This window comes from Dendronephthya gigantea, unplaced genomic scaffold (assembly GCF_004324835.1).
Source record: "Dendronephthya gigantea isolate DGI-Jeju-01 unplaced genomic scaffold, DenGig_1.0 000175F, whole genome shotgun sequence".
Lineage (NCBI taxonomy): Eukaryota > Metazoa > Cnidaria > Anthozoa > Malacalcyonacea > Nephtheidae > Dendronephthya > Dendronephthya gigantea.
The window spans coordinates 30993-103081 of record NW_021163185.1 but is presented as its reverse complement, the minus strand read 5'-3'; the positions used below and the strand labels follow the sequence as shown (position 1 = coordinate 103081).

General features: G+C 34.9%; 6 protein-coding genes and 1 long non-coding RNA gene across 7 annotated transcripts; 6 read left to right on the top strand and 1 right to left on the bottom strand.

Annotated features, from left to right (window-relative positions):
- Positions 1–13466: 13466 nt before the first annotated feature.
- On the top strand, positions 13467–17902 carry LOC114538126 (cubilin-like; the record flags this gene model as incomplete). The annotated part of the gene is made up of 8 exons (XM_028559240.1): positions 13467–13481; positions 13861–14062; positions 14247–14369; positions 14544–14660; positions 15047–15082; positions 17117–17143; positions 17652–17687; positions 17877–17902. Coding segments are annotated over exons 1-8 (582 nt in total), but the record flags the coding sequence as incomplete, so codon positions are not given.
- A 1157-nt stretch (positions 17903–19059) lies between these two features.
- Positions 19060–33268, top strand: LOC114538125 (tolloid-like protein 1). The gene is made up of 25 exons (XM_028559239.1): positions 19060–19107; positions 19162–19197; positions 21531–21732; positions 21917–22039; positions 22213–22329; positions 22718–22753; positions 23484–23510; positions 24015–24050; positions 24238–24267; positions 24789–24815; positions 25323–25358; positions 25546–25575; positions 26161–26187; positions 26831–26866; positions 27050–27079; positions 27477–27503; positions 28134–28172; positions 28458–28600; positions 29195–29396; positions 29581–29703; positions 29876–29992; positions 30381–30416; positions 32450–32476; positions 32986–33021; positions 33210–33268. Exons 1-25 carry the CDS (start codon positions 19060–19062, stop codon positions 33266–33268), a joined length of 1650 nt encoding a protein of 549 aa, XP_028415040.1.
- A 1122-nt stretch (positions 33269–34390) lies between these two features.
- On the top strand, positions 34391–54677 carry LOC114538124 (protein kinase C-binding protein NELL2-like; the record flags this gene model as incomplete). Its single annotated transcript, XM_028559238.1, has 13 exons — positions 34391–34438; positions 34494–34529; positions 36127–36272; positions 36867–37069; positions 37252–37374; positions 37552–37668; positions 51823–51858; positions 52589–52615; positions 53121–53156; positions 53344–53373; positions 53892–53918; positions 54428–54463; positions 54652–54677. Coding segments are annotated over exons 1-13 (891 nt in total), but the record flags the coding sequence as incomplete, so codon positions are not given.
- Positions 39313–40894, bottom strand: LOC114538118. Its single transcript, XM_028559234.1, has 3 exons — positions 40346–40894; positions 39716–40033; positions 39313–39615 (listed from the first exon to the last, which is right to left on the bottom strand). Exons 2-3 carry the CDS (start codon positions 40027–40029, stop codon positions 39609–39611), a joined length of 321 nt encoding a protein of 106 aa, XP_028415035.1. The 5' UTR covers positions 40030–40033; positions 40346–40894; the 3' UTR covers positions 39313–39608.
- Positions 46158–51655, top strand: LOC114538116. The gene is made up of 5 exons (XM_028559233.1): positions 46158–47159; positions 47770–47843; positions 48792–48880; positions 49237–49346; positions 50172–51655. The coding sequence occupies exons 1-5, from the start codon at positions 46578–46580 to the stop codon at positions 50544–50546; spliced, it is 1230 nt and encodes a 409-aa protein (XP_028415034.1). The 5' UTR covers positions 46158–46577; the 3' UTR covers positions 50547–51655.
- A 530-nt stretch (positions 54678–55207) lies between the features above and the next one.
- On the top strand, positions 55208–65657 carry LOC114538123 (cubilin-like). Its single transcript, XM_028559237.1, has 22 exons — positions 55208–55228; positions 55738–55773; positions 56576–56602; positions 57248–57283; positions 57466–57495; positions 57894–57920; positions 58551–58589; positions 58876–59021; positions 59614–59815; positions 60002–60149; positions 60297–60412; positions 60801–60836; positions 61570–61596; positions 62103–62138; positions 62326–62355; positions 62941–62967; positions 63614–63649; positions 63829–63858; positions 64254–64280; positions 64911–64949; positions 65236–65322; positions 65539–65657. Exons 7-22 carry the CDS (start codon positions 58559–58561, stop codon positions 65655–65657), a joined length of 1137 nt encoding a protein of 378 aa, XP_028415038.1. The 5' UTR covers positions 55208–55228; positions 55738–55773; positions 56576–56602; positions 57248–57283; positions 57466–57495; positions 57894–57920; positions 58551–58558.
- A 379-nt stretch (positions 65658–66036) lies between these two features.
- Positions 66037–66708, top strand: LOC114538141. The gene is made up of 3 exons (XR_003688680.1): positions 66037–66173; positions 66355–66477; positions 66651–66708. It is a non-coding gene; the product is annotated as an uncharacterized LOC114538141 (long non-coding RNA).
- Positions 66709–72089: the final 5381 nt, after the last annotated feature.

Here is a 72089-nt window from a genome sequence, read left to right as displayed (position 1 = left end):
CAGAGGCCACGGAAGATCGTGATAGGAGGGCAGACATTTATATAGCCTAAAAACAATCAATTTCATAATAAACTAATATTGCCAAACGTGAATATATGAATAATTGCCCCCCCCCCCTAATGAGACTAGAGGAATCAGTGCGAAAGTCCGAAATAGTTGAAAAAATATCACGCTGAGAGATTGTCAAGATTGGTCAAGAAAATGTCAGAGCAACAAAAGCATCCTAGGAAAGCGAAATTAAAGAATTTGCTCCCAACTGGACGCAAAAAATTTCTAACACAAACCGCTATATTCTCAAACAATTTCGTTTTGTTTGTCCTTCTTTGCCATTTTTTATCTCGTTTCAAAATGTATTTGCAGCCAGTTAGACTGCGCAAGTCAAAAGACAATCCGTGGTTCGTGCATGGAGAGAGAAGGTCAGAAAAATGTTACCAATTTGTAAAAAATTCAGTTATTTTGTTTTTTTTTAGGCAACGCGACAAGACCTTCTAATACATCTAGTCCAGGTAAAATGATCAATCTTTTACTTGAAAATTGAACAGAGCTAGTAAAATTTTAGCTTTTATAAATTGTCTTCTTTGTATATTATGCTGTGCCGTCGTTTCACTTGTTTGGCAAATTAACAGCTGACAAAAATTATACGGTGATTATAATCTTTGAGAGTGCAAAAATATATTTTTTTATTAACAGATACGACGCCTTCTTATACATCAAGTCGAGGTAAAATTAATATCCAAGATATGAACTGATCGATAGAATTTAATCCCAGAAGGCGACAGCTATTTAGTCTGAATTGATTTCAAACGCTTGCTGTATATTCCGATTCCAAGAATATACGTGCGTCTAGAGTCGCCGTAATCTATATTACCATTACTGGCATTTCAAGGAGCTAATAGTCAATAATAGTCAATAATTATCTAGTAGATACAGGGGCCACGGAAGATTGGTAACTGGAGGCCAAATATTTATAATTATATTCATTTCAGCTGACCGTAAAGAAAATCAATTTCGTAGGAAACTAATATTGCTAACCTGAAAATATTAATAATTTTTCCCCACCCCGAACCTAACGATCTTTTGTGGCCCCTGCTATGTAAAGGGATATCCAGCCTTCGTACATTCATGCAATCCGCCGTAGGTCTTGGCTAATAAAGATTTAAACATGTTCGCATTAACCATTTTAATCAGTTCCTTTTTGTTATATGTTTGAATATATTGGTATGAACAGTTTTACTAAGTTTAATAAGCTCTTTCAGAAAAGGTGCTTTTTATCCACGGGGTAAGATATTAGTCTAAAGCGGAAATCGTCCATAGTTGACACATTTTTCTCAGCAGTTCTTCGCTTGAACTTGATATCTTTTTTATTTCCTCGAAGTTAATGCATGATTGTCACAAGACTCACAAAAAATCCATAGTTTCCATTGGCAGCTATAATTACATAGTGTGCAATCTCAAACAAAATAAGTTGACGAGGAAGATTAATTATACTAATTTATTTCTTCACAGCGACAAACATGCCACCAAATCTTACGACATCAGCGCCAGGTAACAGTGCTCATTAGTAATTATTAATGATGCATATTTGAAAACAGGGCTTTGGCATTGCGTTTCTATTTTTGCATTGAGGAATAAGAAACTAATATTGCCGAACGTGAAAATATGAATAATTGCTCCCACCCTCAATTAATGCTCTTTTGCCCCTATATAGGTCTAAGCTAATTCAACTTTGAACATGTTCCTATTTACTATTCTAATAATAAATAATCGGCGATAAATTCCACTTTGCTCTATCCTTCAATAAGTTTGTGTGAATAATCTTTCCAGATTTATGCGGCGAAAGTCAACTGTATCCTCCTGGAAAACTCACAAGCCCTCTTTATCCCCTTTCATACCCTCACAACATGGATTGCAGTTGGACCATTTCCAGCACCAATGGAAGAAAAATTTTACTACAGTTTACTTCATTCTTGGTAGGCTACTTTTATTTAATTTATTGCTCCTCCGGCCCTGTTTGGGCGAAAAAAACCTTAGCGACATAGCATGTTTTTGTACCGAATAACTGCATCGTCTTTTTATTCAGAAAGACTGCTTACGCGTTAGCTAGTGCATCGTTTCTCTTTTCCCGCTCAGCCGTAAACTGTACCCATATTCTTGTACGTTTGCAGCATGACATCATGCAAATATGTTTATATCAATATTCTTTTCTTAAAAAATTGATCTTCATTCATTAACGTTTTTAAGATATTTCTCCCATCTTGCTTTATCAGTGTATTTAACTTTCAAGTTTTGTCGAGCGAGATATGTTAATTCACTTGCAGTTCAATTGAAAATTAAACGGTTTAACTGATACAAACATCAGAGGCGTTGCCAGCTTGAAGTGTTTTATGGGGGAACATATTCACGTATTCGTTTTTTAAATGACTTATTCATTTCTTTTTAAATTGATAGTTCTTACAGTCAGTGAACATGAGTAGCTATATTAAAGAAAAAAACATGCCTCGTATATTGGTTTGGCAACAAGACGTAGTTGATCAACTGGGCTGATAATTTTAGTACTTTAATGTACAGGTTTTTTTATAAAAACTTATTCCTTTTCTCGAAAAGCCGGGAAAATATTTTTTATCATCTTAGTCCTAGGATATGCGGAATGATTCACGACGAGGTCAATGTCAGTATATCCGGGATAACTTGCGAAAACCGAATTTAATAATTCTTTTACTATATTCAGTGAATTTCGAAAAAAACAGGCATGTTTATTGTAAATTTTATTGTGTAAAAGAGATAACAAGTTCGTGAATTTACGATATCGCTGTATAAAGGCGGGCGTGACTAATACCCTCCGCAGACAACAACGAGAAAAATAGCGCGAGCACCGTCGGATATTTTAAATCATCCGTACATTTTAAGCTAATCAGCAGACGATTGCACTATCTATTGAATATTAGTAATCTTTCATTGACTGAACTTTAATTATTAATATGTTCGTTCTGATTTTATACAAAACATTATTTTCTATTTATGTCTTTAGAATTTGTTAGGATAATATAGTTTCAAGCTTAAAAAGTTTGAAATCAATTTTATTCGCATGTGCAAAATTGAGAAATAATTTATACAAATTGCATAACGTTTTAGCTGGAAAGCAGTTCCAGTTGTGAATATGACTATTTGGAAGTTTATGATGGAAATTCAACGTTAGCAAAAAGCCTGGGCAGATTCTGTGGACACCAATTACCCAGAAATCTGGTATCATCTGGACTCAAATTGTTCACGGTGTTTCATACGGATGCCTCTATGAAATATCCTGGATTTGTTTTGAACTATTCGACCCTTTATGGTAAGTTGTAACTAAAAATTACTTTATAGAAGAATCTTGCGCGAGGAAGCTCACTAAGCCTGAAATAGTTAAAAATGTCCTGCTGAGAGATTGTTAAGATCGGTCAAAAAAATGTCAGAGGAAAAAAAGCATCCTGGGAAAGCAAAGAGAATTTATTCCTATAACTATAGACGCAGAGGAATTTCTGACACAAACCGCTATATTCTCTAATCATTTCATTCTAGATATAGACGAATGTAAACTTGGATTTCACAACTGCAGTTCTGGAAAATCATGTATAAATACTAACGGATCATTCTATTGCGTTTGTATCATCGGTTATACTGGCGTGGGAGAAGCATGCACAGGTATATCGTTATCGCTTTATAGCTGTATTGGGTATATTAAATATATGGCACATGAGGATATTAATTTCCTTGCTGTGCACTGCACGGGGCTTCTTTCTTTACTGTATAGAGGTTATATAATGGAACACGCGGCTTTAGTTTACGGGTTAGGGCTGACTTTTAGCGAACAATGGTTATGCCAAACGGCAAACTCGTTAGAAAGTATGGGCGAGTCTATTTTATTAAAATTGAACCGATCTATTTTAAGATAAGCTCAGAACGGAAATTAACTTTTTAGCGGCAGAATGCGTGAAAACATACGTTAATTAACGATTAAAAACTTTCTGTAACTATAATAATTATAGGTCAATCTTTCCAAAATTAACCTACGTTTATAATCGTCATCTTTTCGACAATGGATATACCGATACCATATGAACCTGGGATAATTTTCACGGCACTCGCGGTTATCTTAGTACTTCGAATATGAAGTCAGACCAGATTGACATAATCTGTATAACTTATAGGGTCTCCCATATACTGTAAAATATTCTAATCATACAAAAAGAATGGAAAAGGTATGTGAAGTTAAACGTTGTGTTTAGAGTGTCTGATGTTCATAGAAATTGCACTGGTAGTGAATAATTACATAAAATATTTAATAATGAAGTGGCATGTAGAGTGACTTTACAAACCGCTCTTTACAAGTTGATGACATCAACTCGAAGGATGTAAGGAGTATTAAAACTAGACACCCAGTCCGATTAACTAAAAACGAGTTGTACCTATATATCCATGACTGTCGGCGATATTTTTTAAAAATGTCTTCGAAATTAATTATCTTTAAGATGTGGACGAATGTGTACTTGGAATTGACAACTGCGATAGTCATGCATCCTGTGTTAATACCAATGGTTCCTTCAACTGTCTCTGCAACTTTGGTTACGTTGGAGATGGAGTGACATGTACGGCATATATCCAAAAATTTTTTAATACATTCATTACCAACTTTAATTAAAAATAATTATGTTGGATGTAGTTGATAATTGTTTGATCGCATCTCGAAGTATGAAACACAATTATTTTTGCATTGCAACGAATCGCGCGTAAAATGAATCGATGAGATATAAAGATTAAAGATTCACCACGTTTTGCTACGATACTTAAACAAGGAAATACGCCACATCTCGCTACGATACGACTGCAGATTTGTAAAACAGTTTTTAGAAGAATATTCGTTGTCGAAAAGATTGTACAAACTAACATTATTAATCCCCGAGCCGGTGCGGAAGCACCGTGCGAGGGTACTAATTCCGCTCGGATATTTACACCCACGATGTGCAAATGCGAAATCAAATTAAGTTGTCCGCCATTATGCAATGGACCTCACGCCATCTACGGTCTTCTACGTTATGCGCATGCGCCAGAGTGAACTACTAAGCTCTTGATTGGTCGAGACAAAAATTTGTATTTTCAAACGTCAATAAATAACTGTCATTTAGCAAAATTTTAATGAAATTTATAAATTTTATGTTTTCATAAAATAAAGAATATATGTATTTTTAATTAAATTAGAGGGAAACTTGAATGTGGTCAGGACTTTTCACGGTTTAACAAATAACAAGACCAAATTTTTGACCGAATTCACCGTGTATAATACAGTCGGAAGATTTTACACTTGATAATATTTCATCCACAGCTTTAAAAAGTAATTCTTTTGTGGTAAACACAACTTTAATATTCTCAAATGTATTTCACTATAAATCTGAATGTGTTATGTGATAAACGACATTATAATTTCATTTATAAACTCCGTTATCATAATGACAAAAAGAAAAGAAAATCAAAACATTCCCGTGCAAAAACCAGTCGAGGCGTAACATAAAACTTCGGAAGTTGTATGAGACGTCTGATGTTATATTTCATGGTAATTAATAATTAAAATAATTTACCATAACACTGACTATAGATGAGTAACTTAACTTCCAGAAAAAGGTAAGAATCTTGTCGTATTTTTGCCATTTTTTCACAAAAATATGAGGGTAAACTTTGATTCTTTAAAAATATACGGCCGTTGCGAGTTGCTATGACTACAGTGCTTCCACGTGCAGAAAAATGTTTCCACACTTTTCTCAATTTCTTTTTCTCACATACGTAATTTTTCTAACGATCATGTTACCATCCCTATTAATTAATAACTAATTTTGTTAAACCGAGGCGAGGGGTTTCTGCATGCATGTATTTCTAGTTAGGTATATAGTTGATACAAAAATTAAGTTTGACAGCTCTTCGCTTCTTTAACATAAGCTTTTCGGCCCTTGTTTGCCGTTTTTTATCCCGTTTCAAAATTTATTTGCAGGCAGTTACGTTTATGGCACACATTTACATTTACATACATTTATTTTCTTTATAGGCAACGTTACAAGATCCTCTAATACATCTAATCCAGGTAAAATCATCAATCTCAGTTTTCTTGAAAATTAAGGTGAGCGAACTGCGAATTTTTGGCGTTTAAAAATGGTCTTCTTTGTATACTAAGCTGTTAAGTTGTTTCACTTGCTTGGCTAATTAACAGCTGACAGAATTGAAACAGTGATTATAATCTTTGAGCATGTAAAAAAAATTATTTTTTATTAACAGATACGACGCCTTCTTATACATCAAGTCCAGGTAAAATTAATATCTAAGATATGAACTGATCGATAAAATTTAATCTAAAAAAGGAAACACTTTTTTTTTTAACTGATTTCAAACGCTTGCAATATAATTATACCGGTTGCAGTATATACTGGCAGCGATGAGCAAAGGGATAATAAACTTAATGGTCTTCAACCCGACCAAGATGCTATAAGGCACTTGTGTATTTGAGTTACGTAATTTGACATTTCATGCAATGACCTGGTCGACGTCAGCAGCGGGTCGTATGAGGGACATAATTGAAATGAAATAATCCATAGGTTAATTGCGTTATTCGTTAACATGTAATCTATATCATTATTACTGGCCTTTCAAAAAGCTAAGCATAAGAAAAATATTTCGACATATATTCAGTGGCGTAACTTGAACGAAATTTGTGGGGTGAGCTACCGTCGGGTATAGAACTGAATATATAAATATTCACCTCCCCTACGCCGCCGCATAAATTACAAAAAAAAATACATGGATGAATTTCCTTCTCTCTAACAGGCACCATTCCACCCACTACTAATCCAGGTAATAACTATAATTGGTACTCAATGTTGATATTTAACTGCCCAGATGCGGTTATCCGACGAATAGCAGGTTTTTCAATCGATCAAATCGATTCAAATTAACCCTTAGCATGATTGTCAGAAACAAACCATGCATTCAATAAGGCTTTAGGTCCGTTTCGCATTGCAACGAATCGCACGAAGAATGAATCGATGAGATATAAAGATTAAAGATTCACCACGTTTTGCTACGATTCTTAAACAAGGAAATACGCCACATCTCGCTACGATACGACTGCAGATGTGTAAAACAGTTTTTAGAAGAATATTCGTTGTCGAAAAGATTGTACAAACTAACATTATTAATTAGGTATATAGTTGATACAAAAATTAAGTTTGACAGCTCTTCGCTTCTTTAACATAATCTTTTCGGCCCTTGTTTGCCGTTTTTTATCCCGTTTTAAAATTTATTTGCAGCCAGTTACATTCATGGCACATATTTACATTTACATACATTTATTTTGTTTATAGGCAACGCGACAAGATCTTCTAATACATCTAATCCAGGTAAAATCATCAATCTTTTTCTTGAAAATTAAGCTGAGCGAACTGCAAATTTTTGGCGTTTAAAAATGGTCTTCTTTGTATACCAAGCTGTTAAGTTGTTTCACTTGTTTGGCTAATTAACAGCTGACAGAAATTAAACAGTGATTATAATCTTTGAGAATGTAAAAAAATATATTTTTTATTAACAGATACGACGCCTTTTTATACATCAAGTCCAGGCAAAATTAATATCTAAGATATGAACTGATCGATAAAATTTAATCCAAAAAAGGCCACACGCCTCGAGTCGCCGTCAATTTATTTACCTGGCAGCGATAAGCAAGGGATAATAAACCTAATAGTCTTCAACCAGATCAATGATAAGTCAATTGTGTTTTTGAGTCGCGTAATTTGACATGTCAAAGACCTGGTCGACGTCAGCAGCTGGTCGTATGAGGGACATAATTGAAATGAAGTAATTTATTCATATTGGGACAATTTAGCTGTTATAGTGCGCTGTGTTAATTGAGACATTCGTTAACATGTAACGATATCTATATTACTATTACTGGCATTTCAAAGAGCTAAGAATATGAAAAATATTTCGACATTAATTCAGTGGCGTAACTAGATTGAAATTTGCGGGGTTAGTATTCATATATTTAATGCTGCCAGACGGATTACACTTGCAAGTGCAATAGCAAGTTTTTCGATCGATCTATAAATTATTTTGGTTGATTAATATCTAAACTTTTATTAAGTTTTTAAACATTTTTGTGCTGCTTGAAAAATTCAATATCTATCTAGAAGACAGAGGCCACGGAAGATCGTTATAGGAGGACAGATATTTATATAGCCTAAAAACAATCAATTTCATAATAAACTAATATTGCCAAACGTGAATATATAAATAATTTCCCCCCCTCCCCAAACTAACGACACCAGAAGAATCTTGTCCGAAATTCCGAAAAAGATAAAAAAAAAATGTCACGCTGAGACATTGTCAAGATCGGTCAAGAAATAGTCAGAACAACAGAAGCATCCTAGGAAAGGGAAAAGAATTTGCTCCTAACTGGACGAAGAACAATTTCTGACACAAACTGCTATATTCTCTAACAATTTCATTTTGTTTGTCCTTTGCCATTTCTTATCTCGTTTCAAAATTTATTTGCAGCCAGTTACACTTATGGCTTAAAGCAAAAGACAATCCGTGGTTCGTGCATTGAGAGAGAAGGTCGAAAAACAGTTACCAATTTGTAGACGTAAAAATTTCCGTTTTTTGTTTTTTTTGTAGGCAACGTGACAAGACCTTCAAATACATCTGATCCAGGTAAAGTTATCAATCTTTTTCTCGAAAGTTTAACTGAGCGGACTTTTAGCTTTTAAAAACGGCCGTCTTTGTATATTATGCTGTTAAGTCGTTTCACTGTCTAGTTTGGCAAATTAGCATATGACGAAAATTAAGCGGTGATCAAAATCTTTGAAAATGTGCAAAAACTTATTTTTTATTAACAGATACGACGCCCTCTTATACATCAAGTCGAGCAAAATTAATATCTAAGATATGAACTGATCGATAAAATTTAATCCAAAAAAGGCAACACTTATTTTGTTTGAACTGATTTCAAACGTTTGCAATATAATTATACTGTTTGCAGTATATACTGGCAGCGACGAGGAAAGGGATAATAAACTTAATGGTTTTCAACCCGACCAAGATGCTATAAGGCACTTGTGTATTTGAGTTACGTAATTTGACATTTCATGCAATGACCTGGTCGACGTCAGCAGCGGGTCGTATGAGGGACATAATTGAAATGAAGTAATCCATAGGTTAATTGAGTTATTCGTTAACATGTAATCTATATCATTATTACTGGCCTTTCAAGGAGCTAAGCATAAGAAAAATATTTCGACATAAATTCAGTGGCGTAACATGAACGAAATTTGTGGGGTGTGCTACCGTCGGGTATAGAACTGAATATATAAATATTCACCTCCCCTACGCCGCCGCATAAATTACATAAAAAAAAAGGATGAATTTCCTTTTCTCTTAACAGGCACCATTCCACCCACTACTAATCCAGGTAATAAATAATTGGTACTCAATGTTGATATTTCACTGCCCTGATGCGGTTATCCGACGAATAGCAGGTTTTTCAATCGATCAAATCGATTCAAATTAACCCTTAGCATGATTGTCAGAAACAAACCATGCATTCAATAAGGCTTTAGGTCCGTTTCGCATTGCAACGAATCGCGCGTAAAATGAATCGATGAGATATAAAGATTAAAGATTCACCACGTTTTGCTACGATACTTAAACAAGGAAATACGCCACATTTCGCTATTATACGACTGCAGATGTGTAAAACAGTTTTTAGAAGAATATTCGATGTCGAAAAGATTGTACAAACTAACATTGTTAATTAGGTATATAGTTGATACAAAAATTAAGTTTGACAGCTCTTCGCTCCTTTAACATAATCTTTTCGGCCCTTGCTTGCCGTTTTTTATCCCGTTTCAAAATTTATTTGCAGCTAGTTACATTTATGACACACATTTACATTTACATACATTTATTTTTTATAGGCAACGCGACAAGATCTTCTAATACATCTAATCCAGGTAAAATCATCAATCTTTTTCTTGAAAATTAAGGTGAGCGAACTGCGAATTTTTGGCGTTTAAAAATGGTCTTCTTTGTATACTAAGCTGTTAAGTTGTTTCACTTGTTTGGCTAATTAACAGCTGACAGAATTTAAACAGTGATTATAATCTTTGAGAATGTAAAAAAAATATATTTTTTATTAACAGATACGACGCCTTCTTATACATCAAGTCCAGGTAAAATTAATATCTAAGATATGAACTGATCGATAAAATTTAATCCAAAAAAGGCCACACGCCTCGAGTCACCGTCAATTTATTTACCTGGCAGCGATAAGCAAGGGTTAATAAACCCAATAGTCTTCAACCAGATCAAGATGCGCTATAAGGTCAATTGTGTATTGGGAGTCGCGTAATTTGATATGTCAATGACCTGGTCGACGTAAGCAGCGGGTCGTAAATGAGCGACATAGTTTAAATGAAGTAATTTATTTGTGCAGGGGACAACTTAGCTGTCATAGTGCGCTGGGTTAATTTAGACATTCGTTAACATGTAACGATATCTTTATTACTATTACTGCCATTTCAATTAAGGAGCTAAGAATAAGAAAAATATTTCGACATTAATTCAGTGGCGTAACTAGATTGAAATTTGGGGGGGTGAGTATTCATATATTTAATGCTGCCGGACGGATTACACTTGCAAGTGCAATAGCTTAAAATACAGCTCCGTCGGGTAGAACTGAGTATATGAATATTCACCACCACTGCAACGCTGCATAAGTTACATAAAATAAAATAAAGAGGAATTTCGTTTTCTCTTTACAGGCACCATTGCACCCACTACTAATCCAGGTAATAAATAATTGGTACTCAATGTTGATGTTGATGTTTCACTGCCCAGTCGCGGTTATTCGACAAATGGCGCTATCCACCGAATAGCAAGTTTTCCGATCGATCTATAAATTATTTTTTTGATTAATATCTAAAATTTTATTAATCTTTTAAACATTTTTGTGCTGCTTGAAAAAGTTAATAATTATCTAGAAGACAGAGGTCACGGAAGATCGTTAACATCAGGGCAAATTTTATATAGCGTAAAAACAATCAATTTCATAAGGAACTAATTTTGCCAAACATGAATATATGAATAATTGCCCCCCCCCCGACACTAACGACACAAGAGGAATCTTGTCCGAAGGTCCGAAATAGTTAAAAAGATATCACGCTGAGAGATTGTCAACATATCGGTCAAAAAATTGTCAGAGCAACAAAAAGCATCCTGGGAAAGCGATAAGTATTTGTTCCAAACTGGACGCAGAAAAATTTCTGATACAAACCGCTATATTCTCTCTTTTTTATCCCGCTTCAAAATTTATTTGCAGCCATTTAGATTTATGGCGCAAATCAAAGACAATCCGTGGTTCGTGCATGGAGAGAGAAGGTCAGAAAAATGTTACCAATTTGTAAAAAATTAAGTTTATTTGTTTTTTTTATAGCCAACGCAACAAGACCTTCTAATACATCTAGTCCAGGTAAAATCATCAATCTTTTCTTGAAAATTGAACAGAGCTAGTAAAATTTTAGCTTTTATAAATTGTCTTCTTTGTATATTATGCCGTGCCGTCGTTTCACTTGTTTGGCGAATTAACAGCTCACAAAAATTATACGGAGATTATAATCTTTGAGAGTGCAAAAATATATTTTTTATTCACAGATACGACGCCTTCTTATACATCAAGTCGAGGTAAAATTAATATCCAAGATATGAACTGATCGATAAAATTTATCCAAAAAGGCGACACCTATTTAGTCTGAACTGATTTCAAACGCTGGCAGTATATACCGATTCCAAGATTACACGTGCGTCTAGAGTTGCCGTAATCTATATTACCATTACTGGCATTTCAAGGAGCTAAGAATAAGTAAAATATTTCGACATAAATTCAGTGGCGTAACTAGAACGAATTTGGGGTGAGTGTTCATTATTTAATTCAGCCGGATGGATTACACTTGAAAGTCCAACAGCTTAAAATACAGCCCCGTCGGGTAGAACTGAATATTTGCATATTCACCTCCCCTACGCCGCTGCATAAATTACATAAAATAAAATATGGAAGAATTTCCTTTTCTCTTTACAGGCACCATTCCACCCACTACTAATCCAGGTATGAATAATTGGTAGTGAATTTTGATGTTTCACTGCCCAGCCGCGTTTATTCGACGGATATAGCGCTCTCCACCGAAAAGCGGGTTTTTCAAACGATCTAAATTATACTTGTTGGTTAATACCTAATGTTTTATTTCTTTTTTAAACATTTTTGCGCACAATCAATAATTGTCTAGTAGATGCAGGGGCAGCGGAAGATTGGAAACTGGAGGCCAAATATTATATTCATTTCAGCTGACGATAAAAAAAAAATTTCGTAGGAAACTAATATTGCTAACCCGAAAATATGAATAATTTCCCCCCCCCGCGAAGCTAACGATCTTTCGTGGCCCCTGCTATGTAAAGGAATATCCAACCTTCGTACATGCATGCAATCCGCCGTAGGTGTTGGCTAATAAAGATTTAATCGTCCATAGTTGACACATTTTTCTCAGCAGTTCTTCGCTTGAATTTGATATCTTTTTTATTTCGTTGAAGTTAAGACAAAAATTAACCTTAGCATGACTGTTACAAGACTCACAAGGAATCCATAATTTCCAATTGCAGTCATAATTAAATAGTATGCAAACTCAAACAAAATAAGTTGATGCGGAAGAATAATTATACTATTTTTCTTCACAGCGAAAAACATGCCACGAAATTTTACGACATCAGCGCCAGGTAACAGTTCCTATTAGTAATTATCATTAACGATGCATATTTGAAAACAGGGCTTTGGCATTGCGTTTTCATTATTTTTTGCATTGAGGAATAAGAAACTAATATTGCCGAACATGAAGATATGAATAATTGCTCCCTACCTCAATTAATGCTCTTTTGCCCCTATATAGGTCTAGGCTAATTCAAGTTTGAACATGTTCCTATTTACTATTCTAATAATAAATAATCGGCGATAAATTCCACTTTGCTCTATCCTTCAATAAGTTTGTGTGAATAATATTTCCAGAATTATGCGGCGAAAGTCAACTGTATCCTCCTGGAAACTCACAAGCCCTCTTTATCCCCTTTCATACCCTCACTACATGGATTGCAGTTGGACCATTTCCAGCACCAATGGAAGAAAAATTTTACTACAGTTTACTTCATTCTTGGTAGGCTACTTTTACCTAATTTATTGCTCCTAAGACTTATAAGTTCAAAGTGGAAAACAAAATTATCTTTTTATTGGACAACTGCATGAGGGGAAATATTATGATATAAATAGCTGAATTTTATATGGAAGTAAATTCTTCTCAACCAAACACTTAGCTCCATTTCACCAGAAGTGACGATTCCAATATAATTATTGGATGAGGGAGCGCAGGGTATCCGGAATGTTCAGGCAGAGGTCAATGTCAGTATATCCTAGATAACTTGCGAAAGCCGACTTGAATAATTGTCTTATTATTCATTGAATTTCGAAAAAACAAGCCTTTTCATGGCGAATTTCCTTGTGTAGAAAAGATAACAAGCTGGCGCGACAAATACCCTCAACAGACAACAACGAGAACATTCAAAAATATCCGTACACTTTGAGCTAATCAGCAGACGATTGCACTATCAATTGAATATTAGCAATCTTTCATTGACTGAACTTAGAAATTCGTAGAATAGTATAGTTTAAACCGTTAAACAGTTTAAAATCAATTTAATTCGTATGTGCAAAATTGACAAATAATTTACAAAAATTGCATGACGTTTTAGCTGGAAGGTAGTTACAGTTGTGGATTTGACTATTTGGAAGTTTATAATGGAGATTCAGCAAATACGACGAAACTGGGCAGATTCTGTGGAAACCAATTACCAAGAAGCCTGGTATCATCTGGACTCAAACTCTTCATCGTGTTTCACTCGGATTATAGCGTGTCAGCACCGGGATTTGTTCTGAACTATTCAACACCATTAGGTAAGAAATAAGTTTCAAAATATATCGGCAAGAAAATATTAAAACTTATAAAAGTTTGTTCTATTTTCTGCTCGTAAGAAAATTAGGGTTAAGAACAAAACAGACTGACACTCTGAGTCAGAGTAACTGCCTGGTAGTAAAATTGAAGTATTCTAAAAATGTCTATGTAAATATTATATTTTAGATGTAAATGAATGTTACTTTGGAACACACAACTGCGCTATTGGAGCGTCATGTGTCAATACGAATGAATCGTTTTACTGCATTTGTGAAAACGGTTATACCGGAGATGGCGTAACCTGCACAGGTTTGCATCTTTATACTAATTATTTGCATGGTATTTGGTAATATTTTGCAAAAAAATTGACGAGGATAATTCATAATTCCCTTGCAATATAATTTCCTCTTTTTTGGTTAAAAAAACATAGATTTAACCGTTCAAAATATGGGAGTTTATGTATTTTATATTGTAATATCTTAGATATCAATGAATGTGAACTTGGAATTGATAACTGTCATTCTCAAGCATCATGTCGCAATACCAATGGGTCGTTCGACTGTTCTTGCAACTTTGGCTTTAGTGGAGATGGAATAGCATGTAAAATGGCTTCATACCTAATTTGCTACAATCAGATCTAGTCATATTGGGCCTCTTTTAACATATAGATCATGAGGGGCCTTATCCCCATGTTTTCCCCGACCCACCCCACTGGTAAAAATCCTCTGTTTAAAAAAAATTGATCAAAAACATGTCGTGAACTAAAGCAATTTTATTTGTATTCAGTAACTTTTCATTTCTGTATTCTGTGAACCTTTGATGAGTGCGAATACATATTTTGCATGTTATTTGAATATCAGGCGACTGATTTCCAGTCACATTTATGGCGCAAATTAAAAGACAATCCGTGGTTCGTGAAAGGAGAGAGAAGGTCAGAAAACTCTTACCAATTTTAGAAAATTTCAGTTATTTTATTTTCTTTATAGGCAACGCGACAAGACCTTCTAATACATCTAATCCAGGTAAAATCATCAATCTTTTTCTTAAAAATTGAACTAAGCGAACTTTTAGCTTTTGTAGATGGTGTTCTTTGTATAATATGCTGTTAAGTCGTTTTCATTGTTTGGCAAATTAACATATGACAAAAATTAAACGGTAATTACAATCTTTAAGGATGTGCAAAAATAAAATATTTCATAATAACAGATACGACGCCCTCTTATACATCAAGTCGAGCAAAATTAATATCTAAGATATGAACTGATCGATAAAATTTGATCTAAAAAAGGCAACACTTATTTTGTTTGAACTGATTTCAAACGCTTGCAGTATAATTGTACCGATTGCAGTATATACTGGCAGCGATAAGCAAGGGATAATAAACTTAATAATCTTCAACACGACCAAGATGCTATAAGGCACTTGTGTATTTGAGTTACGTAATTTGACATTTCATGCAATGACCTGGTCGACGTCAGCAGCGGGTCGTATGAGGGACATAATTGAAATGAAATAATCCATAGGTTAATTGAGTTATTCGTTAACATGTAATCTATATCATTATTACTGGCCTTTCAAGGAGCTAAGCATAAGAAAAATATTTCGACATAAATTCAGTGGCGTAACTAGAACGAAATTTGTGGGGTGAGCTACTGCCGGGTATAGAACTGAATATATAAATATTCACCTCCCCTACGCCGCCGCATAAATTACATAAAAAAATACATGGATGAATTTCCTTTTCTCTCAACAGGCACCATTCCACCCACTACTAATCCAGGTAATAAATATATTGGTACTCAATGTTGATAATTCACTGCCCAGATGCGGTTATCCGACGAATAGCAGGTTTTTTAATGGATCAAATCGATTCAAATTAACCCTTAGCATGATTGTCAGAAACAAACCATGCATTCAATAAAGCTTTAGGTCCGTTTTGCATTGCAACGAATCGCGCGTAAAATGAATGGATGAGATATAAAGATTAAAGATTCACCACGTTTTGCTACGATACTTAAACAAGGAAATACGCCACATCTCGCTACGATACGACTGCAGATGTGTAAAACAGTTTTTAGAAGAATTTTCGTTGTCGAAAAGATTGTACAAACTAACATTATTAATTAGGTATAGTTTATACAAAAATTAAGTTTGACAGCTCTTCGCTTCTTTAACATAATCTTGTCGGCCCTTGTTTGCCGTTTTTATATCGTTTCAAAATTTATTTGCAGCCAGTTACATTTATGGCACACATTTACATTTACATACATTTATTTTCTTTATAGGCAACGCGACAAGATCTTCTAATACATCTAATCCAGGTAAAATCATCAATCTTTTTCTTGAAAATTAAGCTGAGCGAACTGTGAATTTTTAGCGTTTAAAAATGGTCTTCTTTGTATACTAAGCTGTTAAGTTGTTTCACTTGTTTGGCTAATTAACAGCTGACAGAGTTTAAACAGTGATTATAATCTTTGAGAATGTAAAAAAAAATTTTTTTATTAACAGATACAACGCCTTCTTATATCAAGTCCAGGTAAAATTAATATCTAAGATATGAACTGATCGATAAAATTTAATCTAAAAAAGGCAACACTTTTTTTTTTTTAACTGATTTCAAACGCTTGCAATATAATTATACCGGTTGCAGTATATACTGGCAGCGATGAGCAAAGGGATAATAAACTTAATGGTCTTCAACCCGACCAAGATGCTATAAGGCACTTGTGTATTTGAGTTACGTAATTTGACATTTCATGCAATGACCTGGTCGACGTCAGCAGCGGGTCGTATGAGGGACATAATTGAAATGAAATAATCCATAGGTTAATTGAGTTATTCGTTAACATGTAATCTATATCATTATTACTGGCCTTTCAAAAAGCTAAGCATAAGAAAAATATTTCGACATATATTCAGTGGCGTAACTTGAACGAAATTTGTGGGGTGAGCTACCGTCGGGTATAGAACTGAATATATAAATATTCACCTCCCCTACGCCGCCGCATAAATTACAAAAAAAAAATACATGGATGAATTTCCTTCTCTCTTAACAGGCACCATTCCACCCACTACTAATCCAGGTAATAACTATAATTGGTACTCAATGTTGATATTTCACTGCCCAGATGCGGTTATCCGACGAATAGCAGGTTTTTCAATCGATCAAATCGATTCAAATTAACCCTTAGCATGATTGTCAGAAACAAACCATGCATTCAATAAGGCTTTAGGTCCGTTTCGCATTGCAACGAATCGCACGTAGAATGAATCGATGAGATATAAAGATTAAAGATTCACCACGTTTTGCTACGATTCTTAAACAAGGAAATACGCCACATCTCGCTACGATACGACTGCAGATGTGTAAAACAGTTTTTAGAAGAATTTTCGTTGTCGAAAAGATTGTACAAACTAACATTATTAATTAGGTATATAGTTGATACAAAAATTAAGTTTGACAGCTCTTCGCTCCTTTAACATAATCTTTTCGGCCCTTGTTTGCCGTTTTTTATCCCGTTTCAAAATTTATTTGCAGCCAGTTACATTTATGGCACACATTTACATTTACATACATTTATTTTTTTATAGGCAACGCGACAAGATCTTCTAATACATCTAATCCAGGTAAAATCATCAATCTTTTTCTTGAAAATTAAGGTGAGCGAACTGCGAATTTTTGGCGTTTAAAAATGGTCTTCTTTGTATACTAAGCTGTTAAGTTGTTTCACTTGTTTGGCTAATTAACAGCTGACAGAATTTAAACAGTGATTATAATCTTTGAGAATGTAAAAAAAATATATTTTTTATTAACAGATACGACGCCTTCTTATACATCAAGTCCAGGTAAAATTAATATCTAAGATATGAACTGATCGATAAAATTTAATCCAAAAAAGGCCACACGCCTCGAGTCACCGTCAATTTATTTACCTGGCAGCGATAAGCAAGGGTTAATAAACCCAATAGTCTTCAACCAGATCAAGATGCGCTATAAGTCAATTGTGTATTGGAGTCGCGTAATTTGATATGTCAATGACCTGGTCGACGTAAGCAGCGGGTCGTAAATGAGCGACATAATTTAAATGAAGTAATTTATTTGTGCAGGGGACAACTTAGCTGTCATAGTGCGCTGGGTTAATTTAGACATTCGTTAACATGTAACGATATCTTTATTACTATTACTGGCATTTCAAGGAGCTAAGAATAAGAAAAATATTTCGACATTAATTCAGTGGCGTAACTAGATTGAAATTTGGGGGGGTGAGTATTCATATATTTAATGCTGCCGGACGGATTACACTTGCAAGTGCAATAGCTTAAAATACAGCTCCGTCGGGTAGAACTGAGTATATGAATATTCACCACCACTGCAACGCTGCATAAGTTACATAAAATAAAATAAAGAGGAATTTCGTTTTCTCTTTACAGGCACCATTGCACCCACTACTAATCCAGGTAATAAATAATTGGTACTCAATGTTGATGTTTCACTGCCCAGTCGCGGTTATTCGACAAATGGCGCTATCCACCGAATAGCAAGTTTTTCCATCGATCTATAAATTATTTTTTTGATTAATATCTAAAATTTTATTAATCTTTTAAACATTTTTGTGCTGCTTGAAAAAGTTAATATTTATCTAGAAAACAGAGGTCACGGAAGATCGTTAACATCAAGGCAAATATTTATATAGCGTAAAAACAATCAATTTCATAAGGAACTAATATTGCCAAACATGAATATATGAATAATTGCCCCCCCCCCGCCTGACACTAACGACACCAGAGGAATCTTGTCCGAAGGTCCGAAATAGTTAAAAAGACATCACGCTGAGAGATTGTCAACATATCGGTCAAAAAATTGTCAGAGCGACAAAAAGCACCCTGGGAAAGCGATAAGAATTTGTTCCAAACTGGACGCAGAAAAATTTCTGATACAAACCGCTATATTCTCTCTTTTTTATCCCGCTTCAAAATTTATTTGCAGCCATTTAGATTTATGGCGCAAATCAAAAGACAATCCGTGGTTCCTGCATGGAGAGAGAAGGTCAGAAAAATGTTACCAATTTGTAAAAAATTCAGTTTATTTGTTTTTTTATAGGCAACGCAACAAGACCTTCTAATACTTCTAGTCCAGGTAAAATCATCAATCTTTTTCTTGAAAATTGAACAGAGCTAGTAAAATTTTAGCTTTTATAAATTGTCTTCTTTGTATATTATGCTGTGCCGTCGTTTCACTTGTTTGGCGAATTAACAGCTCACAAAAATTATACGGAGATTATAATCTTTGAGAGTGCAAAAATAATTTTTTATTCACAGATACGACGCCTTCTTATACATCAAGTCGAGGTAAAATTAATATCCAAGATATGAACTGATCGATAAAATTTATCCAAAAAGGCGACACCTATTTAGTCTGAACTGATTTCAAACGCTGGCAGTATATATACCGATTCCAAGATTACACGTGCGTCTAGAGTTGCCGTAATATATATTACCATTACTGGCATTTCAAGGAGCTAAGAATAAGTAAAATATTTCGACATAAATTCAGTGGCGTAACTAGAACGAAATTTGGGGGTGAGTGTTCATTATTTAATTCAGCCGGATGGATTACACTTGAAAGTCCAACAGCTTAAAATACAGCCCCGTCGGGTAGAACTGAATATTTGCATATTCACCTCCCCTACGCCGCTGCATAAATTACATAAAATAAAATATGGAAGAATTTCCTTTTCTCTTTACAGGCACCATTCCACCCACTACTAATCCAGGTAATGAATAATTGGTAGTGAATTTTGATGTTTCACTGCCCAGCCGCGTTTATTCGACGGATATAGCGCTCTCCACCGAAAAGCGGGTTTTTCAAACGATCTAAATTATACTTGTTGGTTAATACCTAATGTTTTATTTCTTTTTTAAACATTTTTGCGCACAATCAATAATTGTCTAGTAGATGCAGGGGCAGCGGAAGATTGGAAACTGGAGGCCAAATATTTATATATTCATTTCAGCTGACGATAAAAAAAAAATTTCGTAGGAAACTAATATTGCTAACCCGAAAATATGAATAATTTCCCCCCCCCGCGAAGCTAACGATCTTTCGTGGCCCCTGCTATGTAAAGGAATATCCAACCTTCGTACATGCATGCAATCCGCCGTAGGTGTTGGCTAATAAAGATTTAATCGTCCATAGTTGACACATTTTTCTCAGCAGTTCTTCGCTTGAATTTGATATCTTTTTTATTTCGTTGAAGTTAAGACAAAAATTAACCCTTAGCATGACTGTTACAAGACTCACAAGGAATCCATAATTTCCAATTGCAGTCATAATTAAATAGTATGCAAACTCAAACAAAATAAGTTGATGCGGAAGAATAATTATACTAATTTATTTCTTCACAGCGAAAAACATGCCACGAAATTTTACGACATCAGCGCCAGGTAACAGTTCCTATTAGTAATTATCATTAACGATGCATATTTGAAAACAGGGCTTTGGCATTGCGTTTTCATTATTTTTTGCATTGAGGAATAAGAAACTAATATTGCCGAACATGAAGATATGAATAATTGCTCCCTACCTCAATTAATGCTCTTTTGCCCCTATATAGGTCTAGGCTAATTCAAGTTTGAACATGTTCCTATTTACTATTCTAATAATAAATAATCGGCGATAAATTCCACTTTGCTCTATCCTTCAATAAGTTTGTGTGAATAATATTTCCAGAATTATGCGGCGAAAGTCAACTGTATCCTCCTGGAAAACTCACAAGCCCTCTTTATCCCCTTTCATACCCTCACTACATGGATTGCAGTTGGACCATTTCCAGCACCAATGGAAGAAAAATTTTACTACAGTTTACTTCATTCTTGGTAGGCTACTTTTACCTAATTTATTGCTCCTAAGACTTATAAGTTCAAAGTGGAAAACAAAATTATCTTTTTATTGGACAACTGCATGAGGGGAAATATTATGATATAAATAGCTGAATTTTATATGGAAGTAAATTCTTCTCAACCAAACACTTAGCTCCATTTCACCAGAAGTGACGATTCCAATATAATTATTGGATGAGGGAGCGCAGGGTATCCGGAATGTTCAGGCAGAGGTCAATGTCAGTATATCCTAGATAACTTGCGAAAGCCGACTTGAATAATTGTCTTATTATTCATTGAATTTCGAAAAAAAACAAGCCTTTTCATGGCGAATTTCCTTGTGTAGAAAAGATAACAAGCTGGCGCGACAAATACCCTCAACAGACAACAACGAGAACATTCAAAAATATCCGTACACTTTGAGCTAATCAGCAGACGATTGCACTATCAATTGAATATTAGCAATCTTTCATTGACTGAACTTAGAAATTCGTAGAATAGTATAGTTTAAACCGTTAAACAGTTTAAAATCAATTTAATTCGTATGTGCAAAATTGACAAATAATTTACAAAAATTGCATGACGTTTTAGCTGGAAGGTAGTTACAGTTGTGGATTTGACTATTTGGAAGTTTATAATGGAGATTCAGCAAATACGACGAAACTGGGCAGATTCTGTGGAAACCAATTACCAAGAAGCCTGGTATCATCTGGACTCAAACTCTTCATCGTGTTTCACTCGGATTATAGCGTGTCAGCACCGGGATTTGTTCTGAACTATTCAACACCATTAGGTAAGAAATAAGTTTCAAAATATATCGGCAAGAAAATATTAAAACTTATAAAAGTTTGTTCTATTTTCTGCTCGTAAGAAAATTAGGGTTAAGAACAAAACAGACTGACACTCTGAGTCAGAGTAACTGCCTGGTAGTAAAATTGAAGTATTCTAAAAATGTCTATGTAAATATTATATTTTAGATGTAAATGAATGTTACTTTGGAACACACAACTGCGCTATTGGAGCGTCATGTGTCAATACGAATGAATCGTTTTACTGCATTTGTGAAAACGGTTATACCGGAGATGGCGTAACCTGCACAGGTTTGCATCTTTATACTAATTATTTGCATGGTATTTGGTAATATTTTGCAAAAAAATTGACGAGGATAATTCATAATTCCCTTGCAATATAATTTCCTCTTTTTGGTTAAAAAAACATAGATTTAACCGTTCAAAATATGGGAGTTTATGTATTTTATATTGTAATATCTTAGATATCAATGAATGTGAACTTGGAATTGATAACTGTCATTCTCAAGCATCATGTCGCAATACCAATGGGTCGTTCGACTGTTCTTGCAACTTTGGCTTTAGTGGAGATGGAATAGCATGTAAAATGGCTTCATACCTAATTTGCTACAATCAGATCTAGTCATATTGGGCCTCTTTTAACATATAGATCATGAGGGGCCTTATCCCCATGTTTTCCCCGACCCCACCCCACTGGTAAAAATCCTCTGTTTAAAAAAACATTGATCAAAAACATGTCGTGAACTAAAGCAATTTTATTTGTATTCAGTAACTTTTCATTTCTGTATTCTGTGAACCTTTGATGAGTGCGAATACATATTTTGCATGTTATTTGAATATCAGGCGACTGATTTCCAGTCACATTTATGGCGCAAATTAAAAGACAATCCGTGGTTCGTGAAAGGAGAGAGAAGGTCAGAAAACTCTTACCAATTTTAGAAAATTTCAGTTATTTTATTTTCTTTATAGGCAACGCGACAAGACCTTCTAATACATCTAATCCAGGTAAAATCATCAATCTTTTTCTTAAAAATTGAACTAAGCGAACTTTTAGCTTTTGTAGATGGTGTTCTTTGTATAATATGCTGTTAAGTCGTTTTCATTGTTTGGCAAATTAACATATGACAAAAATTAAAGGTAATTACAATCTTTAAGGATGTGCAAAAATAAAATATTTCATAATAACAGATACGACGCCCTCTTATACATCAAGTCGAGCAAAATTAATATCTAAGATATGAACTGATCGATAAAATTTGATCTAAAAAAGGCAACACTTATTTTGTTTGAACTGATTTCAAACGCTTGCAGTATAATTGTACCGATTGCAGTATATACTGGCAGCGATAAGCAAGGGATAATAAACTTAATAATCTTCAACACGACCAAGATGCTATAAGGCACTTGTGTATTTGAGTTACGTAATTTGACATTTCATGCAATGACCTGGTCGACGTCAGCAGCGGGTCGTATGAGGGACATAATTGAAATGAAATAATCCATAGGTTAATTGAGTTATTCGTTAACATGTAATCTATATCATTATTACTGGCCTTTCAAGGAGCTAAGCATAAGAAAAATATTTCGACATAAATTCAGTGGCGTAACTAGAACGAAATTTGTGGGGTGAGCTACTGCCGGGTATAGAACTGAATATATAAATATTCACCTCCCCTACGCCGCCGCATAAATTACATAAAAAAATACATGGATGAATTTCCTTTTCTCTCAACAGGCACCATTCCACCCACTACTAATCCAGGTAATAAATAATTGGTACTCAATGTTGATAATTCACTGCCCAGATGCGGTTATCCGACGAATAGCAGGTTTTTTAATGGATCAAATCGATTCAAATTAACCCCTTAGCATGATTGTCAGAAAAAACCATGCATTCAATAAAGCTTTAGGTCCGTTTTCGCATTGCAACGAATCGCGCGTAAAATGAATGGATGAGATATAAAGATTAAAGATTCACCACGTTTTGCTACGATACTTAAACAAGGAAATACGCCACATCTCGCTACGATACGACTGCAGATGTGTAAAACAGTTTTTAGAAGAATTTTCGTTGTCGAAAAGATTGTACAAACTAACATTATTAATTAGGTATAGTTTATACAAAAATTAAGTTTGACAGCTCTTCGCTTCTTTAACATAATCTTGTCGGCCCTTGTTTGCCGTTTTTTATATCGTTTCAAAATTTATTTGCAGCCAGTTACATTTATGGCACACATTTACATTTACATACATTTATTTTTTATAGGCAACGCGACAAGATCTTCTAATACATCTAATCCAGGTAAAATCATTAATCTTTTTCTTGAAAATTAAGCTGAGCGAACTGTGAATTTTTAGCGTTTAAAAATGGTCTTCTTTGTATACTAAGCTGTTAAGTTGTTTCACTTGTTTGGCTAATTAACAGCTGACAGAGTTTAAACAGTGATTATAATCTTTGAGAGTGTAAAAAAATATTTTTTTATTAACAGATACAACGCCTTCTTATATATCAAGTCCAGGTAAAATTAATATCTAAGATATGAACTGATCGATAAAATTTAATCTAAAAAAGGCAACTCTTTTTTTTTTTTTAACTGATTTCAAACGCTTGCAATATAATTATACCGGTTGCAGTATATACTGGCAGCGATGAGCAAAGGGATAATAAACTTAATGGTCTTCAACCCGACCAAGATGCTATAAGGCACTTGTGTATTTGAGTTACGTAATTTGACATTTCATGCAATGACCTGGTCGACATCAGCAGCGGGTCGTATGAGGGAAATAATTGAAATGAAATAATCCATAGGTTAATTGAGTTATTCGTTAACATGTAATCTATATCATTATTACTGGCCTTTCAAAAAGCTAAGCATAAGAAAAATATTTCGACATATATTCAGTGGCGTAACTTGAACGAAATTTGTGGGGTGAGCTACCGTCGGGTATAGAACTGAATATATAATATTTCACCTCCCCTACGCCGCCGCATAAATTACAAAAAAAAAATACATGGATGAATTTCCTTCTCTCTTAACAGGCACCATTCCACCCACTACTAATCCAGGTAATAACTATAATTGGTACTCAATGTTGATATTTCACTGCCCAGATGCGGTTATCCGACTAATAGCAGGTTTTTCAATCGATCAAATCGATTCAAATTAACCCTTAGCATGATTGTCAGAAACAAACCATGCATTCAATAAGGCTTTAGGTCCGTTTCGCATTGCAACGAATCGCACGTAGAATGAATCGATGAGATAAAGATTAAAGATTCACCACGTTTTGCTACGATTCTTAAACAAGGAAATACGCCACATCTCGCTACGATACGACTGCAGATGTGTAAAACAGTTTTTAGAAGAATTTTCGTTGTCGAAAAGATTGTACAAACTAACATTATTAATTAGGTATATAGTTGATACAAAAATTAAGTTTGACAGCTCTTCGCTCCTTTAACATAATCTTTTCGGCCCTTGTTTGCCGTTTTTTATCCCGTTTCAAAATTTATTTGCAGCCAGTTACATTTATGGCACACATTTACATTTACATACATTTATTTTCTTTATAGGCAACGCGACAAGATCTTCTAATACATCTAATCCAGGTAAAATCATCAATCTTTTTCTTGAAAATTAAGGTGAGCGAACTGCGAATTTTTGGCGTTTAAAAATGGTCTTCTTTGTATACTAAGCTGTTAAGTTGTTTCACTTGTTTGGCTAATTAACAGCTGACAGAATTTAAACAGTGATTATAATCTTTGAGAATGTAAAAAAAATATTTTTTATTAACAGATACGACGCCTTCTTATACATCAAGTCCAGGTAAAATTAATATCTAAGATATGAACTGATCGATAAAATTTAATCCAAAAAAGGCCACACGCCTCGAGTCACCGTCAATTTATTTACCTGGCAGCGATAAGCAAGGGTTAATAAACCCAATAGTCTTCAACCAGATCAAGATGCGCTATAAGTCAATTGTGTATTGGAGTCGCGTAATTTGATATGTCAATGACCTGGTCGACGTAAGCAGCGGGTCGTAAATGAGCGACATAATTTAAATGAAGTAATTTATTTGTGCAGGGGACAACTTAGCTGTCATAGTGCGCTGGGTTAATTTAGACATTCGTTAACATGTAACGATATCTTTATTACTATTACTGGCATTTCAAGGAGCTAAGAATAAGAAAAATATTTCGACATTAATTCAGTGGCGTAACTAGATTGAAATTTGGGGGGGTGAGTATTCATATATTTAATGCTGCCGGACGGATTACACTTGCAAGTGCAATAGCTTAAAATACAGCTCCGTCGGGTAGAACTGAGTATATGAATATTCACCACCACTGCAACGCTGCATAAGTTACATAAAATAAAATAAAGAGGAATTTCGTTTTCTCTTTACAGGCACCATTGCACCCACTACTAATCCAGGTAATAAATAATTGGTACTCAATGTTGATGTTGATGTTTCACTGCCCAGTCGCGGTTATTCGACAAATGGCGCTATCCACCGAATAGCAAGTTTTCCATCGATCTATAAATTATTTTTTTGATTAATATCTAAAATTTTATTAATCTTTTAAACATTTTTGTGCTGCTTGAAAAAGTTAATAATTATCTAGAAGACAGAGGTCACGGAAGATCGTTAACATCAGGGCAAATATTTATATAGCGTAAAAACAATCAATTTCATAAGGAACTAATTTTGCCAAACATGAATATATGAATAATTGCCCCCCCCCCGACACTAACGACACAAGAGGAATCTTGTCCGAAGGTCCGAAATAGTTAAAAAGATATCACGCTGAGAGATTGTCAACATATCGGTCAAAAAATTGTCAGAGCAACAAAAGCATCCTGGGAAAGCGATAAGTATTTGTTCCAAACTGGACGCAGAAAATTTCTGATACAAACCGCTATATTCTCTCTTTTTTATCCCGCTTCAAAATTTATTTGCAGCCATTTAGATTTATGGCGCAAATCAAAAGACAATCCGTGGTTCGTGCATGGAGAGAGAAGGTCAGAAAAATGTTACCAATTTGTAAAAAATTAAGTTTATTTGTTTTTTTTATAGCCAACGCAACAAGACCTTCTAATACATCTAGTCCAGGTAAAATCATCAATCTTTTTCTTGAAAATTGAACAGAGCTAGTAAAATTTTAGCTTTTATAAATTGTCTTCTTTGTATATTATGCCGTGCCGTCGTTTCACTTGTTTGGCGAATTAACAGCTCACAAAAATTATACGGAGATTATAATCTTTGAGAGTGCAAAAATATATTTTTTATTCACAGATACGACGCCTTCTTATACATCAAGTCGAGGTAAAATTAATATCCAAGATATGAACTGATCGATAAAATTTATCCAAAAAGGCGACACCTATTTAGTCTGAACTGATTTCAAACGCTGGCAGTATATATACCGATTCCAAGATTACACGTGCGTCTAGAGTTGCCGTAATCTATATTACCATTACTGGCATTTCAAGGAGCTAAGAATAAGTAAAATATTTCGACATAAATTCAGTGGCGTAACTAGAACGAAATTTGGGGGTGAGTGTTCATTATTTAATTCAGCCGGATGGATTACACTTGAAAGTCCAACAGCTTAAAATACAGCCCCGTCGGGTAGAACTGAATATTTGCATATTCACCTCCCCTACGCCGCTGCATAAATTACATAAAATAAAATATGGAAGAATTCCTTTTCTCTTTACAGGCACCATTCCACCCACTACTAATCCAGGTAATGAATAATTGGTAGTGAATTTTGATGTTTCACTGCCCAGCCGCGTTTATTCGACGGATATAGCGCTCTCCACCGAAAAGCGGGTTTTTCAAACGATCTAAATTATACTTGTTGGTTAATACCTAATGTTTTATTTCTTTTTTAAACATTTTTGCGCACAATCAATAATTGTCTAGTAGATGCAGGGGCAGCGGAAGATTGGAAACTGGAGGCCAAATATTTATATATTCATTTCAGCTGACGATAAAAAAAAAATTTCGTAGGAAACTAATATTGCTAACCCGAAAATATGAATAATTTCCCCCCCCGCGAAGCTAACGATCTTTCGTGGCCCCTGCTATGTAAAGGAATATCCAACCTTCGTACATGCATGCAATCCGCCGTAGGTGTTGGCTAATAAAGATTTAATCGTCCATAGTTGACACATTTTTCTCAGCAGTTCTTCGCTTGAATTTGATATCTTTTTTATTTCGTTGAAGTTAAGACAAAAATTAACCCTTAGCATGACTGTTACAAGACTCACAAGGAATCCATAATTTCCAATTGCAGTCATAATTAAATAGTATGCAAACTCAAACAAAATAAGTTGATGCGGAAGAATAATTATACTAATTTATTTCTTCACAGCGAAAAACATGCCACGAAATTTTACGACATCAGCGCCAGGTAACAGTTCCTATTAGTAATTATCATTAACGATGCATATTTGAAAACAGGGCTTTGGCATTGCGTTTTCATTATTTTTTGCATTGAGGAATAAGAAACTAATATTGCCGAACATGAAGATATGAATAATTGCTCCCTACCTCAATTAATGCTCTTTTGCCCCTATATAGGTCTAGGCTAATTCAAGTTTGAACATGTTCCTATTTACTATTCTAATAATAATAATCGGCGATAAATTCCACTTTGCTCTATCCTTCAATAAGTTTGTGTGAATAATATTTCCAGAATTATGCGGCGAAAGTCAACTGTATCCTCCTGGAAAACTCACAAGCCTTTTATCCCTTTCATACCCTCACTACATGGATTGCAGTTGGACCATTTCCAGCACCAATGGAAGAAAAATTTTACTACAGTTTACTTCATTCTTGGTAGGCTACTTTTACCTAATTTATTGCTCCTAAGACTTATAAGTTCAAAGTGGAAAACAAAATTATCTTTTTATTGGACAACTGCATGAGGGGAAATATTATGATATAAATAGCTGAATTTTATATGGAAGTAAATTCTTCTCAACCAAACACTTAGCTCCATTTCACCAGAAGTGACGATTCCAATATAATTATTGGATGAGGGAGCGCAGGGTATCCGGAATGTTCAGGCAGAGGTCAATGTCAGTATATCCTAGATAACTTGCGAAAGCCGACTTGAATAATTGTCTTATTATTCATTGAATTTCGAAAAAAAACAAGCCTTTTCATGGCGAATTTCCTTGTGTAGAAAAGATAACAAGCTGGCGCGACAAATACCCTCAACAGACAACAACGAGAACATTCAAAAATATCCGTACACTTTGAGCTAATCAGCAGACGATTGCACTATCAATTGAATATTAGCAATCTTTCATTGACTGAACTTAGAAATTCGTAGAATAGTATAGTTTAAACCGTTAAACAGTTTAAAATCAATTTAATTCGTATGTGCAAAATTGACAAATAATTTACAAAAATTGCATGACGTTTTAGCTGGAAGGTAGTTACAGTTGTGGATTTGACTATTTGGAAGTTTATAATGGAGATTCAGCAAATACGACGAAACTGGGCAGATTCTGTGGAAACCAATTACCAAGAAGCCTGGTATCATCTGGACTCAAACTCTTCATCGTGTTTCACTCGGATTATAGCGTGTCAGCACCGGGATTTGTTCTGAACTATTCAACACCATTAGGTAAGAAATAAGTTTCAAAATATATCGGCAAGAAAATATTAAAACTTATAAAAGTTTGTTCTATTTTCTGCTCGTAAGAAAATTAGGGTTAAGAACAAAACAGACTGACACTCTGAGTCAGAGTAACTGCCTGGTAGTAAAATTGAAGTATTCTAAAAATGTCTATGTAAATATTATATTTTAGATGTAAATGAATGTTACTTTGGAACACACAACTGCGCTATTGGAGCGTCATGTGTCAATACGAATGAATCGTTTTACTGCATTTGTGAAAACGGTTATACCGGAGATGGCGTAACCTGCACAGGTTTGCATCTTTATACTAATTATTTGCATGGTATTTGGTAATATTTTGCAAAAAAATTGACGAGGATAATTCATAATTCCCTTGCAATATAATTTCCTCTTTTTGGTTAAAAAACATAGATTTAACCGTTCAAAATATGGGAGTTTATGTATTTTATATTGTAATATCTTAGATATCAATGAATGTGAACTTGGAATTGATAACTGTCATTCTCAAGCATCATGTCGCAATACCAATGGGTCGTTCGACTGTTCTTGCAACTTTGGCTTTAGTGGAGATGGAATAGCATGTAAAATGGCTTCATACCTAATTTGCTACAATCAGATCTAGTCATATTGGGCCTCTTTTAACATATAGATCATGAGGGGCCTTATCCCCATGTTTTCCCCGACCCCACCCCACTGGTAAAAATCCTCTGTTTAAAAAAACATTGATCAAAAACATGTCGTGAACTAAAGCAATTTTATTTGTATTCAGTAACTTTTCATTTCTGTATTCTGTGAACCTTTGATGAGTGCGAATACATATTTTGCATGTTATTTGAATATCAGGCGACTGATTTCCAGTCACATTTATGGCGCAAATTAAAAGACAATCCGTGGTTCGTGAAAGGAGAGAGAAGGTCAGAAAACTCTTACCAATTTTAGAAAATTTCAGTTATTTTATTTTCTTTATAGGCAACGCGACAAGACCTTCTAATACATCTAATCCAGGTAAAATCATCAATCTTTTTCTTAAAAATTGAACTAAGCGAACTTTTAGCTTTTGTAGATGGTGTTCTTTGTATAATATGCTGTTAAGTCGTTTTCATTGTTTGGCAAATTAACATATGACAAAAATTAAAGGTAATTACAATCTTTAAGGATGTGCAAAAATAAAATATTTCATAATAACAGATACGACGCCCTCTTATACATCAAGTCGAGCAAAATTAATATCTAAGATATGAACTGATCGATAAAATTTGATCTAAAAAAGGCAACACTTATTTTGTTTGAACTGATTTCAAACGCTTGCAGTATAATTGTACCGATTGCAGTATATACTGGCAGCGATAAGCAAGGGATAATAAACTTAATAATCTTCAACACGACCAAGATGCTATAAGGCACTTGTGTATTTGAGTTACGTAATTTGACATTTCATGCAATGACCTGGTCGACGTCAGCAGCGGGTCGTATGAGGGACATAATTGAAATGAAATAATCCATAGGTTAATTGAGTTATTCGTTAACATGTAATCTATATCATTATTACTGGCCTTTCAAGGAGCTAAGCATAAGAAAAATATTTCGACATAAATTCAGTGGCGTAACTAGAACGAAATTTGTGGGGTGAGCTACTGCCGGGTATAGAACTGAATATATAAATATTCACCTCCCCTACGCCGCCGCATAAATTACATAAAAAAATACATGGATGAATTTCCTTTTCTCTCAACAGGCACCATTCCACCCACTACTAATCCAGGTAATAAATAATTGGTACTCAATGTTGATAATTCACTGCCCAGATGCGGTTATCCGACGAATAGCAGGTTTTTTAATGGATCAAATCGATTCAAATTAACCCTTAGCATGATTGTCAGAAACAAACCATGCATTCAATAAAGCTTTAGGTCCGTTTTGCATTGCAACGAATCGCGCGTAAAATGAATGGATGAGATATAAAGATTAAAGATTCACCACGTTTTGCTACGATACTTAAACAAGGAAATACGCCACATCTCGCTACGATACGACTGCAGATGTGTAAAACAGTTTTTAGAAGAATTTTCGTTGTCGAAAAGATTGTACAAACTAACATTATTAATTAGGTATAGTTTATAAAAAAATTAAGTTTGACAGCTCTTCGCTTCTTTAACATAATCTTGTCGGCCCTTGTTTGCCGTTTTTTATATCGTTTCAAAATTTATTTGCAGCCAGTTACATTTATGGCACACATTTACATTTACATACATTTATTTTGTTTATAGGCAACGCGACAAGATCTTCTAATACATCTAATCCAGGTAAAATCATCAATCTTTTTCTTGAAAATTAAGCTGAGCGAACTGTGAATTTTTAGCGTTTAAAAATGGTCTTCTTTGTATACTAAGCTGTTAAGTTGTTTCACTTGTTTGGCTAATTAACAGCTGACAGAGTTTAAACAGTGATTATAATCTTTGAGAATGTAAAAAAAAATTTTTTTATTAACAGATACGACGCCTTCTTATACATCAAGTCCAGGTAAAATTAATATCTAAGATATGAACTGATCGATAAAATTTGATCTAAAAAAGGCAACACTTTTTTTTTTAACTGATTTCAAACGCTTGCAATATAATTATACCGGTTGCAGTATATACTGGCAGCGATGAGCAAAGGGATAATAAACTTAATGGTCTTCAACCCGACCAAGATGCTATAAGGCACTTGTGTATTTGAGTTACGTAATTTGACATTTCATGCAATGACCTGGTCGACGTCAGCAGCGGGTCGTATGAGGGACATAATTGAAATGAAATAATCCATAGGTTAATTGAGTTATTCGTTAACATGTAATCTATATCATTATTACTGGCCTTTCAAAAAGCTAAGCATAAGAAAAATATTTCGACATATATTCAGTGGCGTAACTTGAACGAAATTTGTGGGGTGAGCTACCGTCGGGTATAGAACTGAATATATAAATATTCACCTCCCCTACGCCGCCGCATAAATTACAAAAAAAAAATACATGGATGAATTTCCTTCTCTCTTAACAGGCACCATTCCACCCACTACTAATCCAGGTAATAACTATAATTGGTACTCAATGTTGATATTTCACTGCCCAGATGCGGTTATCCGACGAATAGCAGGTTTTTCAATCGATCAAATCGATTCAAATTAACCCTTAGCATGATTGTCAGAAACAAACCATGCATTCAATAAGGCTTTAGGTCCGTTTCGCATTGCAACGAATCGCACGTAGAATGAATCGATGAGATATAAAGATTAAAGATTCACCACGTTTTGCTACGATTCTTAAACAAGGAAATACGCCACATCTCGCTACGATACGACTGCAGATGTGTAAAACAGTTTTTAGAAGAATTTTCGTTGTCGAAAAGATTGTACAAACTAACATTATTAATTAGGTATATAGTTGATACAAAAATTAAGTTTGACAGCTCTTCGCTCCTTTAACATAATCTTTTCGGCCCTTGTTTGCCGTTTTTTATCCCGTTTCAAAATTTATTTGCAGCCAGTTACATTTATGGCACACATTTACATTTACATACATTTATTTTCTTTATAGGCAACGCGACAAGATCTTCTAATACATCTAATCCAGGTAAAATCATCAATCTTTTTCTTGAAAATTAAGGTGAGCGAACTGCGAATTTTTGGCGTTTAAAAATGGTCTTCTTTGTATACTAAGCTGTTAAGTTGTTTCACTTGTTTGGCTAATTAACAGCTGACAGAAATTAAACCGTGATTATAATCTTTGAGAATGTAAAAAAATATATTTTTTATTAACAGATACGACGCCTTCTTATACATCAAGTCCAGGTAAATTTAATATCTACGATATGAACTGATCGATAAAATTTAATCCAAAAAAGGCCACACGCCACGAGTCACCGTCAATTTATTTACCTGGCAGCGATAAGCAAGGGTTAATAAACCCAATAGTCTTCAACCAGATCAAGATGCGCTATAAGTCAATTGTGTATTGGAGTCGCGTAATTTGATATGTCAATGACCTGGTCGACGTAAGCAGCGGGTCGTAAATGAGCGACATAATTTAAATGAAGTAATTTATTTGTGCAGGGGGACAACTTAGCTGCATAGTGCGCTGGGTTAATTTAGACATTCGTTAACATGTAACGATTCTTTATTACTATTAATGGCATTTCAAGGAGCTAAGAATAAGAAAAATATTTCGACATTAATTCAGTGGCGTAACTAGATTGAAATTTGGGGGGGTGAGTATTCATATATTTAATGCTGCCGGACGGATTACACTTGCAAGTGCAATAGCTTAAATACAGCTCCGTCGGGTAGAACTGAGTATATGAATATTCACCACCACTCAACGCTGCATAAGTTACATAAAATAAAATAAAGAGGAATTTCGTTTTCTCTTTACAGGCACCATTGCACCCACTACTAATCCCAGGTAATAAATAATTGGTACTCAATGTTGATGTTGATGTTTCACTGCCCAGTCGCGGTTATTCGACAAATGGCGCTATCCACCGAATAGCAAGTTTTTCCATCGATCTATAAATTATTTTTTTGCTTAATATCTAAAATTTTATTAATCGTTTAAACATTTTTGTGCTGCTTGAAAAAGTTAATAATTATCTAGAAGACAGAGGTCACGGAAGATCGTTAACATCAGGGCAAATATTTATATAGCGTAAAACAATCAATTTCATAAGGAACTAATTTTGCCAAACATGAATATATGAATAATTGCCCCCCCCCCGACACTAACGACACAAGAGGAATCTTGTCCGAAGGTCCGAAATAGTTAAAAAGATATCACGCTGAGAGATTGTCAACATATCGGTCAAAAAATTGTCAGAGCAACAAAAAGCATCCTGGGAAAGCGATAAGTATTTTGTTCCAAACTGGACGCAGAAAAATTTCTGATACAAACCGCTATATTCTCTCTTTTTATCCCGCTTCAAAATTTATTGCAGCTATTTAGATTTATGGCGCAAATCAAAAGACAATCCGTGGTTCGTGCATGGAGAGAGAAGGTCAGAAAAATGTTACCAATTTGTAAAAAATTAAGTTTATTTGTTTTTTTTATAGCCAACGCAACAAGACCTTCTAATACATCTAGTCCAGGTAAAATCATCAATCTTTTTCTTGAAAATTGAACAGAGCTAGTAAAATTTTAGCTTTTATAAATTGTCTTCTTTGTATATTATGCCGTGCCGTCGTTTCACTTGTTTGGCGAATTAACAGCTCACAAAAATTATACGGAGATTATAATCTTTGAGAGTGCAAAATATAGATTTTTTTATTCACAGATACGACGCCTTCTTACATCAAGTCGAGGTAAAATTAATATCCAAGATATGAACTGATCGATAAAATTTATCCAAAAAGGCGACACCTATTTAGTCTGAACTGATTTCAAACGCTGGCAGTATATATAGCGATTCCAAGATTACACGTGCGTCTAGAGTTGCCGTAATCTATATTACCATTACTGGCATTTCAAGGAGCTAAGAATAAGTAAAATATTTCGACATAAATTCAGTGGCGTAACTAGAACGAAATTTGGGGGTGAGTGTTCATTATTTAATTCAGCCGGATGGATTACACTTGAAAGTCCAACAGCTTAAAATACAGCCCCGTCGGGTAGAACTGAATATTTGCATATTCACCTCCCCTACGCCCGCTGCATAAATTACATAAAATAAAATATGGAAGAATTTCCTTTTCTCTTTACAGGCACTATTCCACCCACTACTAATCCAGGTAATGAATAATTGGTAGTGAATTTTGATGTTTCACTGCCCAGCCGCGTTTATTCGACGGATATAGCGCTCTCCACCGAAAAGCGGGTTTTTCAAACGATCTAAATTATACTTGTTGGTTAATACCTAATGTTTTATTTCTTTTTTAAACATTTTTTGCGCACAATCAATAATTGTCTAGTAGATGCAGGGGCAGCGGAAGATTGGAAACTGGAGGCCAAATATTTATATATTCATTTCAGCTGACGATAAAAAAAAAATTTCGTAGGAAACTAATATTGCTAACCCGAAAATATGAATAATTTCCCCCCCCCCGCGAAGCTAACGATCTTTCGTGGCCCCTGCTATGTAAAGGAATATCCAACCTTCGTACATGCATGCAATCCGCCGTAGGTGTTGGCTAATAAAGATTTAATCGTCCATAGTTGACAAATTTTTCTCAGCAGTTCTTCGCTTGAATTTGATATCTTTTTATTTCGTTGAAGTTAAGACAAAAATTAACCCTTAGCATGGCTGTTACAAGACTCACAAGGAATCCATAATTTCCAATTGCAGTCATAATTAAATAGTATGCAAACTCAAACAAAATAAGTTGATGCGGAAGAATAATTATACTTATTTTTTACTTCACAGCGAAAAACATGCCACGAAATTTTACGACATCAGCGCCAGGTAACAGTTCCTATTAGTAATTATCATTAACGATGCATATTTGAAAACAGGGCTTTGGCATTGCGTTTTCATTATTTTTTGCATTGAGGAATAAGAAACTAATATTGCCGAACATGAAGATATGAATAATTGCTCCCTACCTCAATTAATGCTCTTTTGCCCCTATATAGGTCTAGGCTAATTCAAGTTTGAACATGTTCCTATTTACTATTCTAATAATAAAATAATCGGCGATAAATTCCACTTTGCTCTATCCTTCAATAAGTTTGTGTGAATAATATTTCCAGAATTATGCGGCGAAAGTCAACTGTATCCTCCTGGAAAACTCACAAGCCCTCTTTATCCCCTTTCATACCCTCACTACATGGATTGCAGTTGGACCATTTCCAGCACCAATGGAAGAAAAATTTTACTACAGTTTACTTCATTCTTGGTAGGCTAGTTTTACCTAATTTATTGCTCCTAAGACTTATAAGTTCAAAGTGGAAAACAAAATTATCTTTTTATTGGACAACTGCATGAGGGGAAATATTATGATATAAATAGCTGAATTTTATATGGAAGTAAATTCTTCTCAACCAAACACTTAGCTCCATTTCACCAGAAGTGACGATTCCAATATAATTATTGGATGAGGGAGCGCAGGGTATCCGGAATGTTCAGGCAGAGGTCAATGTCAGTATATCCTAGATAACTTGCGAAAGCCGACTTGAATAATTGTCTTTATTATTCATTGAATTTCGAAAAAAAACAGAGCCTTTTCATGGCGAATTTCCTTGTGTAGAAAAGATAACAAGCTGGCGCGACAAATACCCTCAACAGACAACAACGAGAACATTCAAAATATCCGTACACTTTGAGCTAATCAGCAGACGATTGCACTATCATTGAATATTAGCAACTTTCATTGACTGAACTTAGAAATGCGTAGAATAGTATAGTTTTAAACCGTTAAACAGTTTAAAATCAATTTAATTCGTATGTGCAAAATTGACAAATAATTTACAAAAATTGCATGACGTTTTAGCTGGAAGGTAGTTTACAGTTGTGGATTTGACTATTTGGAAGTTTATAATGGAGATTCAGCAAATACGACGAAACTGGGCAGATTCTGTGGAAACCAATTACCAAGAAGCCTGGTATCATCTGGACTCAAACTCTTCATCGTGTTTCACTCGGATTATAGCGTGTCAGCACCGGGATTTGTTCTGAACTATTCAACACCATTAGGTAAGAAATAAGTTTCAAATATATCGGCAAGAAAATATTAAAACTTATAAAAGTTTGTTCTATTTCTGCTCGTAAGAAAATTAGGGTTAAGAACAAAACAGACTGACACTCTGAGTCAGAGTAACTGCCTGGTAGTAAAATTGAAGTATTCTAAAAATGTGTATTTAAATATTATATTTTAGATGTAAATGAATGTTACTTTGGAACACACAACTGCGCTATTGGAGCGTCATGTGTCAATACGAATGAATCGTTTTACTGCATTTGTGAAAACGGTTATACCGGAGATGGCGTAACCTGCACAGGTTTGCATCTTCTTTAATACTAATTATTTGCATGGTATTTGGTAATATTTGCAAAAAAAATTGACGAGGATAATTCATAATTCCCTTGCAATATAATTTCCTCTTTTTGGTTAAAAAAACATAGATTTAACCGTTCAAAATATGGGAGTTTATGTATTTTATATTGTAATATCTTAGATATCAATGAATGTGAACTTGGAATTGATAACTGTCATTCTCAAGCATCATGTCGCAATACCAATGGGTCGTTCGACTGTTCTTGCAACTTTGGCTTTAGTGGAGATGGAATAGCATGTAAAATGGCTTCATACCTAATTTGCTACAATCAGATCTAGTCATATTGGGCCTCTTTTAACATATAGATCATGAGGGGCCTTATCCCCATGTTTTCCCCGACCCCACCCCACTGGTAAAAATCCTCTGTTTAAAAAAACATTGATCAAAAACATGTCGTGAACTAAAGCAATTTTATTTGTATTCAGTAACTTTTCATTTCTGTATTCTGTGAACCTTTGATGAGTGCGAATACATATTTTGCATGTTATTTGAATATCAGCACTGGACGAAAAATTGGATTAACTTTAGTTTACTTTAAATGTAAATATGGTGTGAATATGGAGAACTATTTTTGAAATATATTTACTTGATGGTTAAATATCAGTAAACTAGAATGTTTAATTCATAGTAAATGCAAAATAAACATGCGTAAATATTATATTTACTAATATTTTGGGCCAAATTTACGCAGTAAAGTAAAGGTAAAGTTTGTGCATATTTGACATATATTTGCCACCACAAGTAAATATGTAGTACTTTTACGCATATTTTCCCATATTGCAAATTCGACGCAAACACAAAATTTGCCAGGATGGACAAATTTGTGTAAATATGGTATTTGCTTTCGTGTAAACAACATGTAAATGTTAACATTCATATTTGCTGAAGCTTACTTTGCAGACAAATAGAATTAAATAAGCAATAAATTATATTGAGATTCCTGGACGCAATCTCAAATTTAGTGTCTGAAGCCCGCAGACGAATTCGCGTATTCAAAATACCTGCTCTCAGACTAGTAGCCTCATGATTATAAATTCTCTCAAGTCAGTTTCAAAGGAATTTTAAAACACTCACTATCACGTACGTAGCATTTTGAAGCAAAATTGAATTTAACATCCCAATAACACTCACTCACTGACAGAGGTCTCTTCATTCTTATAAGTTCATCCAGAAGCATAACAGTTAATGAAAATGTGTAAAGATACTACATGCATATGCCTACATTCAACAGTTAACATTCCTGTTGGCTACAGCCTATTTATTCTCAAAAATATCTCAATTTCAAAAAAGAAAATAGAAAAATTCACTATCAAGGAGCTAAATTGAATTTAGCCACACAATAACAGTCACTCACTGACAAAGGTCTCTTTAATATCTCACAAAATGGTCACTCCAAATCAACCCAGTAGTTATAAAGATCTTGTTTGTGCATAGTCTATCAAAAAGCTTAATAGTTAGTGAGATTTGTATATATAATGCATATATATGCTACATTGAACAATTACCTTATTGATGGCAATGTTCAGCCTATTTATTCTCATTAGAAAGTTTCTCAGTTTCAGCAATGTGGAAAAACTCACTGTCATGGAGCTTTATTGAATTTAACCACACAATAACAGTCACTCACTGACAAAGGTCTCTTTAAAGATCTCACAAAATGGTCACTCCAAATCAACCCAGCAGTTTAAAGATCTTGTTTGTGCGTAACTCAATGTCTCAATCCAAAAGCTTAATAGTTAGTGAGATTTGTATATGCATATGCCTCCATTGAACAATTACCTTCTTGATGGCAATGTTCAGTCTGTTTATTCTCATTATAAATTTCTTAATTTCAAAAGCAATGTAGATTAACTCACTATCATGGAGCTAAAATTGAATTTAACTACACAATAACAGTCACTCACTGACAAAGGTCTCTTTAAAGATCTCACAAAATGGTCACTCCAAATCAACCCAGCAGTTTAAAGATCTTGTTTGTGCATAAGTCAATCCAAAAGCTTAAAGTTAGTGAGATTTGTATAATGGATATGCCTACATTGAACAATATTACCTTCTTGATGGCAATGTTCAGCCTATTTATTCGCATTAAAAAATTTCTCAGTTTCAAAAGTAATGTAGATTAACTCACTATCACAGAGCTAAATTGAATTTACTGTAACTACCATACACAATAGCATTCACTCACTAAAAAGATCAAAATATACTATATTAACTTAAAATGTTTATCTACTGCCACAGCTCTGCTAATTGTTCTTGCAATTTACATGAACCACACAGTGCTTACCCACTACAATATTCACCCTCTTTTGGTTTTTCCATAGCTCTCCTAAACTTCAGAAATCCATTCTTTTTCTTAAAATATTTGATCATATTCATGTATAACCAATCCTTTGCTACATTCCTATCCATCTCTTTGGCACTAGTTTTATTGCCAATTGCAACATCATTACCCAATTGTGCTGCTTCAATTTCATCTCTCTCTTCATGTTTTTTATCATCTTTATTGACTTCTATAAACACATAATTTTTCTTCTTGTTCAACCTTTCCCTACGGTTCTGCTTGTATTGGCGTCGTTTTTCTTTTAGATGTCTTCCCATGCTTCTAAATATTAGCCAATATTTTAACAATAAATTTTTAACAATAGATGTAGTAAAACACATACACTACAGTAGGCAGATTTTGCAAGCTATAAATGGGTTCATATTAAATACCCAAAATTTGAACACAACAGAAATTTCAAATTCAAAAGCACCATGATAGCCATTAAGACATGGCATGATGGTACTTTATACACACAGCTGTTGCCTGTTGATCTCTTAATGCATTTAGGACTCTTCCCAAAACAGGTGAATTCATTTTTTGGCTATACTCAGTTGCTATTAAAATGATTCACTTCGTAAATGTAATACGTACCTTCGAATGAAAATTCCAACGTACTGTACTTTATATTTGATTAATTTGAAATTTAAATTAAATTAATAAATTTATTTATCAATCAGGTTTCTAATCCGCGGAAAAAAAGCGCGAAGTGCTTAATGAATCCGTGGTCTATTTGATCAGCGGCAAGCAAATGCATTACACTTAGGGCCTGTTTATATGATCCCGTCTAGCCGGGACGGGATGTTTTCATCTCGCTTAGCCGGGAAACTCGCCTAGGCGGGATGGCGTGTTTATATGCAGTTCATTTTGTAGTGCAGGTTCCTTCGACGGCATGTTTTATTGTAGAAAACGAATATGCCAATATATACCCATGCTCTTAATGTATGTTAATTGCGAATCATCCCGGGCAAGCGGGATGGAGTGTTTATATGGCAATTTCTCGTCCCGTCTAAGCGGGATCCCGGCAAGAAGTGCCGGGATCCCGCCTAGGCGGGATGGAAAAGTGGTCATATAAACACTAATTAGTGTTTGTATTACAAGCGGGATCTCGGAAACTGTCCCGTCCCGGCTAGGCGGGATCATATAAACACGACTACCTTGCGTCCCTTTGCATACCTTTTAGGCATACCATAGCCTACCTATAAATTACCTTAGACTACCTCAACCTCGTACCCAGGGCTTGCTGCTAAGGGCGAAGGCCCTGGTAAAAGCTGATCAAAATACTCCCAGATTTTGGGAGTATTTTTGAATCTCCTGAAAAATTATGATGACTATCAGGGGAGGGGTGTTGAAAACAGCAGACTCTAGGTTCTAGGTTGCTCAACCACCCTGATAGCCACATAATTTCTAATGAGATTCAAAAATACTCCCAAAATCTGGGAGAATTTGGATTTTGCTTTTAGCAGCAGGTCCTGGGTACGAGGGTGAGACTACCCTAGGGACTTTAGACTGCCTTAAACTACCGTACTGAGCTGCATATTGATGTTCGATTTCGTTTTTGGCAACACGACGAGCGAGGCCTGAGGAGCAAACTGCGCAGAGGCTGGACCATACTTGGTACTTTTACAAAATAACAGTTGGCAACGCTCGAATGCATTCTGCACGATTGGCATGATAATAGCAAAAAATAACCTAAAAAGGTGTAAGTAACTTTCTGCCATAGCCTGATTTCTGCCATAGCATGATTCATCCATATGTCCTTTTAAAACGGAATTAGGAATCAAGAACATGTAACATTTGCTGAAATATTTCAACTTTTCTATTTTGTCATCCATCCCTACAGGATGTGCTCAAAGAAGTTGCACATTGGAATACATATCGAAATAGAAATTGCTGAAAATGGGCTGAAAATTATGTCAAAAAATATTAAAATTGAATGAAGGTAAAGACGCGTACAGTGTTCTATCTTGAAACCTACTGTAAAATACAATGCTTTAGTACCTTTGGCCACTCGTAAATTCACTATATTGGTATTAATAGGAGATTGCACTTGTTCTCGAAGAATTAATGAAAAATAGCATTTGTTACAAATACTATGCTAAACACGCGTTCAATTTTTCATTTATACTTCTCGAGCTGTGCAATTTCCTGTACCAATTTGTAATATAGCGATGTTACTAGCATGTATTTAAATGTCTCTAAACTAAACTAACTCAAACTCAACTCAACTAACTCAAACTAAACTAAACTAAACTAAACTAACAAGCTAAACTAAACTAAACTAAACTAAGCTAAAGCGATTTCTATATATATATATACAATTTATTTGAATAACCTTATTGGGCATTGCGCGAATTTTGCATGCAATGGTGAGCATTTCAACTGGCCAAATGTATAGTCAAATTCGACGTTTTAATGGAGATGTTCTGGCAAATCCGGTCAACACTGAAACTTGCGCGGAACTGGGCACACAATTAAAACTCTCTCTCCGTCAACAACATCATAAACAGGACAAACCTACAAAAGATCCTTTGCACTGGAATAAAACTTGCACAGCCATCTAACTCCCAGACATTTCTGCACCATACTTCAGTTGGGGATCCCAATTTATGTCTTTGGGGATGTACTGAAAACCATCTTACGGCCGCAAGTATACATTTCACGCGATTATCGTTAACCTCTATACTCTGCTCAAGAATATAGTCAATAACACCTGGTCTAAGATCCGTACCCGCTTTATCAATGACCCCACCAAGACTGCACCATCTAGCCATTATGTAACATGATCTCTCTCCCCGGGAGTTCAGAGACCCAAAATATTCCCCCGCGAAAAAGACACCAGCATAACGATTAAAGTGTGTGGTAACTGATTCTACGTTTAGTCCATCAAATATTTCCATATACACCTTGTGATTAAGGCAAGATCCTCTGCGTCCAAGCTTTCTAAGGAATAGGGACAACGCAGTTCATACACAGTCTTCCTTTCATCGATTCTCCATCGTGAGTCGTTCTTTCGGACAGGACCAATGGCAAGCATACTAGTCTCTATCACTTCTTTTGTTTTCATGTCTTCCAGCTCAGAGGCAAGCGTTCCAGTGTTCTTAATATTTAGTTTTTCAAATATAGGTAAAAACGAATCACCAAATTGAACTGGCAGCTCCAAGTTTCTTACGAACTGTTCGGACGTAAACTTTCTCATTAACTGTACTTCTACTGACCTCTGATTGGTAACAATTTCGCCCAAAAGACCATTGTACCGCTCAAAACTGAATAGCCAAAACGAATATACAGGTCCGTAATCCAAAATGCAGTCGAGAATGTGGGTGTGCATATGCATGTTTGGCGTGACCTTCTCTTTTCCATAAAGATTTTCAAAGCCCTTGCAGAATTTTAAAATGTGCGAGTGTCCCACTTCTGCTCTTCCTTCTGTGATGACAGGAGCACAATACAAGATGCAAGCCATAACAAAATCATGCCATAATTTGAGATGCTCATCTGGTAATACATTCCAAAGACTAAACACTGAAAAGAGAATTGTCCACGTTTTCCACTGATCAGCGGTAAATCCGCCATAACTATTTTCGATTTTCTTAGGCATTCTACCAATAGATGACGGTGCTTTGATAGTATCCAACTTTTTCTGGATGTTCATAAGATCCTTCCTTTCAATAAGTGGTGTTTCGCCTTGCAACCAAATATTCTTCATTAAATGCTTGGAAGTTCCCAGAAACAGGTTGTGCATTGGATCGACAACATGATACCGTACGCAATCAAAATAAGGCAACATCATAAGCTCCGTGAACCTTGTGCCATAACGCTGTTCAGCTGCAGCTTGATCGGTCATACTTGTCTGGTTAAGCACTTCTTGAGCTTGTTGTCGATGCTCAGCATTCTTTCTAGGCGGGGAAGGTTCAAACCCAGAAAAATCCATTTTCCCTACTACCCCAAGAAATGCTTTCTTGCACTTGGAGCATCCATTGCGGGCCCCATGACCAGTAAATCCACACACTTTTCGAACGGCAGGTAGATCGCACGCTATACACAATAAGGCAGCACGAATGCAAATTTCAGAGTTAATATTTATACCGTCCGTCCATAACAAATTTAGTTCTGTCACCATGGGCTTGAGGTACGTATTTATGTTCAACGATGGTTCTTTAGGACCTGGAATCAGACCTACCAACAGGACATTTTCAGGCTTAAATCTCTCGCTCCTGGGTAAGTTCATTATAACCAAATACATGGCCCCAACGCTGTAGACGGAATGTTTGAATGGCTGAAACCAGTCCACGTTAAGCATCAAAGCATAGTTATCAGGGGCAGCTAAGAAAGGTTTACCTTCAACGAATTGCCACTCTCGCCAAACACGTCCATCAAAAACATCAGCTAGAAAACCATTAGGAACTTCTCTACTTCTCCACAGTTCACACTTCTGGAGAAATCCATTTCTGCTTATCATATTCTTCAGTGTTTCCGATATACTTTTATAGCAAAATATTTTGAATGGGTACAAATGGCACTTTCCGTTCTTTAACACAACTTCTCTTAATAGCGGCTCGTTACAACGCTGCCTGCGGTGAACTTGGCGATGATGAGGAAATGAAATAAACTGACATTTTTTGGTCACTTTTTTGCCATACTTTAACTCGTAGCAGTCGTGAAATGAATATAAACTGGAACATTTGTTACAGACAACGTATTTGGTAAAGCTGTCTTTTTCAATGCCAAGATATGTACGTAGCGATGATATAGTAGTTGGAAAAGATATAAAAACAGCAAACGGTGGAAAGATTGTCCCCAAAACAGTAAACCAACGATGAAGAAATGACAATAGCAACTCCAGTGCAGTTTCTGAAATTTTGCAATGGGCAGCCCATATAGACAAAAATACAAGTGCCCAACGCAAAATATTCTTTACTGGATTAGATGCATTACCTTTAAGATCGTTGGAAACATGTGGTATAGAGTTTCTCTCAAGGTCAACATTGATATCCTCTTCAGAAATCTCCCAAATTTCTGGGTTAATTGGAAATACACGCTCTTTATACAACCACTCTGTATCTGACGAGTCATCATCATCTGAACAAACACTGGATTGACAATCGGATTCTACAAAAACATGGATATGATATTATTGCATGTACAGTCTGTCTAGGGTTAGAAAATTTTACTCGATAAGGGGAAGACTACCAGAAAATGGGTTAAGAAAACTACATCGACTGCACCTACTGAGTAATACCAGCTAATGGGTTAAATATACAAATTGTACTGCCTTGTTTAAATAGTACACGGGTAAAAATTAACTTTGGACACATTTTCAAATACATTTTGTGGTCCTCAAACCTTTTTGATCTTTACTACTTGTGTTATACCTAATTTTTGAGATCACCAGGTCTAATACTTCGTCTTTTGAAATATGTCCATGGCCACTGAGGTTTTCCTTTTGACGTTGCATATACAGGATCACATAGTCAAGGGCAGGGGAACCGAGCCTGGATCCAGGCCAACTACGTCCAAAACCCTGATGCATCAAAGTTCTCAAGCAATCCTGATCATCATAGGCCAGTTGTAAGAAAACTGTTTGGCAAATTGGGTGAATATTATAGCCCCCTCCTTAAATATACCCCCCCCACTCAGTGTATATGTCCACCCTAGTAGGCCAAAAACACACATTTATGCCTGCAAAGATCAAGTGTATACAATTATATAAAAGTAATGTTATGGTGTTTGTCTAGCAGTGTTGTGACTCTATTTAGTCTGATGATACAGTCACCATAGTCCTAGGAAAGGAAAATTGGTTGTACATCAACTGCCTATATATAGATATGACAATTGGCCTATCAACTGTATATCTGAGGCAGTTGTTATTTGTTATGCTGTTATTTGAAGAAACTGCCATGCTGTAACCTGATTGCCTTTAATAGTCCACCCTAATCCAAATTAACAAATACCTTCCTTCTGGCCCATACTAAACATAAAAATACCTCATTTCAACTCCAAATATCTGCAGAAATTGGCAAAATTTATAAACAACAATATCATATAATAATAAAAAACTGCCCTATTGCTAAATTAGGCCTGTGGGTACATGAACAGCTTCAAATATTTAATAGGGAGTAGGGGACACTAATCTAAAAGCACATATCCTATTGTTTTCGCTAAAAAATGCTCTTTAAAGAAAAGTTGAGGGGACACAATGTCCCCTTAATGGCTGTACCTTATATATTTATAAGCCATGATATTTGTAGTTAATATTTTCTATTATTTATGTAAAAATGTCACTGCAGGGCTTACCATGAAAGCAATCCGAACCAACGTCGTCTCCTTTGTCTTTAGGGAACTTTCCTTCACATTCGTCTTGGGAACTATCATTAATATCTCTCGAATGGAGTGTTCATCTTCTTCATCCGAAGAAACGACACATGTTTTCCAAATACCTGTTTCTTTGATAAAAAATAGCTTTTCGTGCGTACGATATGTTCTTAGCGTAACAAACTCTTGACAATGTCCACAGTACTTTCTTTTTTCACTCATGGGATCAAATATTGATTCGAAGCTTAAAATATATCGATATCGAATAAAGCTAATACCCGTCCGCCCGCAAGCATAATGATAATCAAAATTTGAGATTTAATGTTCATATGACTTTCACGTGTCATTCACGTCGCAACTCCCTGACCGACCAAAGTTCATGATTTGGGAGCAAGGATATCGGATTTGAAATTTTGGCGCTAACTTGCCATGAATTATTCAACGACACACGTACATTGTGTAAAGTACATTGAATTTTACGCGATTTATTTACATCGAAAACGTATTTTGTGCTATGGGGCGACTACCACCAAACCGGCGGAATCGCGTACATTTGTATGGAAAGAAACTTGCAGAGAAAAGTAATAAGAACACAGCGTCTAGTTCATCGAGATCAGCGAGGACATCATGTTCGCCTAGCCCTACAACGACAGACTCGAATATTTCGGAGGAAAATGTCAGTCAGGACACAAGGCGCTTTTCTGACATGATCCCAAACGCACCAACAACTCCTCAGATACCTATGCCTCCCGAAGACAACTCCATAAGTCCTGATCTTGGACTTGAAACGACAACGATTCCAACGACGGTATCCAGCGTTCGCAACACCGTGCGCATAGAAAGTACTCCAAGTTTGAGTAGTTCTGGCAATAGTTTTACAAGGCGAAATCTATTGCCAGAAATTGATGAAGAACTGCTAGGAACGACAACGGGCTCTTCAAGGCCAAGGGAAGATGAGATTTTAAGACAAATGAGGATATTTATGGAGCAGCAAAGCACCTTCAACCAGAGACTGTTGAAGTCAATTGAGGAAAAAGGCTCGGAAGGGGGATTAAAACCTGAAAAAAGAAGAACAAGATTGCCCTTAGAATTAACGGTATATTACCTATCAATTTTACTATTTTATGGTACTCTTTCATCTATTATTTAGGGAGAGAATAAAGGTGGAATATAGCTTTCCCTTTGATCTCCTGGCCCATCCACCCTTTTCAGAGGCTGGTTAGTGCACTTTGCCAAGCTGATTTTATTAGATCTAGTCAAGCAGCCTTGCAAATGCAAACCACAGGCTCACAGCTATAGATAGTATATGTATACTTTTCACAAACCTGAATTTGGCTCCTTTATAAGCAGCTTTCACAGTTATGACCCACATGTCAGAATCATTCAAGAGTGCTAAATTTGCATTGGAGTCCTGGGAAAATTAATGTATACAATTTATATCAGCAAGCAGTGGTTTGTTTTTGCAAGTTAGACCACCTCATGTAAACACAGAATGAAATCAGCTTTGTTACAAGTGCAGGTTCAGTTCCAGATATATATAGCATCTCTTAACAGTGGTGGATTTATAGGAGGGTGCAGGGTTGTAATCAAAGTACATCTGTAATGAGATTTGCCTAAAGTCCTACCTTACAACTACAACCCCCCCCCAAATATTGTATGTATCAAAACTGTAGTAGCATAATTACTTGCTAATTACTATCAATTAGGCTTGTGTTCGTGATGTTGTAAGAAACATTGCTGATGATGATGGAAATTCACTATCCTGGGATTTATCTAAAAGGTAAGTTGCCATTATGTAACTTTTTGATCTTTTGTCTGCATTGATCAGATGGTATATTAAAGAGCCCATATTTCTTAATATATCAGAGCAGTTTATTACACTTTTTGCACTGTTGTTATAGTACATGCTCTGAAACAAACTAATGAACCAACTACTAGCTAGAATGGCCTTTTGGCTTATTCCCTATTCTGTGTCAGTGGTAGGTAACTGCCAGTTACCAGCAAATTTGCCAGTGCATGTCTCTTGATAATCATTAGCTGGCAAATTGCAAAACTTTAGACTGCTGGTAGGCTATCACCAGTATACATGACATATGTATCATGGGTTAGTATTTCATTTATTACTCTATTAAGTGCCTGTAACAAATATTTTCATAGTTGCATCGCAAAGTTAATTTAAACTCACATGAAACTCCTTTAGATATCGCAAATTATTTGGCATGCAGATTTGACTTAAATGAGATAACACTGCATAATATGCCTGCATTCTAAAAGCTCACTCAGACATTGATTCAGGAAGGACTGCATCACTGATCAGCAGCACTGTGATGTGTCAGTCACACTCACTAACTGTGAGTGAGCTTTTAGAGCACAGGCGATAATGTCATTATTGACAACTAGCTTGCAGTAAACTGCTTGATAAAGTTGTCACTGTCTCAAATTTATGATCTGGTTGATAAGTTATAACAGCTCTTTCGGTCATTAGTACATGTTTGGCAAGGAATGGCATTCTTTCTAAAAACTCAATATGCATTGTGATATCACCTAAGTCATATTTCTGTGTCAAACAATATGCAATATTTGGAAATATCTTGATTGGCAAGAAAACTTACATTGTGGTTTTAAATGAACTTTGCATGCAACCCAAGTAATTGTCACAGGTACTAGCGTTATATTCTGTATTATGGACAGTATTTTGATAGTTTTTTCTATTTATCTGCCTATAAAGTTTTGGAGCAGTAGAAAATCAAAATGTTAACCGTCTAATCATGGCCTCAATTAAAAGTGTCAATGATGCACCAAGTCAAGTTATTAGAGGTACCAGTACTGTACAAATAGTTTTCAGTTACATTAAGAGTAACATTGTGCCGCCATGCCAAAAGACTTAATTTATGCATTGTGATAATTTTTTTGGGTGAGTGACAAAAGTAGTGCTCAGATTTGGCTACTTTATATGCAAGATCAGCACAGAAGAAAGTTCATTATGCATATTTACTACTTTTAAAAACCTAAAAACTCAATCTATACAGTATACATCTTTAAAACTGAAACAGAGTACATGTATGTACATTTGCTGTGCTAGTACCATTTTAACATGCTCCAGCATGCTTTTAAAGCCATTGCACATGTACAGTACTTGTGTTTACATGCATTTATTCACATTTATTACGTAGCGGCAATGCATTGTTATTTCAAAACAAGAAAACGTGCCGAGAAGACCAAGGAGCAAAACCTGAGTGATCAGTATCTCAAAAAGCAAAGAAATAGAAGTAGAATCAATACAGTAAGTGTGAAATATCAATTTCAGTCTACAAGTTCTCCCTTATACCGAGGGCTTCACCCTGCGAACACAAGATTCGTACAGTTCTTCGAATTACATATGTAAATTAAGGAAGAAATATAAAGAGTCTCAGCCTGCTGCTCAGCTTCTGCTGTGTTCTTTATTCTGTGTTAGGAGTTTTCTGTGTTCAGCATTGAAAGAAAAACATTCTGTAGCAACATACATACATATACAATCCTCTCATATACTTGTATAGTAGTTTCCATTGATATGTCTCATTGTATCTGGTAGATTTTGCAGTTTGCATGGTACAGTTTTTATAATATTATAGTTGTATTAAATAAGATCTATCTTTACCTGCTTGTACTCTTTGAGGCTGAGACACATCCAATTTGGAGAATCTTTACAGAGAACCTCCTCCTGTGTGCATTTGTAAAGAAGCAAACTTTTGGCTCCTAACGAAATTTCATTATTATATGTTGTTCCTTGTTTAATAGTTTTAGTTACAACCTTTCCGTAAAGCCGTTCGCTAGTATATAAAGTTACGAACACTTACAAGGTAGTCTTGTCATATATTCATCTAAATTCCCCTTAAACTTGTCTTCGTTTAAAAAATTTAGATCTACGCAGTGGTAAGTTTCACTTGTATTTCGTAGGTCGAATTTGTACAACATTCGTCTGAATGTTCGCGAACTTCGTTGCTAAGTTCCCAAATACGAGCGGAAGTTTTCAGTGAAAAGCATGTTGAAAAATGACAAATCTCCATCCAATTTCCTATATTATCCTCGCTTCCTACGAAATTATTAAAATTAATGTGATTATTTATAGAAACGAAAGCTACGCAAGAGTACTTTGCAGATGTCAACATCGATATCGGAAAAAGAAAAATATGAAAAAATAATGACCAACGACTACATGTCATCAGAATACTCGGTATCCGAAGATGAGGCATCTGAACGAGAGGATGCGTCCTCTGGTGATAGCTCTTCGGATACCGAACATCAATCAAAGGCAAGGAAATTCTCCATACAGCGATTACCATGGAGAAGTGATGAGGCCAACAAACTAATGGTGACGTTGGACAAAAAAATTGGCAAGAAGAGAGGCAGAAAAGGGGTGTGCATGACCTATGAGAGGGTGAAGGGAAACAATTCAACCCGTCTTGCGCCTTTGGATGCCCCAGAGTGGGCAATCAAACAATGAAATTTTTTTTGAAACATTATTTCTCGTATTTTTCTTCTTTTTTGTACATAATCATAGGTGAATTATTGACCACACGTTTTTAATCTTTAATCGATTTGGTTTTGTGTTAGTTGAATTGTAAGCTTAATTGTAGTTTGTAAACATTACTCTTAAATGTGCAACAAACACTTTCTTTCATTATAGAAATAAATATTGATACATTACAGTATTAGCTATAGTAGTTGTGATCATGATTATTGAAACTAGGAAATTGCATGTCAAATTTCTGACCGCATTTTTTCCATATAAGCAAATGCAGTATGTACATGATCTTTGCTTTATTTTAACCATGTGTAGAAATGTTGTATTTACGAAATATTTCACCACACGTATTTGCAAGGAAAGCAAAACGTGAGCAAATTATTTGTTCACCTCGGTGGCAATTTAAGACAAATATACAATAGCAAACGTCGTGTTTGATAATATTCAAAATATGATGCCAATGGCAAGTAAATATAGCATTTATGTATATTTTCAAGCAAAACAAATAAAACGCAAAATTCGTATAAAACTCGGGAGTAAATCCAACTAAATGGGATATTTAACGACGTTTACGTTATATTTACTTCATGTGCAATATTGTATTTCTTTATATTTACGCTATTTATGTAAGTATAGTATTTACTATCCAATTTGCTACTGAGAAAATATGTTGCAAATGTACATCTTTATTTCATCTTTTCGGTCTTCGCAAAAACAAACTTCCCCCTTATTTACTTAGTGTGAAATATGGTGAAAATACCAAATTTGATTTTTAACAAAATATGAGCAAACGTTGTTGATTACGATTTTTACAAAGGTTTACGCTATTTTTACTTTATGTGCTAATGTTGTATTTGACAATATTTAATATGGCTGTAAATGTCATTTTTACTGCGTTATTTGCTTTGGAGAAAATAAGTAGTGAATATGAATGTTTCATAAAACTTTACACTAGGTGTAAACAATACGATAAAAACGGTCTTCCGCGTGTTTACGTGGTGTGTAAATATGCGGAAAAAACAGAATTTGATTGTGCACAAATATGTCCAAACATTGCTGAATATGATATTTACGTCGTGTTTGCTTTAGATATACTATAGTCGTAAATCCAGTTTTTCGTCCAGTGCAGGCGACTGATTTCCAGTCACATTTATGGCGCAAATTAAAAGACAATCCGTGGTTCGTGGAAGGAGAGAGAAGGTCAGAAAACTCTTACCAATTTTAGAAAATTTCAGTTATTTTATTTTCTTTATAGGCAACGCGACAAGACCTTCTAATACATCTAATCCAGGTAAAATCATCAATCTTTTTCTTAAAAATTGAACTAAGCGAACTTTTAGCTTTTGTAGATGGTGTTCTTTGTATAATATGCTGTTAAGTCGTTTTCATTGTTTGGCAAATTAACATATGACAAAAATTAAAGGGTAATTACAATCTTTAAGGATGTGCAAAAATAAAATATTTCATAATAACAGATACGACGCCCTCTTATACATCAAGTCGAGCAAAATTAATATCTAAGATATGAACTGATCGATAAAATTTGATCTAAAAAAGGCAACACTTATTTTGTTTGAACTGATTTCAAACGCTTGCAGTATAATTGTACCGATTGCAGTATATACTGGCAGCGATAAGCAAGGGATAATAAACTTAATAATCTTCAACACGACCAAGATGCTATAAGGCACTTGTGTATTTGAGTTACGTAATTTGACATTTCATGCAATGACCTGGTCGACGTCAGCAGCGGGTCGTATGAGGGACATAATTGAAATGAAATAATCCATAGGTTAATTGAGTTATTCGTTAACATGTAATCTATATCATTATTACTGGCCTTTCAAGGAGCTAAGCATAAGAAAAATATTTCGACATAAATTCAGTGGCGTAACTAGAACGAAATTTGTGGGGTGAGCTACTGCCGGGTATAGAACTGAATATATAAATATTCACCTCCCCTACGCCGCCGCATAAATTACATAAAAAATACATGGATGAATTTCCTTTTCTCTCAACAGGCACCATTCCACCCACTACTAATCCAGGTAATAAATATATGGTACTCAATGTTGATAATTCACTGCCCAGATGCGGTTATCCGACGAATAGCAGGTTTTTTAATGGATCAAATCGATTCAAATTAACCCTTAGCATGATTGTCAGAAACAAACCATGCATTCAATAAAGCTTTAGGTCCGTTTTGCATTGCAACGAATCGCGCGTAAAATGAATCGATGAGATATAAAGATTAAAGATTCACCACGTTTTGCTACGATACTTAAACAAGGAAATACGCCACATCTCGCTACGATACGACTGCAGATGTGTAAAACAGTTTTTAGAAGAATTTTCGTTGTCGAAAAGATTGTACAAACTAACATTATTAATTAGGTATAGTTTATACAAAAATTAAGTTTGACAGCTCTTCGCTTCTTTAACATAATCTTGTCGGCCCTTGTTTGCCGTTTTTTATATCGTTTCAAAATTTATTTGCAGGCAGTTACATTTATGGCACACATTTACATTTACATACATTTATTTTCTTTATAGGCAACGCGACAAGATCTTCTAATACATCTAATCCAGGTAAAATCATCAATCTTTTTCTTGAAAATTAAGCTGAGCGAACTGTGAATTTTTAGCGTTTAAAAATGGTCTTCTTTGTATACTAAGCTGTTAAGTTGTTTCACTTGTTTGGCTAATTAACAGCTGACAGAGTTTAAACAGTGATTATAATCTTTAAGAATGTAAAAAAAAATTTCTTTATTAACAGATACAACGCCTTCTTATATATCAAGTCCAGGTAAAATTAATATCTAAGATATGAACTGATCGATAAAATTTAATCTAAAAAAGGCAACACTTTTTTTTTTTTTAACTGATTTCAAACGCTTGCAATATAATTATACCGGTTGCAGTATATACTGGCAGCGATGAGCAAAGGGATAATAAACTTAATGGTCTTCAACCCGACCAAGATGCTATAAGGCACTTGTGTATTTGAGTTACGTAATTTGACATTTCATGCAATGACCTGGTCGACGTCAGCAGCGGGTCGTATGAGGGACATAATTGAAATGAAATAATCCATAGGTTAATTGAGTTATTCGTTAACATGTAATCTATATCATTATTACTGGCCTTTCAAAAAGCTAAGCATAAGAAAATATTTCGACATATATTCAGTGGCGTAACTTGAACGAAATTTGTGGGGTGAGCTACGTCGGGTATAGAACTGAATATATAAATATTCACCTCCCCTACGCCGCCGCATAAATTACAAAAAAAAATACATGGATGAATTTCCTTCTCTCTTAACAGGCACCATTCCACCCACTACTAATCCAGGTAATAACTATAATTGGTACTCAATGTTGATATTTCACTGCCCAGATGCAGTTATCCGACGAATAGCAGGTTTTTCAATCGATCAAATCGATTCAAATTAACCCTTAGCATGATGGTCAGAAACAAACCATGCATTCAATAAGGCTTTAGGTCCGTTTCGCATTGCAACGAATCGCACGTAGAATGAATCGATGAGATATAAAGATTAAAGATTCACCACGTTTTGCTACGATTCTTAAACAAGGAAATACGCCACATCTCGCTACGATACGATTGCAGAAGTGTAAAACAGTTTTTAGAAGAATTTTCGTTGTCGAAAAGATTGTACAAACTAACATTATTAATTAGGTATATAGTTGATACAAAAATTAAGTTTGACAGCTCTTCGCTCCTTTAACATAATCTTTTCGGCCCTTGTTTGCCGTTTTTTATCCCGTTTCAAAATTTATTTGCAGCCAGTTACATTTATGGCACACATTTACATTTACATACATTTATTTTCTTTATAGGCAACGCGACAAGATCTTCTAATACATCTAATCCAGGTAAAATCATCAATCTTTTTCTTGAAAATTAAGGTGAGCGAACTGCGAATTTTTGGCGTTTAAAAATGGTCTTCTTTGTATACCAAGCTGTTAAGTTGTTTCACTTGTTTGGCTAATTAACAGCTGACAGAAATTAAACCGTGATTATAATCTTTGAGAATGTAAAAAAATATATTTTTTATTAACAGATACGACGCCTTCTTATACATCAAGTCCAGGTAAAATTAATATCTAAGATATGAACTGATCGATAAAATTTGATCTAAAAAAGGCAACACTTATTTTGTTTGAACTGATTTCAAACGCTTGCAATATAATTATACCGGTTGCAGTATATACTGGCAGCGATGAGCAAAGGGATAATAAACTTAATGGTCTTCAACCCGACCAAGATGCTATAAGGCACTTGTGTATTTGAGTTACGTAATTTGACATTTTATGCAATGACCTGGTCGACGTCAGCAGCGGGTCGTATGAGGGACATAATTGAAATGAAATAATCCATAGATTAATTGAGTTATTCGTTAACATGTAATCTATATCATTATTACTGGCCTTTCAAAAAGCTAAGCATAAGAAAAATATTTCGACATATATTCAGTGGCGTAACTTGAACGAAATTTGTGGGGTGAGCTACCGTCGGGTATAGAACTGAATATATAAATATTCACCTCCCCTACGCCGCCGCATAAATTACAAAAAAAAAATACATGGATGAATTTCCTTCTCTCTTAACAGGCACCATTCCACCCACTACTAATCCAGGTAATAACTATAATTGGTACTCAATGTTGATATTTCACTGCCCAGATGCAGTTATCCGACGAATAGCAGGTTTTTCAATCGATCAAATCGATTCAAATTAACCCTTAGCATGATTGTCAGAAACAAACCATGCATTCAATAAGGCTTTAGGTCCGTTTCGCATTGCAACGAATCGCACGTAGAATGAATCGATGAGATATAAAGATTAAAGATTCACCACGTTTTGCTACGATTCTTAAACAAGGAAATACGCCACATCTCGCTACGATACGACTGCAGATGTGTAAAACAGTTTTTAGAAGAATTTTCGTTGTCGAAAAGATTGTACAAACTAACATTATTAATTAGGTATATAGTTGATACAAAAATTAAGTTTGACAGCTCTTCGCTTCTTTAACATAATCTTTTCGGCCCTTGTTTGCCGTTTTTTATCCCGTTTCAAAATTTATTTGCAGCCAGTTACATTTATGGCACACATTTACATTTACATACATTTATTTTCTTTATAGGCAACGCGACAAGATCTTCTAATACATCTAATCCAGGTAAAATCATCAATCTTTTTCTTGAAAATTAAGGTGAGCGAACTGCGAATTTTTGGCGTTTAAAAATGGTCTTCTTTGTATACTAAGCTGTTAAGTTGTTTCACTTGTTTGGCTAATTAACAGCTGACAGAATTTAAACAGTGATTATAATCTTTGAGAATGTAAAAAAATATATTTTTATTAACAGATACGACGCCTTTTTATACATCAAGTCCAGGCAAAATTAATATCTAAGATATGAACTGATCGATAAAATTTAATCCAAAAAAGGCCACACGCCTCGAGTCACCGTCAATTTATTTACCTGGCAGCGATAAGCAAGGGTTAATAAACCCAATAGTCTTCAACCAGATCAAGATGCGCTATAAGTCAATTGTGTATTGGAGTCGCGTAATTTGATATGTCAATGACCTGGTCGACGTAAGCAGCGGGTCGTAAATGAGCGACATAATTTAAATGAAGTAATTTATTTGTGCAGGGGACAACTTAGCTGTCATAGTGCGCTGGGTTAATTTAGACATTCGTTAACATGTAACGATATCTTTATTACTATTACTGGCATTTCAAGGAGCTAAGAATAAGAAAAATATTTCGACATTAATTCAGTGGCGTAACTAGATTGAAATTTGGGGGGGTGAGTATTCATATATTTAATGCTGCCGGACGGATTACACTTGCAAGTGCAATAGCTTAAAATACAGCTCCGTCGGGTAGAACTGAGTATATGAATATTCACCACCACTGCAACGCTGCATAAGTTACATAAAATAAAATAAAGAGGAATTTCGTTTTCTCTTTACAGGCACCATTGCACCCACTACTAATCCAGGTAATAAATAATTGGTACTCAATGTTGATGTTGATGTTTCACTGCCCAGTCGCGGTTATTCGACAAATGGCGCTATCCACCGAATAGCAAGTTTTTCCATCGATCTATAAATTATTTTTTTGATTAATATCTAAAATTTTATTAATCTTTTAAACATTTTTGTGCTGCTTGAAAAAGTTAATAATTATCTAGAAGACAGAGGTCACGGAAGATCGTTAACATCAGGGCAAATATTTATATAGCGTAAAAACAATCAATTTCATAAGGAACTAATTTTGCCAAACATGAATATATGAATAATTGCCCCCCCCCCGACACTAACGACACAAGAGGAATCTTGTCCGAAGGTCCGAAATAGTTAAAAAGATATCACGCTGAGAGATTGTCAACATATCGGTCAAAAAATTGTCAGAGCAACAAAAAGCATCCTGGGAAAGCGATAAGTATTTGTTCCAAACTGGACGCAGAAAATTTCTGATACAAACCGCTATATTCTCTCTTTTTTATCCCGCTTCAAAATTTATTTGCAGCCATTTAGATTTATGGCGCAAATCAAAAGACAATCCGTGGTTCGTGCATGGAGAGAGAAGGTCAGAAAAATGTTACCAATTTGTAAAAAATTAAGTTTATTTGTTTTTTTTATAGCCAACGCAACAAGACCTTCTAATACATCTAGTCCAGGTAAAATCATCAATCTTTTTCTTGAAAATTGAACAGAGCTAGTAAAATTTTAGCTTTTATAAATTGTCTTCTTTGTATATTATGCCGTGCGTCGTTTCACTTGTTTGGCGAATTAACAGCTCACAAAAATTATACGGAGATTATAATCTTTGAGAGTGCAAAAATAAATTTTTTATTCACAGATACGACGCCTTCTTATACATCAAGTCGAGGTAAAATTAATATCCAAGATATGAACTGATCGATAAAATTTATCCAAAAAGGCGACACCTATTTAGTCTGAACTGATTTCAAACGCTGGCAGTATATATACCGATTCCAAGATTACACGTGCGTCTAGAGTTGCCGTAATCTATATTACCATTACTGGCATTTCAAGGAGCTAAGAATAAGTAAAATATTTCGACATAAATTCAGTGGCGTAACTAGAACGAAATTTGGGGGTGAGTGTTCATTATTTAATTCAGCCGGATGGATTACACTTGAAAGTCCAACAGCTTAAAATACAGCCCCGTCGGGTAGAACTGAATATTTGCATATTCACCTCCCCTACGCCGCTGCATAAATTACATAAAATAAAATATGGAAGAATTTCCTTTTCTCTTTACAGGCACCATTCCACCCACTACTAATCCAGGTAATGAATAATTGGTAGTGAATTTTGATGTTTCACTGCCCAGCCGCGTTTATTCGACGGATATAGCGCTCTCCACCGAAAAGCGGGTTTTTCAAACGATCTAAATTATACTTGTTGGTTAATACCTAATGTTTTATTTCTTTTTTAAACATTTTTGCGCACAATCAATAATTGTCTAGTAGATGCAGGGGCAGCGGAAGATTGGAAACTGGAGGCCAAATATTTATATATTTTTCAGCTGACGATAAAAAAAAAATTTCGTAGGAAACTAATATTGCTAACCCGAAAATATGAATAATTTCCCCCCCCGCGAAGCTAACGATCTTTCGTGGCCCCTGCTATGTAAAGGAATATCCAACCTTCGTACATGCATGCAATCCGCCGTAGGTGTTGGCTAATAAAGATTTAATCGTCCATAGTTGACACATTTTTCTCAGCAGTTCTTCGCTTGAATTTGATATCTTTTTTATTTCGTTGAAGTTAAGACAAAAATTAACCCTTAGCATGACTGTTACAAGACTCACAAGGAATCCATAATTTCCAATTGCAGTCATAATTAAATAGTATGCAAACTCAAACAAAATAAGTTGATGCGGAAGAATAATTATATACTAATTTATTTCTTCACAGCGAAAAACATGCCACGAAATTTTACGACATCAGCGCCAGGTAACAGTTCCTATTAGTAATTATCATTAACGATGCATATTTGAAAACAGGGCTTTGGCATTGCGTTTTCATTATTTTTTGCATTGAGGAATAAGAAACTAATATTGCCGAACATGAAGATATGAATAATTGCTCCCTACCTCAATTAATGCTCTTTTGCCCCTATATAGGTCTAGGCTAATTCAAGTTTGAACATGTTCCTATTTACTATTCTAATAATAAATAATCGGCGATAAATTCCACTTTGCTCTATCCTTCAATAAGTTTGTGTGAATAATATTTCCAGAATTATGCGGCGAAAGTCAACTGTATCCTCCTGGAAAACTCACAAGCCCTCTTTATCCCCTTTCATACCCTCACTACATGGATTGCAGTTGGACCATTTCCAGCACCAATGGAAGAAAAATTTTACTACAGTTTACTTCATTCTTGGTAGGCTACTTTTACCTAATTTATTGCTCCTAAGACTTATAAGTTCAAAGTGGAAAACAAAATTATCTTTTTATTGGACAACTGCATGAGGGGAAATATTATGATATAAATAGCTGAATTTTATATGGAAGTAAATTCTTCTCAACCAAACACTTAGCTCCATTTCACCAGAAGTGACGATTCCAATATAATTATTGGATGAGGGAGCGCAGGGTATCCGGAATGTTCAGGCAGAGGTCAATGTCAGTATATCCTAGATAACTTGCGAAAGCCGACTTGAATAATTGTCTTATTATTCATTGAATTTCGAAAAAAAACAAGCCTTTTCATGGCGAATTTCCTTGTGTAGAAAAGATAACAAGCTGGCGCGACAAATACCCTCAACAGACAACAACGAGAACATTCAAAAATATCCGTACACTTTGAGCTAATCAGCAGACGATTGCCTATCAATTGAATATTAGCAATCTTTCATTGACTGAACTTAGAAATTCGTAGAATAGTATAGTTTAAACCTTTAAACAGTTTAAAATCAATTTAATTCGTATGTGCAAAATTGACAAATAATTTACAAAAATGCATGACGTTTTAGCTGGAAGGTAGTTACAGTTGTGGATTTGACTATTTGGAAGTTTATGATGGAGATTCAGCAAATACGACGAAACTGGGCAGATTCTGTGGAAACCAATTACCAAGAAGCCTGGTATCATCTGGACTCAAACTCTTCATCGTGTTTCACTCGGATTATAGCGTGTCAGCACCGGGATTTGTTCTGAACTATTCAACACCATTAGGTAAGAAATAAGTTTCAAAATATATCGGCAAGAAAATATTAAAACTTATAAAAGTTTGTTCTATTTTCTGCTCGTAAGAAAATTAGGGTTAAGAACAAAACAGACTGACACTCTGAGTCAGAGTAACTGCCTGGTAGTAAAATTGAAGTATTCTAAAAATGTGTCTATGTAAATATTATATTTTAGATGTAAATGAATGTTACTTTGGAACACACAACTGCGCTATTGGAGCGTCATGTGTCAATACGAATGAATCGTTTTACTGCATTTGTGAAAACGGTTATACCGGAGATGGCGTAACCTGCACAGGTTTACATCTTTATACTAATTATTTGCATGGTATTTGGTAATATTTTGCAAAAAAATTGACGAGGATAATTCATAATTCCCTTGCAATTTAATTTCCTCTTTTTGGTTAAAAAACATAGGATTTAACCGTTAAAATATGGGAGTTTATGTATTTTATATTGTAATATCTTAGATATCATGAATGTGAACTTGGAATTGATAACTGTCATTCTCAAGCATCATGTCGCAATACCAATGGGTCGTTCGACTGTTCTTGCAACTTTGGCTTTAGTGGAGATGGAATAGCATGTAAAATGGCTTCATACCTAATTTGCTACAATCAGATCTAGTCATATTGGGCCTCTTTTAACATATAGATCATGAGGGGCCTTATCCCCATGTTTTCCCCGACCCCACCCCACTGGTAAAAATCCTCTGTTTAAAAAAACATTGATCAAAAACATGTCGTGAACTAAAGCAATTTTATTTGTATTCAGTAACTTTTCATTTCTGTATTCTGTGAACCTTTGATGAGTGCGAATACATATTTTGCATGTTATTTGAATATCAGGCGACTGATTTCCAGTCACATTTATGGCGCAAATTAAAAGACAATCCGTGGTTCGTGGAAGGAGAGAGAAGGTCAGAAAACTCTTACCAATTTTAGAAAATTTCAGTTATTTTATTTTCTTTATAGGCAACGCGACAAGACCTTCTAATACATCTAATCCAGGTAAAATCATCAATCTTTTTCTTAAAATTTGAACTATGCGAACTTTTAGCTTTTGTAGATGGTGTTCTTTGTATAATATGCTGTTAAGTCGTTTTCATTGTTTGGCAAATTAACATATGACAAAAATTAAACGGTAATTACAATCTTTAAGGATGTGCAAAAATAAAATATTTCATAATAACAGATACGACGCCCTTTTATACATCAAGTCGAGCAAAATTAATATCTAAGATATGAACTGATCGATAAAATTTAATCTAAAAAAGGCAATACTTTTTTTTTTTTAACTGATTTCAAACGCTTGCAATATAATTATACCGGTTGCAGTATATACTGGCAGCGTTGAGCAAAGGGATAATAAACTTAATGGTCTTCAACCCGACCAAGATGCTATAAGGCACTTGTGTATTTGAGTTACGTAATTTGACATTTCATGCAATGACCTGGTCGACGTCAGCAGCGGGTCGTATGAGGGACATAATTGAAATGAAATAATCCATAGGTTAATTGAGTTATTCGTTAACATGTAATCTATATCATTATTACTGGCCTTTCAAAAAGTTAAGCATAAGAAAAATATTTCGACATATATTCAGTGGCGTAACTTGAACGAAATTTGTGGGGTGAGCTACCGTCGGGTATAGAACTGAATATATAAATATTCACCTCCCCTACGCCGCCGCATAAATTACAAAAAAAAAATACATGGATGAATTTCCTTCTCTCTTAACAGGCACCATTCCACCCACTACTAATCCAGGTAATAACTATAATTGGTACTCAATGTTGATATTTCACTGCCCAGATGCGGTTATCCGACGAATAGCAGGTTTTTCAATCGATCAAATCGATTCAAATTAACCCTTAGCATGATTGTCAGAAACAAACCATGCATTCAATAAGGCTTTAGGTCCGTTTCGCATTGCAACGAATCGCACGTAGAATGAATCGATGAGATAAAGATTAAAGATTCACCACGTTTTGCTACGATTCTTAAACAAGGAAATACGCCACATCTCGCTACGATACGACTGCAGATGTGTAAAACAGTTTTTAGAAGAATTTTCGTTGTCGAAAAGATTGTACAAACTAACATTATTAATTAGGTATATAGTTGATACAAAAATTAAGTTTGACAGCTCTTCGCTCCTTTAACATAATCTTTCGGCCCTTGTTTGCCGTTTTTTATCCCGTTTCAAAATTTATTTGCAGCCAGTTACATTTATGGCACACATTTACATTTACATACATTTATTTTCTTTATAGGCAACGCGACAAGATCTTCTAATACATCTAATCCAGGTAAAATCATCAATCTTTTTCTTGAAAATTAAGGTGAGCGAACTGCGAATTTTTGGCGTTTAAAAATGGTCTTCTTTGTATACTAAGCTGTTAAGTTGTTTCACTTGTTTGGCTAATTAACAGCTGACAGAATTTAAACAGTGATTATAATCTTTGAGAATGTAAAAAAATATATTTTTATTAACAGATACGACGCCTTCTTATACATCAAGTCCAGGTAAAATTAATATCTAAGATATGAACTGATCGATAAAATTTAATCCAAAAAAGGCCACACGCCTCGAGTCACCGTCAATTTATTTACCTGGCAGCGATAAGCAAGGGTTAATAAACCCAATAGTCTTCAACCAGATCAAGATGCGCTATAAGTCAATTGTGTATTGGAGTCGCGTAATTTGATATGTCAATGACCTGGTCGACGTAAGCAGCGGGTCGTAAATGAGCGACATAATTTAAATGAAGTAATTTATTTGTGCAGGGGACAACTTAGCTGTCATAGTGCGCTGGGTTAATTTAGACATTCGTTAACATGTAACGATATCTTTATTACTATTACTGGCATTTCAAGGAGCTAAGAATAAGAAAAATATTTCGACATTAATTCAGTGGCGTAACTAGATTGAAATTTGGGGGGGTGAGTATTCATATATTTAATGCTGCCGGACGGATTACACTTGCAAGTGCAATAGCTTAAAATACAGCTCCGTCGGGTAGAACTGAGTATATGAATATTCACCACCACTGCAACGCTGCATAAGTTACATAAAATAAAATAAAGAGGAATTTCGTTTTCTCTTTACAGGCACCATTGCACCCACTACTAATCCAGGTAATAAATAATTGGTACTCAATGTTGATGTTGATGTTTCACTGCCCAGTCGCGGTTATTCGACAAATGGCGCTATCCACCGAATAGCAAGTTTTTCCATCGATCTATAAATTATTTTTTTGATTAATATCTAAAATTTTATTAATCTTTTAAACATTTTTGTGCTGCTTGAAAAAGTTAATAATTATCTAGAAGACAGAGGTCACGGAAGATCGTTAACATCAGGGCAAATATTTATATAGCGTAAAAACAATCAATTTCATAAGGAACTAATTTTGCCAAACATGAATATATGAATAATTGCCCCCCCCCCGACACTAACGACACAAGAGGAATCTTGTCCGAAGGTCCGAAATAGTTAAAAAGATATCACGCTGAGAGATTGTCAACATATCGGTCAAAAAATTGTCAGAGCAACAAAAAGCATCCTGGGAAAGCGATAAGTATTTGTTCCAAACTGGACGCAGAAAAATTTCTGATACAAACCGCTATATTCTCTCTTTTTTATCCCGCTTCAAAATTTATTTGCAGCTATTTAGATTTATGGCGCAAATCAAAAGACAATCCGTGGTTCGTGCATGGAGAGAGAAGGTCAGAAAAATGTTACCAATTTGTAAAAAATTAAGTTTATTTGTTTTTTTTATAGCCAACGCAACAAGACCTTCTAATACATCTAGTCCAGGTAAAATCATCAATCTTTTTCTTGAAAATTGAACAGAGCTAGTAAAATTTTAGCTTTTATAAATTGTCTTCTTTGTATATTATGCCGTGCCGTCGTTTCACTTGTTTGGCGAATTAACAGCTCACAAAAATTATACGGAGATTATAATCTTTGAGAGTGCAAAAATATTTTATTCACAGATACGACGCCTTCTTATACATCAAGTCGAGGTAAAATTAATATCCAAGATATGAACTGATCGATAAAATTTATCCAAAAAGGCGACACCTATTTAGTCTGAACTGATTTCAAACGCTGGCAGTATATACCGATTCCAAGATTACACGTGCGTCTAGAGTTGCCGTAATCTATATTACCATTACTGGCATTTCAAGGAGCTAAGAATAAGTAAAATATTTCGACATAAATTCAGTGGCGTAACTAGAACGAAATTTGGGGGTGAGTGTTCATTATTTAATTCAGCCGGATGGATTACACTTGAAAGTCCAACAGCTTAAAATACAGCCCCGTCGGGTAGAACTGAATATTTGCATATTCACCTCCCCTACGCCGCTGCATAAATTACATAAAAAAAAATATGGAAGAATTCCTTTTCTCTTTACAGGCACCATTCCACCCACTACTAATCCAGGTAATGAATAATTGGTAGTGAATTTTGATGTTTCACTGCCCAGCCGCGTTTATTCGACGGATATAGCGCTCTCCACCGAAAAGCGGGTTTTTCAAACGATCTAAATTATACTTGTTGGTTAATACCTAATGTTTTATTTCTTTTTTAAACATTTTTGCGCACAATCAATAATTGTCTAGTAGATGCAGAGGCAGCGGAAGATTGGAAACTGGAGGCCAAATATTTATATATTCATTTCAGCTGACGATAAAAAAAAATTTCGTAGGAAACTAATATTGCTAACCCGAAAATATGAATAATTTCCCCCCCCCGCGAAGCTAACGATCTTTCGTGGCCCCTGCTATGTAAAGGAATATCCAACCTTTGTACATGCATGCAATCCGCCGTAGGTGTTGGCTAATAAAGATTTAATCGTCCATAGTTGACACATTTTTCTCAGCAGTTCTTCGCTTGAATTTGATATCTTTTTTATTTCGTTGAAGTTAAGACAAAAATTAACCCTTAGCATGACTGTTACAAGACTCACAAGGAATCCATAATTTCCAATTGCAGTCATAATTAAATAGTATGCAAACTCAAACAAAATAAGTTGATGCGGAAGAATAATTATACTAATTTATTTCTTCACAGCGAAAAACATGCCACGAAATTTTACGACATCAGCGCCAGGTAACAGTTCCTATTAGTAATTATCATTAACGATGCATATTTGAAAACAGGGCTTTGGCATTGCGTTTTCATTATTTTTTGCATTGAGGAATAAGAAACTAATATTGCCGAACATGAAGATATGAATAATTGCTCCCTACCTCAATTAATGCTCTTTTGCCCCTATATAGGTCTAGGCTAATTCAAGTTTGAACATGTTCCTATTTACTATTCTAATAATAAATAATCGGCGATAAATTCCACTTTGCTCTATCCTTCAATAAGTTTGTGTGAATAATATTTCCAGAATTATGCGGCGAAAGTCAACTGTATCCTCCTGGAAAACTCACAAGCCCTCTTTATCCCCTTTCATACCCTCACTACATGGATTGCAGTTGGACCATTTCCAGCACCAATGGAAGAAAAATTTTACTACAGTTTACTTCATTCTTGGTAGGCTACTTTTACCTAATTTATTGCTCCTAAGACTTATAAGTTCAAAGTGGAAAACAAAATTATCTTTTTATTGGACAACTGCATGAGGGGAAATATTATGATATAAATAGCTGAATTTTATATGGAAGTAAATTCTTCTCAACCAAACACTTAGCTCCATTTCACCAGAATGACGATTCCAATATAATTATTGATGAGGGAGCGCAGGGTATCCGGAATGTCAGGCAGAGGTCAATGTCAGTAATCCTCGATAACTTGCGAAAGCCGACTTGAATAATTGTCTTATTATTCATTGAATTTCGAAAAAAAACAAGCCTTTTCATGGCGAATTTCCTTGTGTAGAAAAGATAACAAGCTGGCGCGACAAATACCCTCAAAGAAAACAACGAGAACATTCAAAAATATCCGTACACTTTGAGCTAATCAGCAGACGATTGCACTATCAATTGAATATTAGCAATCTTTCATTGACTGAACTTAGAAATTCGTAGAATAGTATAGTTTAAAACCGTTAAACAGTTTAAAATCAATTTAATTCGTATGTGCAAAATTGACAAATAATTTACAAAAATTGCATGACGTTTTAGCTGGAAGGTAGTTACAGTTGTGGATTTGACTATTTGGAAGTTTATAATGGAGATTCAGCAAATACGACGAAACTGGGCAGATTCTGTGGAAACCAATTACCAAGAAGCCTGGTATCATCTGGACTCAAACTCTTCATCGTGTTTCACTCGGATTATAGCGTGTCAGCACCGGGATTTGTTCTGAACTATTCAACACCATTAGGTAAGAAAGTTTCAAAATATATCGGCAAGAAAATATTAAAACTTATAAAAGTTTGTTCTATTTTCTGCTCGTAAGAAAATTAGGGTTAAGAACAAAACAGACTGACACTCTGAGTCAGAGTAACTGCCTGGTAGTAAAATTGAAGTATTCTAAAAATGTCTATGTAAATATTATATTTTAGATGTAAATGAATGTTACTTTGGAACACACAACTGCGCTATTGGAGCGTCATGTGTCAATACGAATGAATCGTTTTACTGCATTTGTGAAAACGGTTATACCGGAGATGGCGTAACCTGCACAGGTTTGCATCTTTATACTAATTATTTGCATGGTATTTGGTAATATTTTGCAAAAAAATTGACGAGGATAATTCATAATTCCCTTGCAATATAATTTCCTCTTTTTGGTTAAAAAAACATAGATTTAACCGTTCAAAATATGGGAGTTTATGTATTTTATATTGTAATATCTTAGATATCAATGAATGTGAACTTGGAATTGATAACTGTCATTCTCAAGCATCATGTCGCAAATACCAATGGGTCGTTCGACTGTTCTTGCAACTTTGGCTTTAGTGGAGATGGAATAGCAATGTAAAATGGCTTCATACCTAATTTGCTACAATCAGATCTAGTCATATTGGGCCTCTTTTAAACATATAGATCATGAGGGGCCTTATCCCCATGTTTTCCCCGACCCCACCCCACTGGTAAAAATCCTCTGTTTAAAAAAACATGATCAAAAACATGTCGTGAACTAAAGCAATTTTATTTGTATTCAGTAACTTTTCATTTCTGTATTCTGTGAACCTTTGATGAGTGCGAATACATATTTTGCATGTTATTTGAATATCAGGCGACTGATTTCCAGTCACATTTATGGCGCAAATTAAAAGACAATCCGTGGTTCGTGGAAGGAGAGAGAAGGTCAGAAAAACTCTTACCAATTTAGAAAATTTCAGTTATTTTATTTTCTTTATAGGCAACGCGACAAGACCTTCTAATACATCTAATCCAGGTAAAATCATCAATCTTTTTCTTAAAATTTGAACTATGCGAACTTTTAGCTTTTGTAGATGGTGTTCTTTGTATAATATGCTGTTAAGTCGTTTTCATTGTTTGGCAAACATATGACAAAAATTAAAGGGTAATTACAATCTTTAAGGATGTGCAAAAATAAAATATTTCATAATAACAGATACGACGCCCTTATATATCAAGTCGAGCAAAATTAATATCTAAGATATGAACTGATCGATAAAATTTGATCTAAAAAAGGCAACACTTATTTTGTTTCAACTGATTTCAAACGCTTGCAGTATAATTGTACCGATTGCAGTATATACTGGCAGCGATAAGCAAGGGATAATAAACTTAATAATCTTCAACACGACCAAGATGCTATAAGGCACTTGTGTATTTGAGTTACGTAATTTGACATTTCATGCAATGACCTGGTCGACGTCAGCAGCGGGTCGTATGAGGGACATAATTGAAATGAAATAATCCATAGGTTAATTGAGTTATTCGTTAACATGTAATCTATATCATTATTACTGGCCTTTCAAGGAGCTAAGCATAAGAAAAATATTTCGACATAAATTCAGTGGCGTAACTAGAACGAAATTTGTGGGGTGAGCTACTGCCGGGTATAGAACTGAATATATAAATATTCACCTCCCCTACGCCGCCGCATAAATTACATAAAAAAATACATGGATGAATTTCCTTTTCTCTCAACAGGCACCATTCCACCCACTACTAATCCAGGTAATAAATAATTGGTACTCAATGTTGATAATTCACTGCCCAGATGCGGTTATATATATATATATATATATATATATATATATATACTTTATTTTAGTTGTGAAGTCTAAATATTACACTTGACAACAAGGGAGATTGCGACAGAGCACAACCCTAACCAAGGCATTCTCCCAATAGCTACAAGGTTAACATAAATAACTATTTACAAATTTGGACAAGATATACACACAATACAAACGTGGATTCAGACCATTAACAACATAGTCTGAGGTTATCTGAAGAAAGATTACGTAATGAGTTACATTTAAGACAAATAGAACGCCACGTACAAAAGACATCCACATCAAATACATGACGCACACCCAAGAAATATCCGACGAATAGCAGGTTTTTTAATGGATCAAATCGATTCAAATTAACCCTTAGCATGATTGTCAGAAACAAACCATGCATTCAATAAAGCTTTAGGTCCGTTTCGCATTGCAACGAATCGCGCGTAAAATGAATGGATGAGATATAAAGATTAAAGATTCACCACGTTTTGCTACGATACTTAAACAAGGAAATACGCCACATCTCGCTACGATACGACTGCAGATGTGTAAAACAGTTTTTAGAAGAATTTTCGTTGTCGAAAAGATTGTACAAACTAACATTATTAATTAGGTATAGTTTATACAAAAATTAAGTTTGACAGCTCTTCGCTTCTTTAACATAATCTTGTCGGCCCTTGTTTGCCGTTTTTTATATCGTTTCAAAATTTATTTGCAGCCAGTTACATTTATGGCACACATTTACATTTACATACATTTATTTTGTTTATAGGCAACGCGACAAGATCTTCTAATACATCTAATCCAGGTAAAATCATCAATCTTTTTCTTGAATATTAAGCTGAGCGAACTGTGAATTTTTAGCGTTTAAAAATGGTCTTCTTTGTATACTAAGCTTTTAAGTTGTTTCACTTGTTTGGCTAATTAACAGCTGACAGAGTTTAAACAGTGATTATAATCTTTGAGAATGTAAAAAAAATTTTTTTATTAACAGATACAACGCCTTCTTATATATCAAGTCCAGGTAAAATTAATATCTAAGATATGAACTGATCGATAAAATTTAATCTAAAAAAGGCAACACTTTTTTTTTTTAACTGATTTCAAACGCTTGCAATATAATTATACCGGTTGCAGTATATACTGGCAGCGATGAGCAAAGGGATAATAAACTTAATGGTCTTCAACCTGACCAAGATGCTATAAGGCACTTGTGTATTTGAGTTAAGTAATTTGACATTTCATGCAATGACCTGGTCGACGTCAGCAGCGGGTCGTATGAGGGACATAATTGAAATGAAATAATCCATAGGTTAATTGAGTTATTCGTTAACATGTAATCTATATCATTATTACTGGCCTTTCAAAAAGCTAAGCATAAGAAAAATATTTCGACATATATTCAGTGGCGTAACTTGAACGAAATTTGTGGGGTGAGCTACCGTCGGGTATAGAACTGAATATATAAATATTCACCTCCCCTACGCCGCCGCATAAATTACAAAAAAAAAATACATGGATGAATTTCCTTCTCTCTTAACAGGCACCATTCCACCCACTACTAATCCAGGTAATAACTATAATTGGTACTCAATGTTGATATTTCACTGCCCAGATGCGGTTATCCGACGAATAGCAGGTTTTTCAATCGATCAAATCGATTCAAATTAACCCTTAGCATGATTGTCAGAAACAAACCATGCATTCAATAAGGCTTTAGGTCCGTTTCGCATTGCAACGAATCGCACGTAGAATGAATCGATGAGATATAAAGATTAAAGATTCACCACGTTTTGCTACGATTCTTAAACAAGGAAATACGCCACATCTCGCTACGATACGACTGCAGATGTGTAAAACAGTTTTTAGAAGAATTTTCGTTGTCGAAAAGATTGTACAAACTAACATTATTAATTAGGTATATAGTTGATACAAAAATTAAGTTTGACAGCTCTTCGCTCCTTTAACATAATCTTTTCGGCCCTTGTTTGCCGTTTTTTATCCCGTTTCAAAATTTATTTGCAGCCAGTTACATTTATGGCACACATTTACATTTACATACATTTATTTTCTTTATAGGCAACGCGACAAGATCTTCTAATACATCTAATCCAGGTAAAATCATCAATCTTTTTCTTGAAAATTAAGGTGAGCGAACTGCGAATTTTTGGCGTTTAAAAATGGTCTTCTTTGTATACTAAGCTGTTAAGTTGTTTCACTTGTTTGGCTAATTAACAGCTGACAGAATTTAAACAGTGATTATAATCTTTGAGAATGTAAAAAAAATATATTTTTTATTAACAGATACGACGCCTTCTTATACATCAAGTCCAGGTAAAATTAATATCTAAGATATGAACTGATCGATAAAATTTAATCCAAAAAAGGCCACACGCCTCGAGTCACCGTCAATTTATTTACCTGGCAGCGATAAGCAAGGGTTAATAAACCCAATAGTCTTCAACCAGATCAAGATGCGCTATAAGTCAATTGTGTATTGGAGTCGCGTAATTTGATATGTCAATGACCTGGTCGACGTAAGCAGCGGGTCGTAAATGAGCGACATAATTTAAATGAAGTAATTTATTTGTGCAGGGGACAACTTAGCTGTCATAGTGCGCTGGGTTAATTTAGACATTCGTTAACATGTAACGATATCTTTATTACTATTACTGGCATTTCAAGGAGCTAAGAATAAGAAAAATATTTCGACATTAATTCAGTGGCGTAACTAGATTGAAATTTGGGGGGGGAGTATTCATATATTTAATGCTGCCGGACGGATTACACTTGCAAGTGCAATAGCTTAAAATACAGCTCCGTCGGGTAGAACTGAGTATATGAATATTCACCACCACTGCAACGCTGCATAAGTTACATAAAATAAAATAAAGAGGAATTTCGTTTTCTCTTTACAGGCACCATTGCACCCACTACTAATCCAGGTAATAAATAATTGGTACTCAATGTTGATGTTGATGTTTCACTGCCCAGTCGCGGTTATTCGACAAATGGCGCTATCCACCGAATAGCAAGTTTTTCCATCGATCTATAAATTATTTTTTTTTAATATCTAAAATTTTATTAATCTTTTAAACATTTTTGTGCTGCTTGAAAAAGTTAATAATTATCTAGAAGACAGAGGTCACGGAAGATCGTTAACATCAGGGCAAATATTTATATAGCGTAAAAACAATCAATTTCATAAGGAACTAATTTTGCCAAACATGAATATATGAATAATTGCCCCCCCCCCGACACTAACGACACAAGAGGAATCTTGTCCGAAGGTCCGAAATAGTTAAAAAGATATCACGCTGAGAGATTGTCAACATATCGGTCAAAAAATTGTCAGAGCAACAAAAAGCATCCTGGGAAAGCGATAAGTATTTGTTCCAAACTGGACGCAGAAAAATTTCTGATACAAACCGCTATATTCTCTCTTTTTTATCCCGCTTCAAAATTTATTTGCAGCCATTTAGATTTATGGCGCAAATCAAAAGACAATCCGTGGTTCGTGCATGGAGAGAGAAGGTCAGAAAAATGTTACCAATTTGTAAAAAATTAAGTTTATTTGTTTTTTTTATAGCCAACGCAACAAGACCTTCTAATACATCTAGTCCAGGTAAAATCATCAATCTTTTTCTTGAAAATTGAACAGAGCTAGTAAAATTTTAGCTTTTATAAATTGTCTTCTTTGTATATTATGCCGTGCCGTCGTTTCACTTGTTTGGCGAATTAACAGCTCACAAAAATTATACGGAGATTATAATCTTTGAGAGTGCAAAAATAGATTTTTTATTCACAGATACGACGCCTTCTTATACATCAAGTCGAGGTAAAATTAATATCCAAGATATGAACTGATCGATAAAATTTATCCAAAAAGGCGACACCTATTTAGTCTGAACTGATTTCAAACGCTGGCAGTATATATACCGATTCCAAGATTACACGTGCGTCTAGAGTTGCCGTAATCTATATTACCATTACTGGCATTTCAAGGAGCTAAGAATAAGTAAAATATTTCGACATAAATTCAGTGGCGTAACTAGAACGAAATTTGGGGGTGAGTGTTCATTATTTAATTC

Coding starts and splice junctions, on each gene's coding strand:
- LOC114538125 (XM_028559239.1), top strand. CDS start 19,060: ATGGCGCAAATCAAAAGACAATCCGTGGTTCCTGCATGGAGAGAGAAG. Junction 22,040..22,212: donor AGATGGCGTAACCTGCACAG/GTTTGCATCTTT, acceptor GTAATATCTTAG/ATATCAATGAATGTGAACTT. Junction 22,754..23,483: donor TTCTAATACATCTAATCCAG/GTAAAATCATCA, acceptor TTCTCTCAACAG/GCACCATTCCACCCACTACT.
- LOC114538118 (XM_028559234.1), bottom strand. CDS start 40,029: ATGGGAAGACATCTAAAAGAAAAACGACGCCAATACAAGCAGAACCGT.
- LOC114538116 (XM_028559233.1), top strand. CDS start 46,578: ATGGGGCGACTACCACCAAACCGGCGGAATCGCGTACATTTGTATGGA. Junction 47,844..48,791: donor TCCTGGGATTTATCTAAAAG/GTAAGTTGCCAT, acceptor CTGCCTATAAAG/TTTTGGAGCAGTAGAAAATC. Junction 49,347..50,171: donor ATAGAAGTAGAATCAATACA/GTAAGTGTGAAA, acceptor GATTATTTATAG/AAACGAAAGCTACGCAAGAG.
- LOC114538123 (XM_028559237.1), top strand. CDS start 58,559: ATGCCACGAAATTTTACGACATCAGCGCCAG. Junction 62,139..62,325: donor TTCTAATACATCTAATCCAG/GTAAAATCATCA, acceptor TTTTATTAACAG/ATACGACGCCTTCTTATACA. Junction 63,650..63,828: donor TTCTAATACATCTAGTCCAG/GTAAAATCATCA, acceptor TTTTATTCACAG/ATACGACGCCTTCTTATACA.